Source organism: Aplidium turbinatum, chromosome 3, assembly GCF_918807975.1.
Source record: "Aplidium turbinatum chromosome 3, kaAplTurb1.1, whole genome shotgun sequence".
NCBI classification, from domain to species: Eukaryota; Metazoa; Chordata; class Ascidiacea; order Aplousobranchia; family Polyclinidae; genus Aplidium; species Aplidium turbinatum.
Genome location: NC_137474.1, coordinates 27,893,149 through 27,965,237, shown reverse-complemented (window position 1 = coordinate 27,965,237; position 72,089 = coordinate 27,893,149). Strand labels below are relative to the sequence as shown.

The window sequence follows — 72,089 nt, the reverse complement described above, 5'->3', positions numbered from 1 at the left end:
GATTGGAGTTCCCGCAAACATTTTAAAACTTCTGGTAATGATCCTAAAAGTTTTTGTTTGTTTGTTTGCGGAAAATTTTAAAATGTTTGCAGAAACTGCGATCAGTGACTTCGCCTTTTTTTAATTTTATCTCTCGATCTTTTCAAGATACGAACTGACGGTACGAATTAGGTTGCATCCCTGGTATACAAGTCCCCCCCCCCCCCCCCCCCCCTGGCAACTCATGACAAAGTGGAATTGACCAAAACATGTGGATTGAAGTTTGTGAACAGTAAAGCAAAGGTAAAGTAGTTTTACCCTGTATGTTTTGTTGAGTCCTGTCTGTCATGAGTTACCAAGGGGGGAGGGGGGACTTGTATACCAGCTACGAAAAAAGCTTTTAGAAATATCAATTCTTTTTAATCTTCGAATAGTGCCATTTGAAATGTAGTGTACAATGTAAATTTTAGCTTGCACAGTTTTTGCCCATTCGTGTGTAAGAGCTACTTTTAATAAGTTAATAGCTGTTTATCTGCTAATAAATTTCATACAAATATTACCCTAAAAGTGTTTCCAGAAAGCACTATAATCCATTATTTGAGTGTAATTTTTTAAAATTTTCCTGGGGGTGCATGCCCTTGGACACCCAAGAACATGCGTGCCTTCGGCACGCTCTAAACCCCCACGAGTTTTATTGCTTCTCTTGCTCAACCCACCAGGATACGGCACTGTCACTGTTGCCACTCTCTTGTCATGGAAAAGTACTAGATTTGACTGAAAAAAACACTAGATTCACAAAAAACCACTAGTATCATAAATACACCATTATTTACATGCACAATGTACAAAAATGACAGCCAATGGAGTTAGTGAGTGTTAAAATTCCTTAAAATTTCAAAATAGGACTGAATTTTCTTGAAAGTTAGAGCCTTGAAGTAATAGCCGTAGGAGAGTAAAACATTTTGGGGGGCTAACAAAATTTTCCCAAATTTTTTCCAAATTTGGCCTTTGCAAACATATTGTCAAAAACGCAATATTACTCACAACCATTTCTGAGGTAGTGTAGTCTAAGAATTCCACACTCATCAAATGTAAACCGACGAAATGTCAGCCTAACCTACCATATGGTACCGGTAAGCTACGCTACCTACTTTAGTCTACTTTGAACACTTTTCACAGTTCTTTTTGTGTGTATTTTTTTAAAGCATTTATACTAAATATCTCAAATTTGGTCATCATTGGGTGTAACCCGACAAAAAACTTGTGTCCAATTTGAAAAGCACTACAAACATATTGATGCAGCCAAACAAAAAATAGGTGGGGCTACTTTGAACGGGTCCCACGAATTACCCATAAGCCCCATAAGTACCCATAAGCACCATAAGTCGCGTCGAATTACCCATAAGTCGCGTCGAATTAACCATAAGCCCCATAAGTTGCGTCGAATTACCCATAAGCCCCATAAGTAGCGTCGAATTACCCATAAGCCCCATAAGTTGCGTCGAATTACCCATAAGCCCCATAAGTCGCGTCGAATTACCCATAAGCCCCATAAGTCGCGTCGAATTACCCATAAGCCCCGTAAGTCGCGTCGAATTACCCATAAGCCCCATAAGTCGCGTCGAATTACCCATAGGCACCATAAGTAGCATTGAATTACATAGAAGTAACGTCGAATTACCCATAAGCCTGTATAGTGTAGAGTGTAGTCTATAGCCGTCTAGAAGCCTAGTAGTCAGCTGCATAGCCGAGTGGTGAGGAGCACGGGCTGGGCGTTCCAAAATATAGTTCGACACCGCTCAAGAGCAGGACACTTGAAGGCATGCCTAAAGGTGGACACGAAGATTGGCTTCGTTGCCTTCCCGTCCGCTTATGTGTAATCTGCAGTTTGCTGCAACAGATGGAGTGTTTTGTCCGATAAAACACCTTAACATTGGGCAATTTTCCCTATGAACCAGGTGACTGCAGCATAGCAATCGTTCTCGCACTCAGCTAGAGACTTAATTCTTGCTTTGAACTTGATAATTAAAGAAAAAAAAGAATAATGGCAAGGGTGGGAATCAAACCCGTGTCACCAAATTCAATAGCCTTTGCCTTAACCACTCAGCCACGCAAGCGCTCGTGAAATCTTCGCTTAATTTGTTTATATGGGTAATGTTTCGAGAACGCTCACAATATTATCAGTTTAGTTTGTTTTTATTTCTGACCATCACAACAAAAAAACAATACACGACAAACTTAGCACAGATCTATAAAAGGTAGAAGCGACAAAACGCGGACGTTATAACGTGCACAATACCAAAGCCTGCAGATTACATATACGCTGACATGAGGCGTAAGTAATTCCACGTTGCTTATGGGTAATTCGACGCGACTTATGGGGCATTTGGGTAATTCGACGCGACTTATGGAGCTTATGGGTAATTCGACGCGACTTATGGGGCTTATGGGTAATTCGACTCCCGTCGAATTACCCATAAATCGCGTCGAATTACCCATAAGCAACGTGGAATTACTTACGCCTTCACGTCAGCGTATATGTAATCTGCAAGTCGCTGTTGCGACTTGCGATCGTGTCACTTAAACTGATTGTCCTGCTTTGGTATCATGCACGTTATAACGTCCGCGTTTTGTCGCTTCTACCTTTTATAGACCTATGAACCAGGTGACTGCAGCATAGCAATCGTTCTCGCACTCAGCTAGAGACTTAATTCTTGCTTTGAACTTGATAATTAAAGAAAAAAAGAATAATGGCAAAGGGTGGGAATCAAACCCGTGTCACCAAATACAATAGCCTTTGCCTTAACCACTCAGCCACGCAAGAACTCGAGAAATCTTCGCTTAATTTGGTTTATATCGGTAATGTTTCGAGAACGTTCACAATATTATCAGTTTAGTTTGTTTTTACTTCTGACCATCACAACAAAAAACAATATACGACAAACTTAGCAGAGGTCTATAAAAGATAGAAGCGACAAAACGCGGACGTTATAACGTGCATGATACCAAAGCAGGACAATCAGTTTAAGTGACACGATCGCAAGTCGCAACAGCGACTTGCAGATTACATATACGCTGACATGAAGGCGTAAGTAACTCCACGTTGCTTATGGGTAATTCGACGCCCCATAGGTCGCGTCAAATTACCCATAAGCTCCATAAGTCGCGTCGAATTACCCAAATGTCCCATAAGTCGCGTCGAATTACCCATAAGCAACGTGGAATTACTTACGCCTCATGTCAGCGTATATGTAATCTGCAGGCTTTGGTATCGTGCACGTTATAACGTCCGCGTTTTGTCGCTTCTACCTTTTATAGATCTGTGCTAAGTTTGTCGTGTATTGTTTTTTCGTTGTGATGATCAGAAATAAAAACAAACTAAACTGATAATATTGTGAGCGTTCTCGAAACATTACCCATATAAACAAATTAAGCTAAGATTTCGAGAGCGCTTGCGTGGCTGAGTGGTTAAGGCAAAGGCTATTGAATTTGGTGACACGGGTTTGATTCCCACCCTTGCCATTATTCTTTTTTTTCTTTAATTATCAAGTTCAAAGCAAGAATTAAGTCTCTAGCTGAGTGCGAGAACGATTGCTATGCTGCAGTCACCTGGTTCATAGGGAAAATTGCCCAATGTTAAGGTGTTTTATCGGACAAAACACTCCATCTGTTGCAGCAAACTGCAGATTACACATAAGCGGACGGGAAGGCAACGAAGCCAATCTTCGTGTCCACCTTTAGGCATGCCTTCAAGTGTCCTGTTCTTGAGCGGTGTCGAACTATATTTTGGAACGCCCAGCCAGTGCTCCTCACCACTCGGCTATGCAGCCGACTACTAGGCTTCCAGACGGCTATAGACTACACTCTACACTATACAGGCTTATGGGTAATTCGACGTTACTTCTATGTAATTCAATGCTACTTATGGTGCCTATGGGTAATTCGACGCGACTTATGGGGCTTATGGGTAATTCGACGCGACTTACGGGGCTTATGGGTAATTCGACGCGACTTATGGGGCTTATGGGTAATTCGACGCGACTTATGGGGCTTATGGGTAATTCGACGCGACTTATGGGTAATTCGACGCGACTTATGGGGCTTATGGGTACTTATGGTGCTTATAGGTACTTATGGGTAATTCGTGGGACCGCTTTGAACACTGTCCAAACTTATGCACACCACCATAGTGGTAAATCGCTAAAAAAACACTAGATAGCAAAAAAAACACTAGAACACTAGATGCAATCCAAAAACACTAGATCTAGTGGAAAAACACTAGGAGTGGCACCACTGGCCACTGTGCTACTGACAGAGTGATGTGCACTGTGGAGGACTGCAATAAATAATAATACGCACCAGTGATTCGGCGACCCTACTTGAAGTAGAAAGAAAGCTGGAAGAAGAAAATCTAGACCAGTGGTTCTCAACGGGGGCGGTACCGCCCCCCGGGGGGCGTTTTGATTTTGCAGGGGGGGGCGGTATGATTACCTTGGCTTAAGGGGGGCGTTTTCAATATTAGGGGCATTCTGGTTTAACCCATCTACCGCCCAGAGTAACGATTTCGTCAAAGAGCCTGTATCTTCGTGGTAGCATTTCCTACCACATACCTGGTGGAAAAGGGATTCAGCTGTGTTGTTCTGCTACATACCAAACAGCGAAACCCACGACATATCCATAAGAGGTGATCTTCGAATGTTTCTCACTAGCTTTGCACCGGATGTGAAGAAACTGGCACTTTCTCACCAAGCCCAAGGTTCACACTGCCTACCAGTAGGCCTATACTGTTTTCATGCTCGCACAAATATATTTGCTTTTCATCAAATATTGTTACTAGTCTTTAAAACCCTTACAGCCTGTTTTACCCCCTTTTAGGGTAAAACAGGCTCTAAGGGTTTTAGAGATTTGTAACTATATTTGATGTAATTATATCGCTCTGCTTGGCTTTTTGCTTGGCATTGAGCACTTTTTGTAGTACAGTCAACCCCGCTTAATCGGACCACATCGGGACCAAGCCAAATTGGTCCGATTAAGCGGGTGGTCCCATTAAACGGGAGAACGAATTTCGTTATTTTTTTCATCGTTTTTGAAAATAGTTTAAGCATTTTACAATTGCGGCTATAAACACAACCAAAACACCATCAACAATCAAAACAAAATACAGTCTCAGCTAACTTCCTCTCTGACGTTCCCGAAGGCTGGTTTTTGATTTTGTTAAGAATCTCAATTTTTTCTTTAAGTGTTCGATGTACGCGAGTTATTGCTGCCATTTTTATTCAAGCACTAAAAGCATTCATTCATTCTTCTGTACAGTACAGTATTCGGTGCTGCATCACAATTACTGCAATTCTGATAGATGACAATTAACCTTATGACGTGACAACAAGCGTTTGTTTATCTGTAGCCTACTTCACTTTAAAATGGCTTAGCGAGAACGTAGCACGTTGCCCATCAACAACTCTTGACGCGTCACCTCGCAGAAAAATGTACAAAAAGTAAAAAACGTTAACCATAAAGGCCTATTTTAGGGCGGAGGGTGGTCCGTTTAAGCGGGGTGGTGGTCCGTTTAAGCGGGGAAAATTGTACAGAAAAATGGATTTGGATTCGGGACCAGTGCAAAATGGTCCGAATAAGCGGGTGGTCCTATTAAACGTGGGCCGATTAAGCGGGGTTGACTGTATTAATAGTATTTATTGTTTTATATTCGGTTGTCGTAATTAATCGTTTTTGTTGGGGGCGGTAACATTTTGCCAGTTCATAAAGGGGGCGTTGGACCAAAAAAGGTTGAAAAACACTGATCTAGACTGATATGTGAATCGTGCAAGGCCAAGGCCCAGTGGTGCATGCAGGATTTTCTTAAAGGGGGGGGGGCCATTGAGAGTAGCGTAGCCAAGAATTTTGAAAGGGGGGGTTTTGACGACCGGCGGCTGAAGCCCGACGGCGTTTTCGCTTAAGACGACACCCAGCGGCGGGGGGTCTGGAGGGCCTCCCATCACTCCCTGCAAATTTTAAGACCGTGAGATCGAAGATCACACGCTTTAAAATTAACAAAAAGGTGAAAGTAAAACTAAAAAATAAACACGATAATTGATGCAATAATGTGGTTTTGCAGGTTATAAAAATCGGATTGAAAAATCTTTTCAAAAAGCATGAAGAAGTGGCGTTAAATGATAAGCAAACAAAACAATGGAAATTCATTCGGGTCCCTACACATTGTAGGCATTGTCGGTTTTTTGGGGAGTTGTGGACCATTTCTAGGGGTTGTCGAGCATTTTCAGGGGTTGTCAGGCATTGTAGAGTAGATACTTTCAGGCATTGTTGATAATTTCAAGGCATTGTCTAGGATTTCCAGGCATTGTCGATCATTATCAATGGTTGACAAGCTTGTTAGGCATTGTCGGAAATTTTCAAGCATTGTCGAACATATTCAGGGGTTGTCGAGCATTTTCAGGTGTCAGGGGTTCTCAGGCATTGTAAATTACTTTAGATTCTTTCTGGCAGGCATTGTCGGACATCTTCAGGCATTATCTAGGATTTCCAGGCCTTGTCGAACATATTCAGTGGTTGATAGGTTTGGTAGAATGCCTGGCTACCCCTGAAAATGCTAGACAACCTCTGAAAATGTTCCACAATGCCTGACAAACCCCTCAACCACTAATAATCATCAACAATATCTGGAAATCCTAGACAATGCATGGAAATGCCCAACAATGCCTGAAAGTAGCTACTCTACAATGCCTGACAACCCCTAAAAATGCTCGACAACCCCTGAATATGTTCGACAATGCCTAAAAATGTTTGAAAATGCCTCACAAGCCTGTCAACCACTGATAATGATAGACAATGCCTGGAAGTCCTAGACAATGCCTTGAAATTCCCAACAATGCCTGAAAGTAGTTAGCCTACTCTACAATACCTGAAAACCCCTGAAAATGCTCGACAACCCCTGAAAATGCTCCACAACCCCCTAAAAAGCCGACAATGCCCGACAATACCTGACAATGCCTGACTATGCTCGACAATGCCTGACAATGGGTATTTAGACGTACCCCCTGAGAACCCCTGACACCTGAAAATGTTTAGTGGAAGCACTATTTACCAATCACAGCAAACAGGGGGTGGCTTATACTAAATAAGGATCGATTCGCCTTTACAATGCATTGGAAAAAAGCTTCGCTGGGCAGTTAAGTTTGAACGACGATTGCTCATTTGGTAGATGAGATATAAACCTGAAACTTTTCAGGTGCATAAAGCAAGACATACTCTTTCAATTTGCAAAGGATTAATGGTTATATTGTAAAAATTAAATTGCTCAGAATCGGTATAAGTTGGTGAAGTTTAAGTTATTACAAGATAAAGCTAGTACTTGTTTTGAATTTGTAGCCAATCGTGCTTCCCAACGATGGAAAAATTGTTAAAATCTGAGCAGTATGAGAAAACTACAGCACATAGTGGCAAAGGTTTCATATTTTTAATGTTAAACTTTAATTTGATAATTTTTTAGTTGAATTCTTGCAAATTGAAGAGTTTTAAACAGTGCCGGTCTTTGGGATGTGCAAACCGTGCGATCGCACAGGGCTCGCAACTTAGGGGGCCCGCAATTTATTCAGAAAATGCAGTAATTTTGTCATTTTCAAAGGAAAAATTCAACAAGTGAATTCAGCAAAGGAATTCGCAACAAGAAAACATAGAGACTCAACGAATTCAACCTATTTTGTCGCCTGAATATTTCGTACCCTGAAAAGATCGAGAAAAAAAAAACGACATAGCCGAAATCGCTGATCGGAGTTGCCGCAAACATTTCAAAATTTCTCGATCTTTTCAGGGGACGAAATAAGTCGAAATTTAATTTTGTTACACGACTTCAGGGGACGAAATAGGTTGCATCCAGACTCAACATACTGTAGAGACATAGCTTTATTTCCAAAAAATGCCAAAGAAAGCATGATCTTATCTTTTTGCTATGCCACCGGACAGCACCATTTCACAGTAATATTCATACCTAAGTTTTTGTTGAACATGCTCTCAGAATGTCCCAAATTCAAAGTAATTTTTCAAAATTTTTTGGGGGAGGCCCCCCAGACCCCCCGCCGCTGGTTGTCATCTTTGGCGATCACGCCGCCACCGCCGCCCCTCCCCTTTCAAAGTACCTAGCTACACCACTGAATTGGATTATTGTCATTGGGCCCGCAAAAGCATATTCCGCATAGGGCCCGAAAAACCCTAAGACCGGCACTGGTTTTAAGTCATCCTAGGGCCTTACATCAAACACTCGACGTTGGTGTAATGTTTTTATTGTAAAAATATATTAAAATTGTCAAAAATCCATATCCATTCGCCTTATCACCTCCATTACTGGCAAGGGCAAATGGAGTAAGATGGTATGGACATGTGATAAGGAGGGAGGAAGGAAGTTTTCTTAGAATGGCACTAGATCTAAAGGTGGATGGGAAGAGGAAACGCGGTCGTCCAAGAAGAACGTGGAAACAACAAGTGAAGGATGAATTTAAAAAAGTCGGACTGAAGGAGGAGGATGCAAGGGACAGAGTGAAATGGAGAAAAGGGATTAAAACAATTCAGGGTTGGTTGAATTAAATCAAATGATTTAAATCATTGATTTAAATCAAACAATAAAAATCAAAACAATCAATTAAAAAAATCAAATGATTTTTTATTTGCTAAAATAAAAATAAATACATCAACAAACGTTTCACTGCTTCTCTGTAATACAAAAGTTATATTTAAATACTTAAGGCTATAGGCTATGCATGTTTTGAAAGGCAACTTAGTTTACTTGGCAGTTCACAAACAGTGTTGTTCACTAAACATAGTTTTTGAGCAAGTTTTTTCCACTTTTGGTCTGCTTCAATCAGAAGTTCGAAATCGATTGGGCACTGCAAAAGCTGGCGGAGCTTGTATTTATGTACAAACTTCTCAATGCAAAATCAACTGGCAGCAGCAGGCAACATGGCAGCAGTGGCCGAGTGGTTAGCGCGTTGGGCTCACAGTCGAGAGCCTGCGTGTTCGACTCCAGCCACCCGCACCTGCTGTTGTTTCTCTGGGCAAGAAACTTTACGATAATTGCCTCTACCCAGTGATCGATTTCGAGTAATGGGTAGTTCCAAATTTAAGTCATAAGCAGAGTAGACAACCGGAAACAGACATTGTCGTCGGCTGCAGCGTGGGTCAGGTGTACGTCGGAAGGCGTACACCGATGCATAGCGCTCAAGTCCGCTTTCCCGCAATGCAGGATAAAGATAAACAAACAAACAAACAAACAAACTGCAATTTTGTGTCATCTGAACTTTTATTGTTTTGGTATGGTACGTCGGTAACATAATTATATTACACAGTTAAACTTTCTTTGTAAAAAGTTTGGTTGTAGGCTATGCATCAGTTGAGCAAAAAAGCAAAGTAACGTGTGCTCAAACGTAAGGAAAAATCTTAGTGTAGTGAGATGACAGTCTGAGACGTACCTCAATCTCGATATGCACATTATGATTTAGAAAAAGCAACATACCACACCTACTTAAAAATATGTGCAATAGACACTAGACAGGCTAGCCTACAATATGATAATAAAAATGATTAAACACTTGCAAAGCAAAGCCTTTCAATCAATCAAGGGGTTAAAAATAATTCTGCTATCTTACTAAAATGATCTCTTCCCCCAAGTAGACTCAACGCTTTTTTATATAAAACAAATCAAAAAAATCTGATTTAAATCAAAAAAATCCGATTTAAATCAAAAAAATCCGGTTTTTTTGATTTTTTAAAAAAAATCATGATTTTTTCCAACCCTGAAACAATTGCTGCGAGGAAACAATCGGCCACCCCCACTAGTGGGGAACAAACCGACGATGGATTATGATGATAATTACGCCGCTTTTCACGTTCCTTTTTTTCACCCTTCCAATAATAGTTGCGTCCGTTTGGTGACGACGTCATATTGACCAGGAAGGCGAATTCTATAGGAGCACTCAGCACCCAAGTCTGAAGGAGTAAAAAGCAGTGTTGTGGATGGCAAAGTCTGGCTGTGCAGAGGAAAGATAAAACTTAAATCAGTTTCCAAAAAGTCTGTGATAAATGCACTTTACAGTGTACATTGTACAATGCCCAGTCGGGAGCCACAGATAGTGTTCCTGCTTGTTGCATGTGGCCCGCGGTTTGCACTTTAGGCACCACTGTTTCATGGTTAGGCCTACTTTAATTCCGCTTACTGGTGTTTGTTAAGTGCTAATGTTGCTCATGCCAATGCAGACATTTCACTGAACTCTATTTCTCTCCATAGTAGTCTGAGCGTAAAACGTATTGACCTGGAATAAATTGCGACCTTAACAAATTAGGTATCGTTGGAAAGCTTAACTCCTCTAGATTAAGATTTTTACTTTCCTCCAACCAGAGACCCTTGGCAAAAAAAGTTATGGCCGTTTTTTAAGCAGCACCTTGCGCCGCTAGTGGGGAAAGTGCATTTTTCCTTTTGCGCAAGTTTCTAGTCCCATTTTTAACTTTTTTCCCAACGTGTATCAGAAAGAGACAACTCACATTTGACAAAATATTTTTTATATTTAAATGACGTCACTCTGACGTCATCAAATTAAAATTGCTTACCTATTACCTCCAGCCCATTGATATAATTGCAGATCCAATGCATTTGTTCTAAAAGATTGTTTTTAGACAGAACGGAGCTTCATATAATGAGTCAAGGGGGCATTTTGACCCCAGGTCCGGTTTAATGACGAAAATAAGCGCTACAAGTGGCGAGAGTATATTATGGGCATTATACAAAAAGTGCGAAATTTTTGAAACTTTACTTCAATAATTATGCCTTCGAGGAAATGGTTGTCAGTCGAATGCCCAAGACGTGGCACTATTGTTCTTGTCGACGGTGAAAATTCGACTCACACTGCTAGTGGATATGCCATGTCTGAAGAGTAGCCTACAGCTCAACTATCCATTGGAATCTTTCGGGTAGCCCAAATTTGGGCAATACACAAATATCCACCAAAGAAAAATTGGCAAATCGTGCGTGGGTCTGGGCAACCACCCTATGTATTAACGCAGCAGTCGTCTTCCTGCCACAGGAGAATAAAGATAGCCATGAACTATGTGGTACCGTACCGTACAATTGTTTTCATTTGATATTGTTTTATATTTTATTATCATAAGCAAACTTAAGAAAAAAATTTCAAACGTTTTCTAGGCTCATTTTTCAGGCTCAGTCCAGCCTTTGCAGTAACGTTCCTATGTCACTCTGATGTGAGCTTCTATGCTCGGTCGCTCATAAAATCAAAAGGGCAAAACGTTCCACTTTTTTATGAAATCATTTATTGAAACATGATCAAAATGTCGCAATCCTCAGGGCAGTCTTCTTGTACATAACTGAGATTGCAACAAGTTTCCCCACGACACTCTCCACATGCTGTTACGCACTTTGAGCCATGTTTTCTGCAGCTGCAAGACATTGTACTACATTGATTTTTTGTTCCTTCTTTGCATTTGCATCGTACAACGTTCAATAGCCATTCTGGTGCCGGATCTAAATTGGTCTTTATTGGCATAACTGCCCCTGTGTCAGCTTTCCATCCCCACTGTGCGAGATCCAAGATTTCAGTGTCAAGATGCTTCCACTGACATACCTGAAACAACAGTTTTATATCAACTCAGATAAACGAAGTCTTGCTGCCATAAATTTTTTGATTTGTAGTACACCACTTGTTTATGCTAGTCATGTTATAACGCAAGCTGTTTTGCTATAACTTGCATTTTTTCCTTACAGCAGTTTAATAGCGCAATTTGCTGTAATATTTTGAAGTTACCGACAATAAACAATTCTTGAAAAATATCTTCAAGTGCTATAATAATCTATAGAGCAAAGACGCTTTTATACTAAATGATTACCGGTATTGTGTTACAATACCATTAGGCTACGCATTTACGCACTGTTATTTCACCTGCAAATGTACTCTGAAGGAATAAAAACGAATTGCAGCTTCGGTGGGTGGCAATCTTTCAAGATGAACAGTGGAAGCTGTTGCAACCATCTGCATATAGACTACTTGACGTACCGTAGTTGGCCAAGTGAATCTGCAGGTCTTGCACTAAAGCTTGATAGATCAACAAAATATTGCATTATTATTGGTGAATCTCATTCAGACTGGTACTCAGCAATAGTGGTGGCCTTAAGGTTTTGTGGGCCCTGGGTAAGAAGTAATATGAGGGCCCCTACAACCCGGTATCGAAAAATTAAATGACCATAAATCATAATAACACAAAAAGGAATTAACATGATACAGCAACAAACAGCGATGGTAAGCGAGAAAGGTGTATTTCATGCTGTGACATCTTCACATCACTCTGATGCTATGTTGTACCACCATACCCAGTGCCTTCCGAGTCATACACCACCCGTCTGCAGCACTTACACAAAATGCACCTTTCTAGCTTTTATTGCGGCAAACTCTTTAATAAGAAAAGCATTGTCCAATGTTTTGCCCATGCTGTGCTCAATTGAAACAACAGCTACTCCAACCAAGCGTTCTTGGCTCATTGTAGAGCGAAGGTAATTTTTTATCAACTTTAGTTTAGAAAAATGATCTTTCTCCTGAAGCTACAGTAACTGGCACAGTAAGTAATAGTCTTAGTAACAAACACAAGTTAAGGTACCGTTCACAAATTCAGTTTGTTTTGATACTGTAGAACAGAGAGCACTGTGGTTTCTGCTAGTGCTTGTAAATTTCATTTGTACATATTTTGGATAAGCGCGGGCCCCATAAATTTGCGGGCCCTGGACGGTCGCCCAGTTCGCCCACCCCAAAGGCCACCACTGCTCAGCAACATTTTCATTTTTTCTTATTTAATTAACTGTGCACCAATACAGTCCCAGTAACCAACCTTTTCAATAACAAATCTCTTCCAGCATCAGCTATTTGCTCACGTGTAGAATCTAATCTACCAAATACCGTACATCAGCAGATTGCTGAAATTCTTCCTTCTTCAGGTAGGCTAATTGAACATCTTTAGCTTTCCTAAGCAACAAGACAGATGAAATAATTAATCATTGTCACCAAATAATGTGTGCATACACTCCATACATTGGCATTACAAATAACAGTATTACAATTATACTGTTGTTGCCAATATCTAATACTGTAGTGTACTATTTATTGTTGTGATTGTGTAGCCTACTGTTATTACTGTACCAACACTAGACTGTTAGCACTACACTGTTAGCATTAGGCATTCCAGTAGTCACTGCCTAATTGATGCATACCAATATTGCTTTAGTTTTAGTACAATAACAAAAATGTTGGTATTGTTTTTGTGTGTCTTTTTATCTTATATAGCTGTTTACTTTTGCGTGTGTATCACTGTTGATACCTCTGTTAATCTTAATATTGTTATTATCTTTATTAGTTGTTTACTGTACGTGATTGAAAGATGAATAAGCACTCTGCTTTACAACATCTCATATATTATTATTATTAATATTAGAATAATATTTAGTGGATTTGGTAATGACTATTGATTGCCATCTGAATTCTTGCATATCGTTTAAAAGCTGATCAGAAAATGGTAAAAATGTACTTTCAGACAAGTATGGTAAGCAGTTCTGGAATGAAGAGTGGGGAAAATCCAGAAAATACTGAAAGCAAGACTAAAATGTACTGCTACCACAGCTGATTAATTATATTGGTACCTTGTTGATATATTGAAGAAGTTGTACCACATCCACTCCAAGCATGAGCAAACAGCAAGTAATTTGGCACTTCTAGTGATTGGACAATGTCTGAAATCTTCCAGTACGGTACTTCAGCTCTCTTTGACTAGACTCACTATTCCGATCAGTACATACTGAAGTAAATTGTGTTTTGTTTGTCACTCCAATGATGACATAAAAGAACTAAGATGTCTGTATCATCAGCAGCCACAACCACGGTGTTGATTGTAGATAATTGTAACACCCTATTCACAATCAGAGTATCAGCATCATTTTGAGCTTGATATACAAAACAACCATGAGCTTTCAAATGCTCAAATAACAGTTTAATTAATTGCTCTTTGTTGTTTGTATTGCGAAGAAACATTCCACGACTCATTGTTACCAAAGCATCTTGTGAAATTGTTACATTTGCTGATAAATTGCTTCCACGCCTGCCTTGTTCGTAAGTCTTTGTTGACTTGTGGGATGAGTATCCATCAAACACAATGCTGATGATGGGGTATTTTCCATACCGTCTTTGTACAAATGCACAGTACTCTTTTAAATACAACTTAGAAATCATTATTTCATAAAAATCTTTGTAAAGCTGTGGAGAGAAAACTAACCTCAGACCTGGAGAAAAAAATGGCCACACAGCACAATTGCTCTTTCAAACTTAATCTATATCTGAATATGTTATAGCCTATACAGGTGGTCTCAGAAGTAACAAGAACCATACAGTAGCTCATACTGGTAGGCTGGCCTCCTTATTTAACTGATAGAGTGTGCAATTACCAGAATACGCATTGTTGCATGGATATCACTAGAAGCTACCAGGTCTCAATAAACACCCTTCCTTTGTCAGTTTGTGTACCAATGCACTGGTAGCCTATAACAGTGGCCTACTACTACCATACTGCATTACAAATACTTCACACCTGCATGCAATGCCATCTAAAATCCAAGATGTTGAATGAAAGAGAACTCAACTAAAAGAACAACAGAAAACTCAAAAATTTAATATAAGCTAGACGATTAGACATGCTGCATGTAAAGAACATTTAGACCTGTTTCCTTTAACTTTCATCGGCGGTACCGTACCCAATGTTTTGACTTCTGTTGCAAACCAAATTAAATGAATAACCTGACATAACTTACCGATAATGATGTTCTTGCAAACAGTTCCCAAAACAAATTAAACTAGACTATAGGCTTGCCTGGTACTCAGTTCTGTGATATTTAGGCTAGTGCTGTACTGAAGCCAGTGCAGAGTGGTAGATCAAGAATCTTTGCCGTCCCAAACCTACTCAGTACTGCCTAGTTACTTACAAACCTCATGGCTAATAAGCTGGTCAGTGGTCATCGGAGCAACTTCGACTGCCAGAATTTTACACGGCTTGCTGACCCTTAGCCTAATCATTCTGCTACAATTTCAACCATGTTTCTGCTGAAAGCATAGCTAGAATAGTTGCGCCACTAGCGGCGCAAGGTGCTACTTAAAAAACGGTCATAACTTTTTTTGCCAATGGTCCCTGGTTGGAGGAGAGTGAAAATCCTAATCTAGAGGAATTAAGCTTTCCAACGATACCAAATTTGTTAAGGTCGCAATTTATTCCAGGCGGCCTTATATTTTTGCATTTTACGCTTAGACTATAGGTGCTACTACCATATTCATACTGTTACGAAGCAGAAAAAAAAGCACTATTACCGATAAAGTTTTGAAAAAACGCTTGTGGGCGGTGTCAAACCAACGCCCTTTGGAATCCTAGACCGATGCAGTTGTAGCGGACTCTGCTGATTAGCATGCACGCCCATTAGGGCAGGGTGGCGGATTCTATACTTGCACCCAGCTTTCTACCACAAGCGGTTCTCGAGTTACAGCATTTTCATGAAATTTGACTCACGCATGACCTTGATGGGGGAGTTGGAGGCTGGTTTTTGCTCCCAACTCCCCAAAAAAAATTTTAGGATGTTTTTGGATCATTTGCCAGGCATTAGGACCCCCATTCGTAATTTTCAAAAAAAAAGTTTTTTCAGCCCACCCTAATGCTGTGTTGCCAGATTGGGCTACTTATCGCAAATTGGGCTACTTTCCATATGTGATTTGCGACAAAAAATTGAGCTTGGCGACTTGCGACTTTTTGGGCTACTTTTAAATTTAGATTGGCGACAATATAACAAGATTGCGACTTTTTTACATTGGAAATTTCTTACTAAAGTAAGTTTCGCTTGCAGTCTTCTGACAGTTTATTTGTAGTTTACAAATTTTACAGTGCATTCTCATGTTTCCAAGACGTAGCAAGGGACATGGTTGAGTGAGTTTCTAGTCTATTCTAGCGTTACGTTATCTCCGTTCTATGTCTTTACAGTTTACTTTTACTGTAGAAGTCAGAACGCAGAAGTGCTTGAAAAGTAGTGTGCTGAAAAAGTAGTGAGAATCTAATCTGTACCCGATAGAGCCTGATGTGAACGTGCCTTACTGTACCGGTAACTCTGTTGCTATTTAGCAGAGTAATTTGTGCAATTTCACTGGGTTTGTTAAGCTGATTTTTCGTATGTGTGTTTTTTAGCTGTACATTCAAGAGCATTTGACGGCTTGTATGTTATTAATTAACATTTTTTTTCAGGTTCTTCCACTGACTGGCATGCAGTTTTTACATAGTTTACTAATCAATGTAGTAATAATTGCAATAAGAATGAATGGCTTGATGAAAGTGTATGTTTGTTGAATTTGTGTAATGATGATTGTACACCTTATCCTTCAGTGAAAAAAACCCCCAACACATGCAGGTGTCCCACTCCACAAATCTTAATTTTTGTTATGATTTTATGAGAAAAATTGGCTTTTTTTATACTTTTTTTATGATCTTTTTGCTTACTTTATGCTGTTTTTATGCTTTTGCTCCGGCCACATTATATTGCTCAACTGAAGTTACATTCGCTAAAAAAGTTTGGAAGCAATCCACACTACTGACAAGATACCAGCGACTTAAGGGAGGGATTTCAAGAAATTTTGATTATTAACTAATATACCATAAGCAAACGAAACCAAGCAACAACATGGCGTTTATCATGAAACACAGGAAAAATAACTAAAAGTTGCAAACGTTTTCAATCAAATGTGTTCACTGTTCAACCATCAAATGTGTCAGACGAACAATCAAATGAGCTGCAATTTTTATGATTTTTTATGACTGAGGTAAAATTTTATGACTATTTTATGGTTTTTTCAAAAAATGATAAATTTTATGATTTTATGCCGAGTGGGACCCATGCACATGACAAAACTGAGGCTAAGCAGTTCTGTCATGAAATATGCCAAACAGAGACATCCAAAAGATTGTGTCAGTGTTAGAACGCCTCACGGGGGGTCTGGGGGGCGAAGCCCCCCAGAACTTGGAAAACATAGTTCCCGCGCCCCCTGCTATAAATTGGGCTACTTTGGGAGCAAATTTGCTACTTTTTTGGCTACTTTTTTTTTCAAAATCTGGCAACTCTGTACTTGCACCCAAATGTTGCAACTGCTGTTGCTGCTTCACTGACAAGCTTAATGTGGCTCAACTGCTTGATTGTGACATGGATGTAGCAGCTTGAGAGGGTTGGTACGAATGTCATCCACTTCGGCAGAGGACTTCTTCCTAATTGCTGGTGGTTCAGTAACACCGTCTATTAGGGTGTTGCAGGCGCCCCGACCCTCTCGGATTTTGCTTACCTTTTTTTTGTGGTACTGTGTTTAGATCAGTAGACCACAAATATGAAGTTCTACAGCACCCCGAGAAAATTAGCAACTGGTAAGTGACATCAAAAGCTATGATGCAGTAGACAAAATTATCAGTGTGCTGCTTTAAAAGCTTTAGGTAGGCATACATGGTATGTAACTAGGGAGCTGATCCCCTTAGTTCTATGGGACAAACAAGTCATTATGGATGAAAAGGAAGCTTTGGCTGGAACTCTGCTGCATTTAAATGCAAGTTTCCATGGCCAGGTTACAAACAGGTTCGGTAATGGATACAGTAAGCCAGAGCTGCCAGACATTGTTAATGATAACTCATTGTCATTGTGCTCCTTTGCAAATGCCAGCAGCAAAATGTTTTTTGTACTTTTGCACATTTCAACAACTTTTCTTGCCAAACACCCGAAAGAGTGGAAAATAGATGATGGCTATGCTTCTGCTAATGATATCATAAGTGCACTCAGAGTCTGTAATGATTCAGTAGAGGGGTAAAACTGGTATCCGACTTTCTTCATCTAGCAAAGCAAGAAAAAAATCCGCAAAACTATATTCAAGTGGTGGAGGAGGATCGAAGAAAGATACTAAATCTTAGAAAACGTTGTTTATCAACACAATGAAGATGCACAACTGCCTTTGCGGAAGTTGTGTTAACTAAGACTCACATTGCCTGTTTGGATTTGATATAGTGCCTGTCCTGCATGATGCAGTTTCTTTACAATTGAATAAATTTTGTTGTGCATAAGCCATGAAATTGTATTCTTCACATAGCACAGCTCAAGAAATGCAACAATATCGCCTTTTTACAGAAAAATAGTTCAAAATTAGAATTACCGCCCTCTAGTGGTAATATTTTGTAAAAATATTGCTAAAATCAAATTCCTTATCCATGAAAATGGGGGGATGCATGCAAGTTCCATAACAATATGACGAGTGGTTTTTAAGATATTTCAATTTTTCTTTTCACCACTAGGGGCAGTATTGTGCAAAAAATTAGTGACAAAACTTGAATATTTTTGGATATACTTATTCCATTTCTCCAATTTTTTTTAACATTATTCAGAAGGTACCCGGTCAGTTGGTCGACAAGACAATTGGTCGACAAGACAGTTGGTCGACAGGACGTTAGGTCGACAGAACGATTCATTTTAGGGTTAGGGTTAGTTAACTAACCTTAACTCTAACCTAACTCTAACCCTAACCCTACGCACTTAACCCTAACCTGTCGACCTAACGTCCTGTCGACCAACTGTCTTGTCGACCAATTGTCCTGTCGACCAAATGTCTGTTGACCAATCAACCGTGCACCATTCAGAACATCATAGAGCATCTTTTAAATATACTCCGAATATTGCAAAACTTATACACTGCCCTCTAGTGGCAAAAAACATGAAAAAAATCAAAAAGTAGGCCTCAAAATGGCCTCGGCGGTGGAGGTAAACGTCGATGAAAATTTATGAAACTTCATATTTGTGATCTACTGATCTAAACACACTACCACAAAAAAGGTAAGCATGGTGAAACCAAGATTTAAATTTCATGGGGCGCCTGCAACACCCTACCGTCTATGTTCATGTCCACAAGTTTGTAATAAACTTTGGCCTTTACATTAATTTTTGGGACCACTGCAAAGGTCTACCTAATAGCTCTTCCAGCTGGCGGATGGCGCCATTGCATGCCCCTGTCATGATTGGAGTTCCATCACTGTCGATAATGTTCAGATTTTCTTCAAGTGATGTGTCTTTGAGCTCTTTGTAGATGGACTGGGCAATATCTTTGCCTTTACCACTCTCAGGAGTCGTATGAGACAAGTATAATAATATTCTATAGGTTGCCCAACAATTACATAATGCTCCTCAAGTTCAACGTTTTTATATGATTTTCCATTTGCATTCAGTATTTTTAGGGTTGCATCTTTTTTTCCATCCACATATATGTGGTCACAGCGGTAAACCATAATCTCTTCGTGGGAAAATTGTAACATAAGATTCCCGGATCCGTTCGTCTGTATGTAATGACCGAAAAAGAAACACTCCTTTGAAACGTCTATTCAAAAAGTGTATTTCTGTAAAATTAACCGCGGCTATCGAAAATGGAGTGCAACGCAATACACCACTAAAAACTTGTCACTACAAAACAAACTACTTAGATAAAGACGGAATTTTCGTCCAGCTGGCAAGCACTAAGCAAACAGTTAAATTTGCGACCAACTTCCAAGTACGGTAACAATTTTACGAATGGTCAGAATACATTTCAATATCGCAAACTCACGTACGCAGTTACTGTGACGTCATAGTGAAACATTGTGAAGTACTTCTCAACAGGTGTGATACAAGTCTTACGAACGATGGTGCAATCTTGGCTCATTTTTTAGGAAAAATTTCATGACGTAAGATGCCAGCTAGGTTAAGTAGACCATAACGGTTATATATGACGTTTGATTTGGTGAGCAATTGGCTGGAACAATATGCCATTTACAAACTCAAACAGTTTCTCCTCTTCATTTATCCAAAGTTGTCTGTGTTTTTGACGTTCTCTTTTAAGCTTCTTTTTGTCAATGACATATTGTTCATCTGATGAACCAACAATTCCATAATCCATAAAAACACTTGTTGCAAAAGCAGCTCCAGCTCTGTCAGAAATATTGAAGCGGTCACAACAAACTACTAAATTTGTGTAAGATTGTCTGTTTTGATTAGCATTGTTTAGTTTTACAATTTTTAAAGGCGGTTTGACATCAACAGTGCCTGTTGACTCACTGCTGCTTTCTTCAGATTCCCTTGAAAATGACAGCATCATTTCAGACACACATGTTCTTGTTCCTGATATTAATGACCTGTCATCTGATGAGTTTCCTGCAGTGCCAGATGTACTTGCATCAGCAGATGATATTCTTCTCTGAAAACTAATTTCTGATTCTGTAGGTTTTTCTTTTTCAGCAAGGCATTTTCCGATGCGGGGACCCTTCTGATCTTCATAAAATTTGTACTTTTCTTCACTCATTTTAAGTCTATGTTTTTTTTCTAGTTCTCTTCATCTTGCAAGATCAGTGCAAAAAATATCAAATAGTTGTTTGGATCCTTCAACGAAGTTGATCACCTTTTCTAAATAAATAGTTAATGTCTTCTTTGGGTATTTTTCAAGATAATCAAACTCCTTATTTAAACTCATGATTTTTTCAGCAACACTCCTTTTGCTTATAGGATAGACAGTGCAGAACATCCACACGTTGACCACCTCATCCGCAACATCTTGAGCCACTCCACAGGTGTGCCAGTTTTTATGATGAAGGACTCTTTCAATGACATCCTTTTTTGTAGGCAATGTTCAGGCTGGAAATGATTGCTTTTCAAGGAAAACGTCATCATTATTTCCATCATTCAAAATCTTGTTGAAAAATACTTTTTTTCGTGTTGACATTATGATTGAAAGGGATAATCTTCAAGGTGTTGATTCTACAAATACTTGCATGATAAACATATTATGCGAATATATACCACAACATGAAATACTAGTTTTTTCTCAATATCTCAATAAATATAATAATCATTCGCTATCTCCGCTTGCAGCAGATTGCGCATCAACATGGGTTACTTGACAGGGTTCCATGTGATTTTATGAGCCGTACTGCTTCCATGCTGGCTCAAGGCAGATTGGAAGAGGGCGATATGTCACCAGATTGGGTCTGCTACTATTCGGTGAGTCCGATTCGGTGAGTCCGATTCGGTGAGTCCGATTCGGTGAGTCCGATTCGGTGAGTCTGATTCGGTGAGTCCGATTCGGTGAGTTCCTAACCTCTAACCCCAAAACCCTAAAACGGCAATGATAATTAGGCTACGGTACCTAATAATTAAAAAAAAAATTGAAAAATCCCCCGTTAAGGGATATGACTCACCAAATCGGACTCACCGAAACGGGCCATTTCGCACCAGATTATTACCCGACTTATCCTCACTGCGCGTTATGCAAGAAAGAACACAATCGGTACCCTTTTTAAAGTCTTTGGTGTGATCCGACCTGGAATCGAACCCAGGGCTACCAGCACCAGAGCCGAAGGCAATAACCACTGAGCCACGGGTGCTGGTGCACTTAAACTCTTAGGATCATTACCAGAAATTTTAAAATGTTGGCGGAAACTCCGATCAGTGACTTCGGCTTTTTTAATTTTTTCTCTCGATCGTTTCTTAACCCTAACCACTTTTAAAATGTTTGCGGAAACTGCGATCAGTGACTTCGGCAAACTCTAAGGATCATTACCAGAAATTTTAAAATGTTTGCGGAACCTGCGGAAAAAACGGAAACTGCGATCAGCGATTTCGGCTTTGTTCTATTTTTTCTCTTGATCTTTTCAGTTTGTTTGCAGAAACTCCAATCAGCGACTTCGGCTATGTTTAAATTTTTTTCTCAATCTTTTCCTAACCCTAACCCTTTAAAAATGTTTGCGGAAACTGCGATCAGCGACTTTTGCAAACTCTCAATTTCATTACCGGAAATTTTAAAATGTTTGCGGAAAAACGGAAACTCCGATCAGCGACTTTGGCTTTTTGCTATTTCTCTCAATCTTTTCAGGGAGAAAATTTTAAAATATTTGCGGAAACTGCAATCAGCGACTTCGGCTTTTTTTAATTTTTTCTCTCGATCTTTTCAGGGTACGAACTGTTCAGGGTAAGAACTAGGTTACACCCCGAGGTCTTCACTATCATATTGATTCGTTTATTGACTTATTTTAACTGAGTAGCGTTGAACGACAAAATCCAACAAGAACACGAAATGAAAACGCCAAAACAGCTAACCACATATCCACCACCAGAGGTGGGCACCCGCTACTTTTGAAGTAGCGCGCTACCGCTACTTGGACCAAAATAGCGCGCGCTACCGCTACCTGCTACCAAGTTACAAAAGTAGCGCGCTACCGCTACTCGGAACAAAATAGCGCGCGCTACCGCTACTTCCTCCGCTACTTTTGTCTAAAATGACACTAGAAAACACCCTTCAAGTCACTAGAGACGCAAAAATGACCTTGAAAACGAATGTTATTATTCGTTTACAGTTTACGCTGTCATTTTAACGTCGTTATAGAAAACACATTCCAAGGAAAATTTATTGTTACCGGTACCGGTACGCATCTTTCAAAAACACGAGCATTTCAAAATGAGAGTCACTAAGTCCTGCCCGCTTTGGCTTAAGCACATCTTTTCCAACAGAGAAAAGTCTCTCCTCCGCAGCACTGGAAGGAATGGGGGTGTTGTATTTAATGAACACATGTTTTAACTCGGTGTTCGAAAAGCTCAAAGACTTGCTCCTGTCCGAAAAAAAGGCGTCCACAATTGATGTTTTGTTCTGCACCGACGTTTTACGGGATGGCGCCAACACACAAAAATATTCATCCTCGGAGTCGTGACTGGTGTTGGTGTCACTCTTCTCGGTATCAACCTGGTTTGATGTCTCAAAATGTTCCCAAAACACCGAAAATTTGCAACCAAACCGATTATATAGCTGCTTGACCACGCCAGCGTTGCCAAAAAAACGTGTATTTTTTTCACTTTAAATTAAAAAGTAGCGGGTAGCGGAGTGCGACTAAAAAGAAGTAGCGCATCTCCCGCTACCGCTACTTTAGAACAAAAATAGCGCCGCTACTCCAACTAAAAAGTAGCGCCACTACCGCTACTTTTACCAAAAATGTAGCGGCGCTACTGCCCACCTCTATCCACCACCAGAACTCAGTACAATACGCTGTCGTCCTACATGGTTAGCTTGACTTCAGAAATTAACAATTCTTCTGAATAATACTGAGTAAAAATGAATACCGCTAAGTTAGATTAAGTAACAAAAGTGAGTCAGGAATTATGGTTAAGAAGAATTTTAGTCTTGATTGGGAATGTGCTACTGTGAGCATTGCAAACGCTGTGCACAGCCATGCAATGTAACATCCCCGCAAATCTACGTGTCCATGAAACACTAGTCAGAATACGATTTGGCATTCTTCCAAAAATTCATTGCTTACAATTTCCTAAATTCCATTCCCTAGATTTTTAAGCGAGACACAGGATTGCGCTAAAAGCCTGCAGTATTTTTACAAATCAAGTGGATTCCAGCGCATGTGACCTCAGAGTGCTTGGGCCCTACACAGTCGTTACGAGCCGCGGACATTAACTCTAAAATTTGTCAAGCTTAAGAAAAAACGTAGCTTTTTTTTGTTTAAATCAGTGATATTCTATGTGATGCTGCTATGTGTTGAATGGAAACAGTGAACAAACTACCAAGGTGATCAGTGTTTTGAGTATACAATGGATGATGAAGAAAACTGTGAATCCAGTAACCGTCCTGATGACAATAATCTAACAAACCCTTATAATGACAACTATTCTCATGGAACAGGTAGGTAAATTTTTGTAACATTGGGCTATATTGTATATTTATTACACTGGTCAACAAGATTTTCTATGCTGAAGATGTTTCATTGGTTTTGAGGTGTATTTGGGTTACGGAATCCAATAATGATGTTGTTTTTATCGAGTTTCAGGCCTTAAAACTCGTATTTTTTTCCGGCAGCCATTGTGGCCTACCGGGAGCTCCTACTCAGCGGCCAAATCTGCGCGCTTGGGGGCCAAAATACAAATAATGATAGCACAAGTAAATAGAATTAAACTTGCAACAATGCTAAAATGATCACTTAGGGTTATTGAAGTCTGGGCGACGTCCTGCAATAGAATCGTTATACCACGCAATAACTACTTTATCAGGACCATCTAACGACACTAAATTGTTTCAACTGCTCAGGAAATTGTTTCAACTGCATTACCGAATACCACCTTTCATGAAATCTGACCATTTATACTGTTATGATGTCACCATTGAGGGTGTGAAGTCACTAACCCACAGCGGGAACATTTCTCAACTATGACACATGTTTTCCCCTCGGATGTCAACTAACCTAGTTTTACTTTTTAACAACGAATCAATGTCCGACAACATTGCATCGACATAAAAACGACAATATTGCCAGCCACTGTAAATTAGTACAATTTTGGATTAACAGTTAACACTTAAAATGAACGTCGGGAATTACAAACAAGACTTAGTCAAACAGGCAGATGAGCGAAAGTTTTTTTAAAAACTTTATTCTAGATCATTTAATAGCAGAAATTTCGTCTTGTTTTTGTTCAGTTATGTTCGTTTAGTACTGCTCTATAATCATGCAAAAATCGCAAACCTGGGACTTGCTGTTTCGCGTCACGGTAATTAACGCTATTACTCGCGCACAATGGATGAATGCGCGGGTAGACTATAGCTGGTGATCGCAGCTGGATATATTCCATAGCCTATATATATACAATAGCAAATGTTTCCGCACAATACAACAGTGGTGAACTGGTGATTATAACACGCTGACCTAATTCTGTGTCACTCTTTGATACTACATATTTTCGACAGTTAATCCACGCTCATTCTATTGCAAAATTAAATAATTAGCTGGAAGAAACCGGCGGCCAAACTTGGCCAACTGAGAAGGTAGCACCGGCTGGTCTGCTACTATTCGGCGAGTCCGATTCAGAGAGTTTCCTATTCGGAGACAGCCTTTTTTGGAGAGTTCCCTATTCGGAGATTTTTTGAATTTTTTTTAAAAATTATCAGGTACCGTAGCCTAATTATCATTGCCGTTTTTACATCGTTTTAACGTTGCTAAACGTTGAAATTTACCAAAGAAAACCGGAGCAACAGAATGCTCACTCCACAGAACAATTAGCCTCAACTCCAAATTCCTATGCTATGTTGACAACTTGACGTGTATTACACTGTATTGTTTTTGATATGATGGTCACAAATAAAAACAATTCAACTGAACTGACATGACAAATTTTCATTTAATTGTTCGAACATTTTATTTTTATTTTTTTCTGCACGATTTCAATGTTTAGCGACGTTAAAACGATGTAAAAACGGCAATGATAATTAGCCTACAGTACCCAATAATTTTCAAAAAAAGTTTCAAAAAATCTCTGAATAGGGAACTCTCCGATAAAGGCTGTCTCCGAATAGGGAACTCTTCGAATCGGACTCGCCGAAATGGGCCATTCCGAGCACCGGCGGTCATTCAAGCACTACTTAGCGGCCATGGCCGCCGGCTACTTTAAGGCTTGAGTTGGCTTATAGTTTGTGAGATATTTTTAAATTTTAGGTTCAAAAATGATAAAAATACGGTTACCATTTTATATATACACAGGCCTCGAAATTTGTACTTTTTTCCGGCGGTCAAGCATGTCCTACCGGACTGGCCCTTTCAGCGGACATATAATATCTCAACCGGACATATTTTTTGCACAAAATCACACTACAGTATTGTGTAGTCGTGTTTGTGGAAGAAGATTTTCTACAACAGAATAACTCTGCAATGATTGATGGCTTAATTAACCGACCCTATTTCTATCAGTATCAGCGTAAATAAGATCGCCACATTCGCCTAAGCCAGCGTTTCTTAACCTTTTCTGACTTTAGCACCCCTGTAAATAGGCCTGAACAGTCTAGCACCCCCTAACTATCATTAACATACGACTATACTGCAATGCCGGATAAACGTTTAGTAGAAGCCGAAATTTTGACATGCCTGCAGATCGCTGGCGATATATTTTGTAATGAAGTCTCTTGTTGTCTAACAAACTGTGCTGTTGTTTGAACGAAGTTGATGCAGAATTTGGCATTTGACTTTCATTCACCATTATGTAAGTGAATCAACTCTCTTAAAACAACAGAACAGTTTGTTAGACAAGAAACCTCACTACAAAATATATCGCCAGCGATCAAAAAGCATGTCAAAATACGGGCGCCGCCATTAACCTTTGGTGAAGGAAAAAAGCGATGTACAAATGCATCATTTGTTTATTCTTCAAAAGTACTCTTCAGGGATACACGGGTCCTAAAAAAACAAAATTTCTGTGTTTCAATGCGCGCAATTCACGCATGGTGAGATTCTGCAGGTGAATACAAAACTGCAGGTATGCACCCACCAGGGAAGTTCGCACAAACTAGCCTACTCAGGATCAAGTTGCGCAGGGAGATGACTACAATAACAGCAAACCAGGTATCAGGCTACTTCGAAACAGCAATTATTGATATGACAACTGCTGATACTGGCAGAAAGACGAAAAAATGCAAAAAAGTAAAATGACATTTTTTGATATTATGCTGCATGCATTTAGCACCCCCTCCAGTCTATTCCAGCACCCCCAGGGGGTGCTAGCACCCCCGGTTAAGAAACGCTGGCCTAAGCACGTGCTGAACCCAGCTGAGACTTGCTTCTCTGTGCCGTTTCTTTTTAACAAACGATCAATGTAACGCAATAATCCTCATTGTTTAAATTAGAATACATATCCTGCCGAAACGTACAGACAAATTTATTTCAAGGTAATATTGCAAGGCGTTGAAATGATGTAAAAATGGTTACTTTTGTCATCAACTCGTTAACCATGCCACTCTAATGTGATCTTTAAAGCAATTGTCTGTACTATTATTGTTTCAGCTCCGTATTTGTTCGCGTTAAACAAACAATTGTAACAATTCAAATTTAAAATATATTTTTGCTGCATTAGCCCTATTTCTGTCAAGAATTTTGTGGCGGTCATTGATGACCGACCAATGAGTCGGCTTCGGCAGACATTCGAGGTCATTCCGGAGGTCATGTCCGCCATGACCGCCGGATATTTCGAGGCCTGTATACAGCTACTGCAAAGTGACTTCGGACCTTTATACCAAAATTTACACCAGGTTGGTAGTTGTGCGTTTTACATCAGATCATACCACTAACAATAAGGATTGTGACTAACAATGCGAAGATTGTGAAAAATGTGAAGAAGGTTATAATAATGCAATATGACAAATTATTAAGAAAGGTCGATAGTTTTTATTAAAAAATTTCATTGTATACAAAATGCTTGTTTTTCTTGAAAATTTAGAAAGGTCCGAAGTCATTTTGCGGTAGCTGTACACTGTATTTGGCTGTGCAAATTGTTCATCGTTCTACCAAGCATTTTTTGGTTCATCAGAAACTTATTTTTAGAATTTGAATTTTCTCAATAATTAAAATAACCAACTAATTGAAATATCAAAAATAAACAGAGAAATTGAATATTTTTTGTTCCAAATCCAGCATTTAGGTTATTGTTGATCAAAACAAAATATAGCTGAACATCATTACTAAACATGGAGGGTAATATTTTTAATTCAATTGAAAAACAACTTGATTCATACACTAAAGGGGTTTTGACCAGTAATAGGTGGTCAAAACTGTCCGGTTTAAACCAGGTTTTAACCGGTTTTAACCGATCAACTCTGAATTAGGGATGGGCAATTCAGAATACCGAATCCAGAAGGATTCGGATCCTAAACTATCCGAATCCAAAACGGCAATAAAACCGGGTAATAAGATTCGGTTTTAAAGATATGCATAAGTCTTGTGCAAGCTGTCAGCTGGAGACAGTGAACTGAAAAAAATGTGGTTTACCCACGCAAACGTTCGAAAACATTGTGCACGCGTTGTGCGCGCACGGCGCATGAAACTCTACGTCACTCGCTCGCATGAGCAATCAAAGAAACTAAGCGTGCAATTTTCTTCACGCTTTGTACACATGCACAATCGTGCAATGCTTTTTTTCAATCCACGTGCGTATGCGACTCTGCGATAGTTTGACCGGTGGGCGTAACAACATTGAGCAGATGCCCCCTGCTAAAGGAGTTGGCTCTGAAACACCTCAGCATACCTGCCACATCAGCATCTTCCGAGCGATTCTTTTCGACCGCGGCTTGACGGAAACTAAGCTGCGCTCCCGTTCAGCGTTGCCAGATGGGGAAATAGAATATCAAATTAAAAAATTCTGGTGAAATTTACAGGTCTTTATTGCCAAGCTTTTTGACATTGGAACCAGATAACTTTTTGGTGAAATCTGGTGAAATTTTCCCTACTCAATTTTTTTCAAGAAAGTTTTTTAAACTTTTTAGCAATAGGCTATAATTCCTGCTCGTATAGAAAACGTTTTGCAAGAGATTTGCATATGGATGATGGCAGTGTCTTATGTCTTAAAAACTATTTGTATTTAAGCGAAATTGCTTTATTTAGGGTCAGGGCCGTAGCCAGACCGTAGAGCAAGGGGGGGGGCAATTTTTTTTAGGGGGGGCCGAAAAATTTTTTTGGGCAAAATCATTATAATTGTAGCTGTTGCTCAAGAATGTTGGGATTTTGCCAGGGGGGGGCGAATTTTTTTCAGGGGCGGGGGGCGATGTCCCCCTGGCCCCCGGCTGGTTACGGGCCTGTTTAGGGTGTTTTAAATATCTGGTGAAATTTTAGTTACTTTTTGTTGCCAAGCGGCTTCCGTCATCTGGCAACACTGCTCCCATTTGGCTGGAAGTCATTTAGAATGCCTTAATGTGTTGCATTGCAACAAACATTTACTTTGATTGTGTAGCTTTTGTGTCTGAAATTTTTTACTTTTTGTGTTGCTGGAGCCTGGAAGTTAATAGGATTCAGTATTCTGGATTCGGTTTAGTATTCCGGAATAATTCTGGAATAGTGAATTATTCTGAATTGCCCATCCCTAACTCTGATGTACAGTAGGCTATATCTTTAACTTGATGTACCAACATATGGAAACATATGTGGAGACCATCTGTCAACAGTAGCATTACCGGTTGATGATGATGATGACCAACTTAAAAGGCCATCTGCTATGATTTTATTTCATTCTTGTACTATTACTTCTAAACCATGCAAAGTTATGTTGAGATGTCGCCACTTGTTCCAATTCACATATATTATAGCAGAGATCAAGAAAAATTGCCAAAATTGAAATCGAATGACAAGTGGTAATGTTATTTAAAAATACTTATTGTTGCGCTGACACCAAGGTGATGCCATTGTTAATAGAAACTGAATCAAGTATATATAAGTAGTGTAGTACAAGTAGTCAAAACAAGAAACTATCTCTGTTAAAAATATTGTGCTGTAAGATATTAGTTGGTTGCCGTAGCAATGCCGTATATACATCATCATCATCATCAACCGGTAATGCTACTGTTGACAGATGGTCTCCACATATGTTTCCATATGTTGGTACATCAAGTTAAAGATATAGCCTACTGTATATCAGAGTTGATCGGTTAAAATGTATATGCCTTGAAATGGGGTCTGCTACTATTCGGTGAGTTCCTAACCTCTAACCCTTAACCCAAACCCTAAAACGATAATGATAATTAGGCTACGGTACCCAATAATTAAAAAAAAAAATTAAAAAAATCCCTCTTTAAGGGATCGGACTCACCGAATCGAACTCACCGAAACGGGCCATTCCGCTTGAAATGTACTCTAACATCAGGATCACAAACAGTGATTGTGGTGCAGTGGTAGTTGCACATTCCAATTTTAAATCAAAAGATACAGTGTATACAAACTAAAAGCAGTGAGTGTTAGTTGCCATACAACCTATGTTGTAACCCTTCTTGCAATGTTAAGGATGCATGTTTTCTAAAACAGTGGTTCTTTACCGCAGAGGGTGCCACAATTGATGATCAACCACTTCTCATGTGAGGCATAAGCTCTATAACAATATTTAGTCTTTTTGTTGTGTACATTGGTTTCAATGTTCTGTACTAGTTTTTGCAGTTCACATTTTTTTTTAGAAACTAGGAGTCACTGGTAGGGTTAATGGTTATAGGCTACAGATGGAGCTTTTGTCACGTTTGCTTTGTAATTTCGCTTCGTTGTATTTAAAAAAGAATAAAATCAATTTAGTGCTAGTATTGCATTATTTTTTTTGCGAAACCCTTGGCATCCAAACCTTTGCCTTTATTAAACCTATTAAGTGTGTCTTAAACTTAGTTATCAATGTGCTCAACTTTACCAAAGCTGGGGGGTTATAAAGCTGTAGCTTTTTGCAGTCGTCTTTATAATTATCTGTGTAAATGTAAAGACATAGACTCTGATCATAATAGTTTGATGGTTGTCCAAAGAAACATGCTAATTAAAACTTTGATATTCAAACCTTTCTTCTGCCAACTTGAACTTGGAGTTGTGGTGCCATTAACAGAGATCTTATAGGAGTCTGAAAACCCTATTAGGCAGCAATGGCCCTTTGTTACCCCTATGTTTAGAATGGCATCACAACTCCCAAATTCAAGTTGGCAAAAGAAAAGTTTCCAAACATTACAAATAATTAAGTTTTAGAGAAATACTTTGATTGGTTTGGGTGGTAGATGCATTTGAAAATTGAAAAAAAAACACTTATACGGGGAAAAAAACAGAATTTTGATGAGATGTTGTTTTTACTATTGAATTGTGTAGTATAGTTTATAATGAACTAGCACAGCAATTTTTAGTCTTCTACCACAATTACAATAAAAGTTATGTGGCTCTGAAAATAGCTGAAATTGCTATTCGCTACCCCCCAAGTCAAAATGAGGGTAGTGCCCGAAATTCAAATGGCCGCCATAGGGAAACCGTTTGAGATATTGATCTAAACCTTAGGATTCTTTCGTTTGGTAGCCAAAGGCGTAATATGACAACTTTTCAGCAAATTCTGAGAGGTACCATAGGCTAGGCCAGTGCTCCGCAACCTTTATTTACTCACGGCACACTTAAAAACTCTTTAAAGTTCTGCGGCACAATTCGGCCGACACATACTCAAAATGTAAAAAAACTATAGCTTAATTTATTAATGAGATATTTGCGCTTGTTTCAATGCACAGCACAGTCGCTGTATGTTCGGCTCAATATTTGAAAGAGCAACTCGAAGTTCACCATCAATTTCTTTTAAGCAGGATCTTTTATCGTTTTTGATCAATACCAAAGTAGAAAAACTTTGTTCACACAAATAAGTGGTGCAAAACTGGAGCAGAATTTTAATAGCAGCCTGCAAAATTTGCTTACATTCTTCTTCAATTGAAATCCAAAACTCATCAAGTGGAACATCGCTGAATTTTAATCTCAAAGTTCTATCATTTCGTAGTTCAAGAAAGTTTTCTCTAACAGGCAAAGTTAAGTTTTGCGTTGATATTTCAGCATTAGCCGCAAAAGGATTTCAGATCCAATCGTATTGTTCCGTGTTAATTGTGAAAAAGTAATGGTCATATTTCTCATGCAACAAAGTTAAGTGCTCTTTGGCCAAATCAAACACCAATTCTTTATCAATACTATTTAGGTTGCTTCTGGGAAACATTTTCAGTGATCCCCTTTTTACCTCGTTTTTCCAGAGTACTATTTTCTCTTTAAATCCTCTTATCTTGTCAGAACATGTCAGTATGTTTTCACCTTTGCCTTGCATTTTGATATTGAGTTCATTCAAGTGTTCAAATATGTCGTCCATGTATGCAAGTTTGGCAATCCAATGATCATCTTCAAGATGTTTATACAAATCATGGTTGTACTGATTTAATAAGAATTGACTTATTTCATGCCGTAGCTCGAAAAGTCTTGCGAGAACTTTTCCCCGGGAAAGCCAACGCACAGAAGTGTAAAATAGCAGTGATTGATGTTCTGATCCCATTTCTTCGCATAGCAATGAAAAAATTCTTGAATTCAAAGCTCTTGTTTAAAAGTTAACAATTTGGATACAGTCGTTCATTGCTTCTGTCAGCTCCGTTGGCAAATGTTTGATCATCAAGGCTTCCCTGTGTAAGCAGCAATGCGTAAGTTGAATGGCTGGATTTTGACGTTTTACCCATGCAGCAAAACCTCTTCCTTCACCCACCATTGCTGATGCACCATCTGTGCAAACGTTGATGCAGTTATTCCAATGGATACCATGGGCTATGAAAAACTCGTTGGTCACTCTAAAAATTTCCTGGCCAGTCGTTCGTTCTGGAAGTTCTTTGCAAAATAAATACTCGTTTGTTATGGAGTCGCCATTGACAAAACGTACTACACTTAACAGCTGTGCTTTTTTGTTAATATCTGTTGTTTCATAAATCTGAAGAGAAAACTTCCCAGACGTTTTTAGTTTATTAATTAGAGTTTCAAGTATATCACTAGACATATCATCAATTCGTCTTTTAATAGTTTCTGCAGACAATGACACTTTCCGTACCTCTTCAACTTCCTTTGGTCCAAGCATCAATCGAACAATTTCTAGGCAGGCTGGTTTTAAGAGTTTTTCCCCAATACTAATGCGGTTTTTTCTGTTGTGCAATCAGTTTTGCTACGTGATAACTAGCTTCTAATGCTTTTTCCGAAATTGTGAAAGACGATTTCATAAAGTGTTTTTGCTTTCTATTTTGACTTAAAATCCGCTGAAAGAATTTCTTATCCTTGTTGGCATAATTGACATGTTTTGTTTGTAAGTGGCGGATAAGTTTACTTGGAACCATTGCTTGATTTGCAAGTTGCTCTCCACAAATTACACGTTGTGGTTTTGGAGCTTCTTTGTTACCACACCAAGTAAATCCAAACCGAAGGTAATCTGCTTTGTATTTCCTCTTTAAAACCTTCGGTCTTTTTGCAACATGGCTTGTACTAGGTATGCTATCTGGTTCTATTGATCTTTTCAAGAACTTATCCATTAGAGTTTTAGTTAATTTTAGTTTTCAAGGATTTTCTTAAGGACTGCAAATGAATTAGCTTATTTGCTCACAATAAAGCGAAGCTAGAAAAATACAAGGAAACAAATACGAAAATTTTTATTAAACACTGTTGACTGACAATTCGAAATGACCTATCCTGACTTCTAAAAACAGACTAACCACGTTAACCAGCCTTTTTTTAAAACTAGGGCTGCCTTCCCATTGCGAAAACTTTAATTGTAAATACAAGGAAACAAATACGAAAAGTTTTATTGAACACTGCTGACTGACAATTCGAAATGACCTAGCCTGACTTCTAAAAACACACTAACCACGTTAACCAGCTTTTTTCAGAACTAAGGCAGCCTTCCCATTGCGAAAACTTTAATTGTGAGTCATAAAAACATCATAAATACACAGTGGAAAGTCTAGCTGGAGTTTGAGTTGTCTTGCAGTGGTAAAGCGCGAATTTTTAAAACACAAAAACTCCTTTCTTTTCAAAAAGTATGTTCTGATGATAGTTATCCCGCGGCATACCTAGCATCGCCTCGCGGCACACCGGTTGCGGAGCACTGGGCTAGGCTATACAAGATATCTTCGTATTGGCTGATTTGATATGGAATGACCCAATTATGAGAACATAAAAACATTGTGAGAGGTCACTAAATGTTATTGGATTCACCCAAAATTTGGCCAGGAAGTTTTTTTCCAGGCAATTGCAAAGATTAAAGGGATGTGCACAAAAAAAAAATTTTTCCCGAAAAATTAAACAGACTAATATATTTTTGGATTCAGCACCCTAAAATCGTTGACATATCTCCAGCGTCAGAAGAACATTTTTTTTTTAGCTTTGTTATTGATACAGCTTTTGTCACTTTGAAGACGACTTTTTCAGTATACATTTCCAAAAGCACAGGTATTTAGATCCAAAGCTTATAAATATCGAAATAAACTGGTAAAGTCAACTGAAATTGTGAAAACACTGTTTGTCTTACAACCTAAAATGAAGACACCAAATTAATGTTTTTAACAAAATCATCTGCATAAAATTTGGACCATTTCAGCTTGGTTTTAATGCAATTTGTAATTGTAAATAAGGATATTCAGATAATATGAAACCAAGGAACTTTCAGAAATAATTAATTAAACTACCATTCAACGTTTTATAAGCAGAGAAAACTTTTTCTCAAACCGTAGAAAATTTTCATTATCAGATCACCGCTTCAATGCGTGATGGAAATCTACAGATAAATATGCATCAAGTTTTGCAGAGTGCAAAAAACAGTGTTGCAGAACGCGTTTTCGAATATTAAATTCTCATCAGTGCAACTACGTTTATGAACGCAATAACAACGGTTAAATTTAAACTCAATACAATACATTACAAACATTATAAGGACATATTCTCAGTGTTCAATTGAATATTAATAAATCCAGAGACATCAGAAAATCACTTCCCGCATGCAATTCCAGACCGACATTACTCGCTTAAGGTTTTTTTTGTTAAAACAAACTTAATGTCCAAAGCAAAAAAGCCATCACAATGAACATCTACCGAAGAATACTAATTTACAGTACTTAGATAAGCACTGAAAATTAATAGATGGTATTGTTAGTTAAAATTCATAGACGGTATTGTCTATTAATTTTCAGTGCTTATCTAAGTACTGTAAATTAGTATACTTCGGTAGATGTTCATTGTGATGGCTTTTTTGCTTTGAACATTAAGTTTGTTTTAACAAAAAAAAACCTTAAGCGAGTAATGTATCTGGATTTCTGGAATTGCATGCGGGAAGTGATTTTCTGATGTCTCTGGATTTATTAATATTCAATTGAACACTGAGAATATGTCCTTATAATGTTTGTAATGTATTGTATTGAGTTTAAATTTAACCGTTATTGCATTCATAAACGTAGTTGCACTGATGAGAATTTAATATTCGAAAACGCGTTCTGCAACACTGTTTTTTGCACTCTGCAATGCTTGATGCATATTTATCTGTAGATTTCCATCACGCATTGAAGCGGTGATCTGATAATGAAAATTTTCTACGGTTTGAGAAAAAGTTTTCTCTGCTTATAAAACGTTGAATGGTAGTTTAATTAATTAAATAAGGATATGTTTCATTATCGTTGTACTACTCAGCAACCTAATTAATGTGATTCGCTGTAGCTGCTCAAAAAATGTTCACCCCCACATGGTGTAGATTACCTCATTATAAAGCTTTATCATAAATACAATGTGCTAATACTTTAGTGATTTCCATATTAATTGGTAAAATCCAGTAGTGTTTTTTTCGCTCTTATTCGTTGTAATATCAGATCCTGTTGGTAGAAGATGTTTTACTTGAATTTTTTTATTACAGGTCTTGGTGATGCTACTTTTGTCCAAAGCCAATATTTTTTTTCCAACTGTACCGTTCAAAATTTGGATGCGGGGAACAAGACTGTACAACGTAATTTCAGCATACTGATAAACTAGAAACATTTCTGCAGAGGTGGGCAATTGGGCATCCCCTGCTTTAAAAGTGGTGCCTTTTGCTGTCACTACAATATGCCAAACTTGCTACCACTGGTGGTAGCAAGTTTGATGTTTTTTGGTAGTCGATGAAAAGTAACACGCTCCTACTTCTCTGACTAAAAGCAGCTGGCGATTCCCCTACTTTACTTTTAGTTTTATGCGCTACTTTTGTTTTGAGCCATGGCCAGGGGCTCAGAGAGGAAGGAAGTCGGTCAGCTTTGCCCCTCGAGCATAACGTTGCAAGGGAAAAAAAGACTAGTATTTTGCTTTTGAGGGGTCTCGTTTTTACTAGGTTACTAAGGTATAAATGTACCATCTAATAATAAACATAGTTCAAATGAACCAATGCTCCTTCTTTTTCCTATATAATCATTCCCCTAACCGCGAATTTTTGGTAAAATAACCCGAAACACGAATTTCAAAATAAACAGGCTAATATTTGTTCAAACTCAAAAACTGAAATGGCACAGGCAAGAAGATTGCTATCCCTATTTCTGCACTAAAAGTTAGACCAAAACCGCTTTTCAGATTTCAGCAATCAGCAAATGTTTGACCTAGTCCCAAAACCCTGTCCCTAATAGAATTGAAAACTTTTGAAAAAAACAAAAAATGTGTCAAGATGATGTCACAATGCAAATTAACATCAAACAGCAAGCGCTAATACTAGACTACAAAAAATAATGAAAATGTTGCTTCAAATGCTTTGTGAAACTCAGCCTGAGAACTTTCATTGCCTCCCTTCCACAAAGCAATTATTGTATTTTAAAGTAAAAATTAAAAGTCATATTTTATGATCAAAAACAGAACATATGACTTTATAACGACTGACAAGCTTCGATGACTTCAACCACTCTTTGGCCATTCGTTTGTCTCTTTTCTGAGAGGTTTCTCTTAAGCTTCAAGATAAACCGTGACGCTGCAAATTGCAAAATAATGTGTCAAGATGATGTCACAATTCAAATTAACATCAAACAGCAAGCGCTATTACTAGACTACAAAATTAATGAAAATGTTGCTTCCAATGCTTCGTGAAACTCAGCGTGAGAACTCTCATTGCCTCCATTCCATAAATCAATCATTGTATTTTAAAGTAAAAATTAAAAGTCATATTTTATGATCTAAAACAGAAAATGTGACTTTATAACGACTGACAAGCTTCGATGACTTCAACCACTCCTTGGCCATTCGTTTGTCTCTTTTCTGAGGGGTTTCTCTTAAGCTTCACGATAAACCGTGACGCCGCAAAGCAACCAGATAATATATTATATATGTCACCACCATTTCGAACAGCTAAACTTTCGCTACCGTCGCCCACTTTGGCCGTCGCCCACTTGGCTCGTCGCCCACTTGGTCCGTCGCCTACTTGGCTCGTTGCCCACTTGACTCGTCGCCCACTTGGTCCATTGCCCACTTGGTCCGTTGCCCACTTGGTCCGTTGCTAGGGGTGTTCAATTTCGATTTTCGATTCAATTTCGATTAAGGTGATATTCGAAATTCGTTTTCGTATCGGAAATATTCGAATTATAGCCGCCCTTTCGGCTGAACGCGGTTGAAAGTAACGCGAGTGACGCAAAATCTGTCTTGTCGCATTTTGCAAGCGAAAAAAGACTTCGACGCATGCGCACGTGCATTGAGGAAAGTCGTGTGCAACGTCGTTGTCTTCCACGCGCGTGCAGCCAACGGGAGGTGTCAGTTCTTCCGATTTCGATAGCCCCGACATTGAGCCAACACAAGCGACGCCATCAGGCGATGAGCGAAGACGCCAGACCACTCTGACGGAACTCTTCTCCATGGGCAGGGTCCAAACGGAAGACTCCAACAACAGTGATGATGATGAAATCAGCTCAATCTCAAACGAGATTTCCTATTTTATGAAGCAGAAGCTTGCTTCTGGGCAAACGCAAACGAAGGCGAACTACCGCTGCTGAAAAAGCTAGTCGAGAAGGTGTTTGTGATCCCAGCGACCTCGGCTCCAGCGGAGCGACTGTTTTCAAAAGCTGGCCTGACCGTCACGAAGCTGAGATCCTGACTGAGGGGTGACCATGTCGATCAGCTTGTGTTATTAAACACCAACATGGGCCTGGAGCTGTAGACGTTATTTTGTGTTTTTTTTTCGCAAATTTTAATGGCGTTTTTTCGTGTTTTCTAGCGAATTTTCATGGCGTTTCTTTCAATAAAATCACATTTTGCAGTGTGGTGAATAGTTGTGATATTCGAAATCGAAATTCGAAAATCGAAAATAAATTGACTTTCGAATATTCAAATTAACGAAATTAAACACCCCTATCTGTTGCCCACTTGCCTCGTCGCCCAAGTGGGTATCGCCCAGTTTGTCTCGCCCAGTTGTCGTGTATCGTATTTTTTATATTGTTTCCCTACCAGTCCTGGTTCTCCTGGAGGCCATGGCCAAGACTTTTTGAATCCTTCACCATCATTTATTTTATGGCTAAAAACATTATTTACTTTCAACTAACTCACACCTTGACGACCATTTTTATTGAGTGTTTTCACAACTCAGAAGCAACCTTTTTGCTACCTGGCACTGGGTCGCAACCCGGTGGTTGGATTGCCCTGATATAGGCCCACCCTTTGTCAGGTTATGGTTATGCAGCAACAGGGCTGCAATTTTTGCCTTTTTCGGTGACGAGGTCACTCGACACGCGCCATCACTATTTGACAAACGCCGTGCCTTACGGAAAAAAAAGGAAAAAAACTGAGAGAGGACTAAACGTCGTCAGGTCGAGGAACAATCGGGGGGGGGGGGCATCACGTGATGCAATCATAAAAAAGCTGACTTACGTAAACTTTCTTGCGCCAGGTACCTCAAAATAAGGTCTAAAAGTGACGCTTCACACAAGAAACTCCCAAGGCGTCCACTGCGGGAGAATGCTTTGATCGAAGTTCCAACGCCTGGCATCAAACATTTCGCAACACACGTTTCGTGCTATTTGACACAACGGGTTTCTTTTATAGATGAAGTAACCTAGGCTACGTTGAGTTGTCAACGTCTATGCCAGTTTGTATTTCACCGTTTCAGCCAATTAACAATATTGCTCTGGTAGAATGACTGTTGGATACTTGCTATGAAAGATTTTCACATACATAGAAAACAGCCTAGTTTCCAACCAGATGTTCAGAAATACAGATGAAAAAAGCCGCTATTTTTATGGAAAGGAGTTCTCTTCCAGAACATTTTGAACACTGCGGGAAAATGCTTTGATCGAAGTTCTAACGCCTGCCATCAAACATTCCGCCACACACGTGCTATTCGACACAACGGGTTTCTTATATAGATAAAATAACCGAAGTAGGCTACTTTTAGTTGTCAACGTGTTTGCAAGTTTGTATTTATGTCTGACTTATGCACTTGTTGTTCCAAGATTGCAGAAATGTTTTGCAATGTGAATAAAGAATAGTAGACAGATAAACACGGTTGCAACTCGACTTTCTTCCACTAAAAGAGTTCTGTGATTACGTAAGGGTCCATGTCTTTTAGGCGCAGACAGTTAGGTGCCGGTCAAATAGGCACGCACACTGTGGCGTCTGGATATTTAGGTGCAGAGCACTGTGGCGCTCGTTCATTTAGGTGCTATTTCTAGTAAAGTCTGCAGACTGTATCAGCTTGGCAGGTAGAGCAATGCTTTTCACACAAAATGTTATATTGAACAGAAAAACATGTTTTGTTAATGCGCGTGTGGAGATGAGGTGCGAGACAACGCTCTACTACTCTTGATATTAGCACATCTCCACAGGACATTTGCTATGCATCCTGAACACAGGTTGCAGCCAGATGGAACCTTACTTAATCTGTTATTTTTCGCAATTCTACTGGGGATGGATAGGTCGTGTGGTGAGTACGTATGAGACAACGCTCTACTATATGAATACACTTCTATAGGGCGTATGAACCCTGGCTACAAGTTCCAAGCATAATGGTGCCACTTTGCTCGCTATTAAACTTAGTCGGGGTTTTGACGGAAAACTAAGTTACTCTTCACTCAAGCCTACCACCGCTTGAATATAGGCTACGTTATATTTTTTACTGATGTTTAGTGTAGTTAGTATTTGACTCACTAAAAGTGAACTCAGTCATGTTCTTAAACTTGAATAGTTTATTGATAAAGTTTTCGCCGACGCAAACCTGGACTAACAACAAATAAATACCGAACACGCGCATTAAAATACAATATATTTTTCTGTTCAATATAACATTTTGTGTGGAAAGCATTGCTCTACCTGCCAAGCTGATACAATCTGCAGACTTTACTAGAAATAGCACCTAAATGCACGGGCGCCACAGTGCTCCGCACCTAAATATCCAGACGCCACAGTGTGAGCGCCTATTTGACCGGCGCCTAACTGTCTGCGCCTAAAAGACTTGCTCCCTTACGTAATGGGCGATTTTTCACATTCACAAAAGCACCCAACCTATCTAGCAAAACCCGTCGTTTTTACATTGATTCAACGTCTGCAGACGCTGAATCTGGTTCTGTGCAGCAATTGCTAACTGAATCTGGGTGTGTACACGGATATGTAGCAATTCATACTTTGCTACTACTTTTGACAACTTATTTGTGTGAAACAGCCTTTTTTGCACTTGTAAGTGTGAAGACAAAAGCTTGGATAAACTTGTGAATCTGACATGCGGTGTGTATTGTCTTCAACTAAGCCATGACTTAAACTGCAGGTTTAGAAAAAGCAGCTACATTCTTCACGTTTATCCGTGGAAAAGCAAATTGTGTTTTACCTAATTTTTTTGACTTATGGTATGTCTGATGGGAACTGAAAATAAACTTTGTTTTATAATACAAAACAAGTGAAATTTATGTAAGTGATGTCAAGAGGGAGGCGTATCCCAAAAACTTAAAAAAAACCTGGTTTAGAGGGTTGTGTCTTCGTTAATATAACATATATAATATTTTAATTAAAGAAAAAAAGCAGAACTGCAGAACAAATTCGAAGAAATAGCCCAAAAACCCACAATCATCAATGTTTTTCTGCAGTTAAGTTTCAGAGTTCGCCCAATGAAAAAATCGTTTGTTAACTTATGCCAGTATTTCCTACCAAGAATCTCTGAAAGCAATGTTACCGGTAATTTTTTTCTGTTTTAATCATGAAACTAGCTTGTAGCAAAATTTCAATTCAAGCCAATCAAGTTCCTATCCTTCTATCGCTACATCGGTATAAAAGCATCATCCGGAATGCCATCCCTACTATTAAATAATTGTAGCACCACTCCCACTATTGCGTGGCAACCTTTAGCCTATACACAGGCCTTGCCAACATGCAAACCTGTCATAATCGCACCCGTAGTAGCCGATGAAGCTTTGATTTTGAACTTCAGGCTAAATGTGCTTTATATATTTCTTTGAAGTAATAGCTGAAATACAATTGCCCAGGTTTGATCACTGAATCTCACATCACTATAAACTCCTAGTCTAGTTCCATGTAAAAAACTTGTAATTTTTTTATCTGTTGCCAGTATTGCCAAATGTTTTTCGGATTTCCAGCTCAAAGTGCCAAAATCTAGCAAATATTTGTATATTTAAATAGCTCAAAATCACCCAAATTGTACACAAAGACTGGGCTATACAGTATTTATCAACTACTACTCAGACTATCAATCAATACCGGCGATTCTGGCTGCTATCAATCCAAGCAAATCGACTTCCAGTCAAATTTGAAGGTTGCATGTTGGCATGACCTGTGTATGTAGGTCACCATGCAGTATTGCTACTAAAAAGTTGTAGCAGCACGCTATTGCCCACCTCTGTATTGTGTCTGCTGGTTCTGTGTTGTCTTATAAGTTATAACTCTTGCACATTTTGTAAGTTTTAATTGATTTTTTATTCTTTAAATTATATACACCAGTTAGCACTAATTAAAACTGTTTTGTGTACGTAGGCTATACCGTAATGTAAATATATGTAATGGACATCGAATAGTCCAGAAGAGCATCCGCTTATGACTAGCTGTAATTATTACAGCAACATCCCGAGCACATTGGTTGTGGGGATCCGAGAATGATATCTTAATTTCTATTAAGTTTATTGTTTATTTTATATATAAGTTTATTGCAAAAAAAAAGCTCTTCAAATCATCAGGGCACATTAACTCATAAAAGTTACAACCAAAAGATGCCTAGCTAACCGGACGTGATGATCTTAATCACATTAAACTACCATTGATAAAATTAAACTACCACTGCAACGCAACTGGTACCATGACTTTTAAGAAAAAGGATTCCGTGCTGAACTGACTGAAAAAAATGCACCACCCTATGACTGAGAAAAACAGTTCTGATTCTGGTTTAACGCTAGACGCGTTGGTTTAAGAGAAACCCAGTGTGATTGGAATGCTCCAAGCGATGCACCTAAGCGCAATGCACCTAGATTTAGAGATAAAACATTATGTGGGCGATATCAGCTAAATGTGGCTGATACAATGACTGGTGCAAATAGAAAAATGCTCTTTTTTAAAACATTTAGTCGTAATAAGCATGGCATATTTTCATTAGGCCTGTATTATAGTACATGTCTGCAAAAGTTTATTGACTTGATTACACCTGTCATTTCAAAAATCATGTTGTAATTATCATTTGTATTTTGTGTATCCTTGGTTACAGGCATAAACCATATGAATCAGTGGCATCAAACTCAAAATTAATACATAAATCAATTTACCAAAGATATATATAACTTGCAAATTACAATTCATATAACAAAGCAACCCTTTGATGAAAAAATACTATTTAAACACTCGTAACACTGTCAGGGTTGCCAGGTAATCTTGGAGAATATTATTCTGAGATTCTGATTTTTTAACACAAATAACAAAAAGTGTTTTATTTATGGTCTTTCTGAAGAAGCACTTGTCACTGGGATTGTGACAGCTTTTTGCACAAACAGTAGAGTTCGTGAAAAGCTTCCTTGTATCCTAAGGTTCAATTGTCATCCTAAGGTTGCAAAGAACTCTAAGACTGATTCAGGTTTATGTGAACCTTCTTTAGTCTTGCGTTCAATCAGTCTTCTGGCTTGGTAGAGTTCAAGCAAGAGATCATCAGAATTGCCGCCACTGGGCTTTGAACAATGCACACCTGGTTTGACACTTTTCTTAAACTGATTCTTAAAAAACATTTCACCTTTTGTCCTTTACCCAGGATGTAGTAAATTGGGTGGATGTAGTTGCTAAGGGAAAGGCGGCCGAGAGAAAGGATCTGTTCATCCTACTTGCATCAATGCCGAAGACTTAGTACAATAAAAATCTTATCTTCTCATTTTCTCAGACTCAATAACTGAGTATGGATGGGACTTTTATCTTTTCTGGAGAGCAACTAGTTGAATCTCCCCATCCATGACAAATATACCTTCCCTTGTTTTTTGAGTGAAATATGGTTGATGTATTTTTTCAGCATCGCCTTTATAGGAAAAGGCAGTTGTTGCTCTCACATTTCTGTTTTATTTTTTGAGGGAAGTCAATTTTTGGTGACTCAGTGCTCACTTTGGAAGAGTATAACGTTTGGACTTAAACTTCTAAGCTATGTCGCAATGAGTAATTTCGAGCAGAACACACAGGGAATTTATGTTACTTTGAGACACCGTTTGATGCAATGGCAATTTTTGTGAAGCATGGAATTAAAGTGCATTGATCAGGATCTGTTACAAGTTCAGTAAAAGACACCAGTATTGCTTTTTGGTGTGTTGGTTGCCGTATATGCCTTGTAATGTACTCAGAGGTGGGCAGTAGCGCGCTACTTTTTTGGTAAATGTAGCGGTAGCGGCGCTACTTTTTAGTTGGAGTAGCGGCTGCAGTAGCGGCGCTATTTTTATTCCTAAGTAGCGGGAGAGGCGCTACTTTTTTTCAGTTGCACTCCCGCTACCCGCTACTTTTTAATTTAAATTGAAAAAAATGCTTGTTTTTTTTGCAATACTGGCGTGGTCAAGCAGCTATATAATCGGCTTGGTTGCAAAGTTTCGGTCTTTTCTAGCTGATGTCAACTTCTTCGGCGAATGTCTCCGTGTGATGAAGCCTATCTGCCAGGCTTTAGACATTCTCCAGGGCGAGTCCAAGGCATATTACGGAGTCTTGCTTCCAACCATCACAATTTGTGGGAAGAAGTTGACCGAGATCAGTGATCTTGTGACCTGTGAGGAGTTGAAAGTGAAAGTCTTTGAAGGGGTGAAGAAACGATTCAACAAGTGCTTTAACAACATGAAATGCGTAATGGCATCATGTCTTCATCCCTCCTTCAAGACGTCGTGGCTACAATTTCTGCACTACGTTTCCACGGATGATGTTGACGCACTGCGAGAAAAAGTCAAGACAGATGTACATCGACTGTTGCGGGAGACATCAAGCCTGGTAGATACCGAGAAGAGTGACGCCCGAGTAGCGGTAGCGCGCTCTACTTTGGCCGGAGTAGCGGTAGCGCGCGCTACTTTGGCCGGAGTAGCGGTAGCGCGCGCTACTTTAGCCCAAATAGCAGTAGCGGGTAGCGCGCTACTTTGGTGCCCACCTCTGAATGTACTCTAACACCAGGATCACAAACAGTGATTGTGGTGCAGTGGTGGACGCCTGGACGGTGGTTGTACGTTCCAATTTATATCAATAAGTACAAACTAGAAGCAATGAGTGTTAGTTGCCGTACAACCTATGTTGTAACCCGTCTTGCAAAGTTAAGGATGCATGTCTTTCTAAAACAGTGGTTCTTAACCGCGGCAGGTGGCACCCCCCCTAGGGGGTGTCAACCATTTTTCATGTGGGGCATAAGCTCTATAAAAATATTTAGTCTTTTTGTTGTGTACGTACATTGGTTTCAATGTTCTGTACTAATTTTTTGCGAAACCATTGGCATCCAAACCTTTGCCTTCAGTAAACCTATTAAGGATGTCTTAAACTTAGTTATCAAAGTGCTCAACTTTACCAAAGCTGGGGGGTTATAAAGCTATAGCTTTTTGCAGTCGTCTTTATAATTATCTGTGTAAGACTGTAAGTGTAAAGACATAGACTCTGATCATAATAGTTTGATGGTTGTCCAAAAAAAACATGCTAATTAAAACTTTGATATTCAAGCTCTACCTCTGAAAGGGTCGTTGAACAACGAAATCCAGTGAGCTTTAGTAACTTGGATGTTGCACTTGCACACGATAAGTTTGAGAATACAAATCATGCAACAACTCATTCTAAGTGTTTTGAAAGCAAAAATCATGAAATAGTCTCCAGATATAGAGGAGAACCTGGAAATCCAATTTGTCTTGGAGTTCAACCCCATTGTCTCATAGGATATTGCTTCGAAGAACTGAAACTCAAGATTATCATTCTATTTACTCACTTGTTTCATTCTCAACTCGGGATGTTTAAATACTAACAGTGCTCTGATCCTCATGTCTTGTCAAGGTTAATTTTCTACTGCAGTTGCTGTTAAGAATAAGGACAGGCTGAAAGTTGAAAACTTAAGCTAAGTTGTGCAGTTTCCGGAGTTCAATCTCACGTTATAAACCAAGTTGCTGAGAAGCAAATCATGTACAGTACGAGATCAATAAATATACAAAAATAAAATTGCTTTTAGTGTTTCACTTGTTCAAAATTGGAGAGAGGGGTGTGCAAAGCATGTAATCATTGCTAAAGAGAGGCGTGTCTAAGAAAAGGTTAAGAAGCACTGTTCTAAAACATTTTCATTTCTGGTTACCTAGGAATATACTTTAAAGAGTTTCTGTGTGATAAATAGCATACCGTCAACCGGGGCTACTTTGATACCCGGGGTAACTTTGATCACTTGGGGCTACTTTGATCATTGCTCAAAATCGCCTGAATTTTTTTTTGTACATGGATAGACTCTTCATGTATACATAAATCATATTTTTGTGGTGGTAGATCCCATGAGGGTTCTGCAAGAGAGGTCGGAACAGGTACAAAATATTAAACTATAGTATACAATAAGAAAATAAATCAATAGCTTTTTTTCCTTGGTCTGAACCTTAAAACATTTGACCAGGCTAACACTCACAATAGTATTTCAATAAGATTTAATTTATGTTATGGAACCGGTTTTCTTCCATTAGAAATCGTCAGCATAACTGAGTCGAAATAAAAATTAGCCTACATCAATAGATGATGTCAGCACAACTGAGTCGAAATAAGAATTAGCCTACAATATCAATAGATGTCAGCACAACTGGACCAAAAACAAACGAAAAATTACAAATTAATTAAATAAATAAAAATGTTCATGACCTCCAATCCTTTTTGTTTGTTTTTGGTCCAGTTGTGCTGACATCTATTGATATTGTAGGCTAATTCTTATTTCGACTCAGTTATGCTGACGATTCCTAATGGAAGAAAACCGGTTCCATAACATAAATTAAATCTTATTGAAATACTATTGTGAGTGTTAGCCTGGTCAAATGTTTTAAGGATCAGACCAAGGAAAAAAAGCTATTGATTTATTTTCTTAGTGATATTGCTTTCTGTATTAGGTAGATCGCCCATTTGAGGAAGTGTCATAGTACCAGATCACCTTTTTCAGTTGGTTTTTCCCATTTTTGATCATAGTATACAATACATGTATATTGTATGTACTATTATTACTAAAGTATAATAGACTTAATGGTGATCCTGACGGATTACGGGCTTTGATTATTATGTAGTAATTAATTATTGTTTAAAAATTCCAATTTTTTGTGTTTCTGAGGGGCTACATGGTTATTTAACCCCACGGGCTACATGGTTATTTTACTAGATTTGGGCCTATGATCAAAGTATTTTGATTTAAAAAAAAAACACAGGTAACATAGTGATTTCGAAAATCACTATGCATACATCTATAGCCAGGATACATAATGTTATGATAAAACAATAACCCATCAAATTCTCTTTGGTTATGGCCCTGATATGATCCGAAAACGCTGAAAATTGATCAAAGTAGCTCCGGTTGACGGTAGTTTGTCCTTTGAAATAGGATTGTAGTTTTAGGCTGAAAGTTTGGCTCAGTATGTTTATATAATTTTGCAGCTCAAGTTGTAATTTTTGATCTGTTCATGGGTCATAATATATTCACGTTTATAACAAGATGCAAAACGTTTTCACCAATTTTACAGCAGGTTGTTTTACATTTTAGTTTCACAACCTAAATCTACTTCTCACATTGAAAATGAAAGCCCAACAACAATACCGAAAAGTAAGTATATATATATTATGTAGGAATCTGTAATGTCTTTATATATATATTTTGTCACACTGTTAGACAATCCAAGTAAACAACAGAATTTTCAGACAGTTGCATAATAAACTGTGTGTGGGCAAGGTGAACTCTGTGTTGCGCACAGTAGGCAATCTATTCATTTCCATCAGTCATCGCCCAGGTTATCAACAAAAAATTTTACAGTTGGTGTGGTTCTCTTGTCGTTGCAATCTTGGGAGCAACGGTCTGGTCAATGCAAATATTAAGCTGCGCTCACAGGCAAATATCCATATGGAAGTCAGCCAACCAACAGTGTATCATCTGAGGGCAATTCAAACATCCCTTGCAATACCGTCCGTATCTACTACTGTACCTACTGGCGAACACAACACTAGAGAGGAGGCATCATAAATCAGAGCTAGACTAAAAGACCTGCTCCAACTTTGGAGCGGCCATCACTCTAGTGTCCAACTGTCCATCGCTGTCTCCACCTCACAAGAAAAACACACACCTACCGACTCTATGAGGAGAAGGAAGAATTTATTGAACACCGGTATCTTGTCCTGGTGGTAGGCCACCAACTCCGGATGTCTCTCGACGAACTCCAGTTACCCACCCAAGCAGCTACAGAGCATATGAGATCCATCTTCAAACGTGCGTTGTGACACAACAACAGCAGTTGTCGAGCTACTCTACACTCTTCTTTGACAAAAATGTGACCTGGCATTCACTTGGTGCCCAAGTCATCATGGAACAATCAGAAATGAGACGGCCAAGGAGGAAACCAAGAGGAAACGACGTGGCACTATGCAGCAAAAATAGCACTAATAAAAAGATTGATACCACGCACTTTCACATAGCACAAGCATTTGCATGAGACGTATGGTGAGAAAGACTTATAGCATCAACCAATGGTTGCCGACTCGCAAGAAGCAAGTCACGATGAGCAGACTTTGCAGCGACCATCATCCGACTTCATATACTGGCAACACAAAATTGGAAGAGCTGAAGATCGCATAGCCTACTCTGCGTCTGCAAGCTCGGAGAAGAAATGGCAGAGCATGTTTTGCTGGAATGCCTGCTCAGTTATGTATCCATGTCCACTGTCCAGCTGACCGTTTCTGAGACCACCGTGAAGGAACCGAATGGAATAAATAGCAATGAAAAAAGCATTGGCAGACGAGGAGCACTATTTGAAGCCAAATCCGGCCAGAAGTTGCTCAGCAGCAGCACACTGTTTTGCATAAGGCTGGCCTTGTCGAAATGTTATGATTCATCGTAGATCGCTTTGAGATGTTTCCAATACAGACCACCTTTGTGAATTTGACACAAACCTCGATTTTCATGACTTTACTTTTTGGTTCAGGTCATTCAACAGAACGCAGTGCAATCCATCATTGTGGCAAACCTGCGGAAATCTGTGATAGCTGTGGAAGCACTGACCACTCCACCCGAGACTGTTTATCTAACTCCAGTGAGTATTATACATTTTCTTGAAAGTGATGTGCATTGATTGTTTACCAAGCTCAACATATTTTCTGAAACTACTTGGTTATTTTAATTTTGACAAAATTTGACTGCCTCAGAGGAAATTTGCTTGGTATGTCAAAACATATTTGTGACACGAAAGTACTGTAGTTCTTCAATCTTCAGTGTGTAATGTTCATAAATGTGTCATTTTGCAGTTTGTGATTGGTGTAATATGCAATTGATATCACTTCTAAAGTTTTAGCTATATGGATATGGTTTCCAGTGTTGTAATAGGAAATTCATCTTGCGTTCTTGTTATCATTAGTTGACATGATGAAGTCATCGTTGAAGAGTCGTGCTGAAGGTGAATGCAAAAAGATGACAATCCCGATCAAATCGAATCTCAAAATCAATCCGGTCACACTTCAGCTCACGACAAACGTGGGACGCAAGGTAGAAAACCTAGATGGAAAAGGACATTACAATAAACGAAGTGACTTTGCAAATGTGATGAAGCCAGTTGAAGGTGGCATTGAGCTGAGTAACATATTTGAGCTTTCAACTGCAGAAGCCCGAAGTAGATTTTCCGAAGAAGATGGAATGGCAGAACTATATGGAAACACAGTTGCTTTGATTGGCCAAGCAGGCATTGGCAAGACAACACTCGCTAGAAAGATGCTTCAACTTATTTTAAATAAAGACGTCCTTGGTGAGACCGAATTTGTATTCTACATTCCCTTTCGACAAGTTAACTTTAGTGAAGAAACAACTTTACTTAAATTTGCTTTGACTGGATGCACCGGATGGTTACACAGTGATGCTTCTGATATAAAACTCTTAAAAAAGCTTCAAACGAACCACAATGTTGTGTTCATTTTTGACGGTCTCGATGAAGCTAACACTAGTGCTCTGTCTAGTCCTACTCCTCACTGCAATATGTTCAGCTCACAAAAGCCCGACTTGTTCCTAGCCAGGATTTTGACTGGTGACTTCTTTCCAAAAGCTAAAAAGCTGATCACATCACGACCTAGGCAGCTATTTGAGTTGCATCCAGACCATCGCCCTACGTTTGTAATTGACATCTTAGGCTTGAATAAAAGCGCACAACACAACATTTGTGAGCAGATCTGTGGAAATTTTTCCGAGAAAGTGATAAAATATTTGGAAGTCCACCAGGATATTTCTGCCTGCTGTTACGTTCCCGTGAATTGCATCATAACAATGAGCATTCTTCATGATCGGTTAAAAGATTGCGGCACAGTGGACGTACAATCGCTCACTGATATCTTTGTGCAGTCCCTCGATGATTTTGTAAGAACGGAACACGTGAGGGAAAAACAAGAAGATATTTGGAAACTTGGTCAATTAGCCTGGAATGGCTTTTCAAAAAACAGAATTGTTTTTGACGAAACTGATATTAAAATAGCCAATATTGATGAAAAGGCATTTCAGGCTTTTCTTTGCACTTACGTGAAAGGCAAGGTACGAGGGTCAATTCTGCAAGGAGATAAGAAAAGTAGCTTTTCTCATTTGACGTGGCAAGAGCTATTTGTGGCTGTTCACATCATGGTATCAGAGCCATTGAAGACACTAAACAACTATATTCGTGACAAGGAAATGAGAAAACCTCTATGGGAGGTGATAAGCAAGTTTATGTTCGGACTTTGCAATTCTCGTGTCATGGAAAGACTCGAGACAATCTTGCAGCCCAAAGTACCGATTAGCTGGGATTCAAAGAAAGATGCCTTGTATAAATTGATTCACCAGTCTTTGAAATCAACTTTTTCATCTGCAGAACTCTTCAGATTATTCGCTTGGATTCGTGAAGCTAATGACGACAAATTAAATGAAAGAATCTTGGATGTTTTTCCAATTCTGATCGATTTTGACGACCAGGTCTTCCCTACGGACATTACCAGTGTAACTTACTTTATGAAATATGCTGCCAAGCCATGGAGCATCCAACTCGGTCTCCATGCCATCATAGATCAAGACAGCTTCCATCTTTTATGCAAACAGATATCATCGTTTCCACATAAGGTGAGCTTGTTCTCTGATCGCATTGCTTGACTACTCTCGACGTTCGTGACAAGTCACCAAGCTCGCAGAAAATTTCATGCACATAGTCCATGGCTGGACCTTTGTGCCTTTGAGCGGATATTCACTTAGTTGGCAATATAGTATGTTTGTACCTGTCGCATGGCTTTTAATAGGAATCATGCATAACACTCTTACAGACGATTAAATGTGACTATGTTGCTCCAGTCTTTTACCATTAAAATACCTTAATCTCAGAAGCAAAATAGTTTAAACGATTGATCAATGTGATCAAACAGTAAATTGAGTCAAAAATGCAGAAGCTAAACTAATAGTAAGTTTCTAGTTTTATCTTTTAGTAGTACCAGACTTTTTAATTCATAGTTTTACTGGATAATAACGAATCATTTTTGTAATGAAAGCGTCTAAGTTTAAAGCAACTCTTGCTCACAGCTGTACATGGACGCCATATTGTGTTTAGGTGCAAAAGGTTTCGTTATTGTTCAAAAATATTCCCGGGGTGGCCACATCGTTAGCCGAGTGTGTAGATAAGATCGAGGAATTGAATTTGTGTTATTGTGGCCTGAAAAGTCCCGATGTCGAGATGCTTGCGAATAAAATCGTCAACTTCACACAGCCGGTGAGTTAAGCATGTACTACTGTACGTACAAGGTCAGTTTTTTCGCTGTATTATTATGTGATTTATCATGAAAAGTGAAAGAGCACTGCTGTGCTTGCCAAACCATTGAACTTATTATTATCATAATATGAGCCAACAGTTTATATCAGGATGAAAAGAAAGCGTAAACTGTTGTTACTTCGCGGTAGTCTCAAAAATCAATGCGTAGTAATTTTCCGCTTGATTGAAAAGTAGACCCTTTAAGTGTGCTGAAATTATAATCAAGCTGAGCGAAAGTTATCTCAATTCACTTCATGTACTTATAAACTGAAAGGGAATCGACGAGTCTTTCGTTTGGCTATGTTGGTTTCATTTGTCCATGCAATGAATATTGTCAGCATGCAAACATTTTTTTCTTTGGGTCCCTTGGTGGCCAATCAATCCATTTGGGAATCACTGCAATAAGCAGTATCTAAGCGAAAAATAGCGCAAACACAATGCTAAACTGAGCAGTGAGCAAGGTCGTTGATCGCGGAGTAACATTTACGAAATAAGAAAGAACCAGCTGCATGATTCATGTCTGAAATATGACCTGAAAAAAGATGGTCGGGATGGATTTATCTTGAGGCAGTCGGCAAGGGGTGATCGAAAGTAAAAAGGATAAGAAGTTTGTTCTGGATTAAACCAAAAAGTGAAGAATCCTTACAAAATTTTGTTTAACTCTAATGATGCAGTAATTCAGATTTTAACGCTTAAACCTGGAACACTGATAAAAGCAAGCAATAGTACCGGTATAAATTATCATGACTCTGAACGTGAACAGTGTTGAGCGTTCTTTCATTTTCTTGCGAGCAAATTCAACGACCATTTGCTATTCACTTCTTTCTACTTGAACCCTGATGAGGTTCCTACTCACCTACAGCTAATTGAGCTTCTCTGCGAAGTCGACAGCAGCATCTTTCTTTCTTGCCCATTGACCAGCAGCTGCATAAAAACAAACTTTCAGAAATGTAAAAGTTTGCAAAAAAAATACTGAGCTTCGGTTCAACATATTTGTGGGAGCAGACGTTTTCGGTTATGAAATTGAACAAGAACCGCCTGAGATCAGAGCTGAGCGACTCTCATCTACGTGATATTTTACGCTTGTCTTCCACTAATCTCGAACCAGACTTCATATGGGCACAGAAATCAGGACGTCAGTTTCATCCTTTACTTTAAGATAGCAACTTGCTTATTCAAAGTTTCTGGACGTGTTATTTCTTGTGGGAAAACAGATAACTTATACAGCCTAACTTATCATATCCCGTGATATGCATCTGCAACAAAATATTTATAAACCTGCATATTGCTTTGTTGTATGAAAAGGACGTTAAATAATAAAATAGTGCTAAAGCTATATGCATCTTTCTTTACGCAAAACAAGATTGTCAGAGGCTGTTGGCCCACGGGTACTTCCGCATCATCAAATCTGGCCGCCTGAAAATAAATTTGGACACCCCTGGTCTAGAGAATACATTGGGGTGGTGGTCACGCAACATCTGTTATGACGTCATAAAGGTAAAGAATGCACAGCTCTGACAATGGCCAGACGCTTGAGCAAAACTAACGCAATTTATTTTGCTGAGGGTGCCTGCCAATAAAGCTCTTATTCATTTGATGGTTGCACTCAACCTGAGGAATTGCCGCTTTTCATGGCAAGGACTACAATCGTCATTTGGTGTGAGCGAGCCTATCTATCAATACATTAGACCAGAGGTGGGCAAGCTACGGCTTGCGGGCCGCATGCGACCTGAGACAATTTTCTGTGCGGCCCGCGAAAGTCTAAAGCAATTATGTCAAAAAAATAACATTGCTTGAAAGTTTTTATTGTTACAATAACTTTATTAAACCTTTTATTCATTTATTTCATCTTGATAAAGATAAATTATAGTCTTTTTATCGCATTGCAGTGGTTTGTTCCCCCAGCCACATTGTGTTCTTTAGTGATGTGCAGTTTTAGCAAAATATATAGAGACAAACGTGTTATATATCTTTTATATAATTTATTAAATCTCCATTTCTTTGGTCACAAAAATTAAATAAAAGCTGGTGTTTTGACTATTTTAGATTTTATGTTTTGGCTTATAATCTTAATTATACTATAGTGCGGCCCAAATTCAGATTCTGAACGAGGCCCTCGAGATAAAAAGTTTGCCCATCCCCTGTATTAGACGAAAATATTTTAGATTTAATACTTTTGTTCGATTCCAAACTGCACTGACAGCTCAGACGTGCTCGTGGTTGCCTGTGCGGCAGCCACCAACACTAGAAGTGATTTAGATTTTATTCATAAAGATTATTTCGCCCTGACTGTCGTATTGTCACACATTGTATATTTCCCCACCTGTTTTTCTTCCATCTGGTGAACAATCTTATACAATTCTTGTATTTCTTACAGATGAAGAAACTCGATTTAAGTTACAACAACATCGGTAATGACGGCCTGCTTGCTATTACAAAGTGTCTCGGCAAGATTAGCGAGTTACATCTCCGTGGCTGTGGCTTCACGCATACGGGTGCGGAGGCTTTCAAAGATATCATCACTCATGACTCAGTAAGTGTGAAAATTCTTCCTGACATACTTTAGTGTGAAAACTTCACAATGTGTGAAGTAATGTAACTTCACAATGTGTGAAGTAAGTGTGAAAACTTGCCTTTTTTGTGACATTGGCTACCTACCAGTCTTGATGTTTACACATTTACAGCTCCGGTACAACTGGGGTTGCGAGCTCTAGCTTCATTTAACTTTTACTTTAAAAAGTATTTGAGTCCCGAGCCAAAGTAGCGTTCTCTGAATTTTAATCTTTATAACTTCAACACAATTTCCAACAAATTCCTTAAAATGTGAGGTTTTCTACATCAACCTTGGAAAGTTTTGGTTGCCTATTTAACGTTAAAGTTTTTTCTTACTCTTCATGACTGCAGAAGATGCAGCTTCAGAAAATCAAGAAATTTATCTTCTCTTCGCAATTACAAAGTTAGTGAAGTCTACCGGTCGTTTTGTAGTTCACGAACTTTATTTTCCAAGTTTGGATTTGGCAAAATTTCCGAGTTTTATGCTCACATAGCTCCTGATGCGAATGAATAAATTTGTTTTGGTTTGTTTGTATTTACAATGTTTATTGCTCGAGCGATTTTATCAGTGGGGTGCAGTGCAGGTTGTCTGAGTAACTTTATTGTTTATCACCTTCCACACATCTGTTGCGTTTGCAAGCAGATGGCATCGGTTCGGTTGAACGTGCTTGACCTCAGTGGGAACGACCTATGCAGTGGTGGACGATGTTTTATCGAGGATCACTTGCAACATTTCGAAAGGTTGGAGTTGAGGGACATCGGAATTATTGACGCTGGAGCGAAGACACTTGCGAAGAAAGTTATGTTGCTAAGACAATCGGTAAGCTATCTTTTACCGTCGGCACTGTTCCACTCTATGTGGCCAACAATATAATACGACGTAGCCAACAACTCAAACGATGAACTCCTGGCTTTGTTAACCATGGAAAGATCTAGCGACGATCGTTCGAGTTATTGGTATGAGTTTCAGGGTTGGAAAAAATCATGATTTTTTTTATTTAAATCGGATTTTTTTGGTTTAAATCAGATTTTTTTGATTTTTTTTATATAAAAAAGCGTCGAGTCTACTTTGGGGAAGAGATCATTTTAGTAAGATGGCAGAATTATTTTTAACCCCTTAATTGATTGAAAGGCTTTGCTTTGCAAGTGTTTAATCATTTTTATTATCATATTGTAGGCTAGCCTGTCTATTGTCTATTGCACATATTTTTAGGTAGGTGTGATATGTTGCTTTATACTAAATCATAATGTGCATATTGAGATTGAGGTACGTCTCAGACTGTCATCTCACTACACTAAGATCTTTCCTTACGTTTGAGCACACATTACTTTGCTTTTTTGCTCAACTGATGCATAGCCTACAACCAGACTTTTTTGCAAAGAAACTTTAACTGTGGTGTGTAATATAATTATGTTACCGACGTACCATATTAAAACAATAAAAGTTCAGATGACACAAAATTGCAGTTTATTTTGCATTGAGAAGTTTGTACATAAATACAAGCTCGCCAGCTTTTGCAGTGCCCAATCGATTTCGAACTTCTGATTGAACCAGACCAAAAGTGGAAAAAACTCGCTCACAAACTATGTTTAGTGAACAACACTGTTTGTGAACTGCCAAGTAAACTAAGTTGCCTTTCAAAACATGCATAGCCTATAGCCTTAAGTATTTAAATATAACTTTTGTATTACAGAGAAGCAGTGAAACGTTTGTTGATGTATTTATTTTTATTTTAGCAAATAAAAAATCATTTGATTTTTTTAATTGATTTTTTTGATTTTTATTGTTTGATTTAAATCATGATTTAAATCAATGATTTAAATCATTTGATTTAAATCAACCAACCCTGATGAGTTTTTCCATGCTCATGCTATATTACAGCAATTATTATTTCAGTTTTGAATGTACGAAATACTAAGCTGGTTAAGCTGCAATGCAAGCTTGAGGGTAGCTATACACATTACTTTACCATATTACTTTACTTTACCATATTGAACTTTTAGCTGTAGGTTGGCTGGACGTTACACAATAGTAGGATTAAGGTTAGCCCACCGTGTAACAGGCCTGTGGTAGTTACTATCATGAAATTTGTTATTAGTTCTATCCTTTTTCAGTCGCTGACAACTCCGACTTCAATCTAAATTAAGAGCTTGAAGTAAACAAATCACAATGGCCAGCCTGCTAGTTTGCAAAGAGATTGCCACAAACGTCACAATTTTACCGGCACATCGAAAAGGCTTGGATAATGTTTTTTCAATTTTACTCCTTGTTTCAATTTTTACTCCTTGTTTTTATTATTCTCCTTGTTAACAGCTTTGAGGTAAAACAAAAACTAGAGTGATTACATTAGAAATTATCAAGTTTTTGAAATTTTAAATAAATTTGGAAATTTTTGGTGGAAATCACTTTAACATTTAGCCTACAAATTGACAAATCCAAGTTATCATAACTTTGTCAATTTTTTCTCAATTTCTACACTGCATGTAGCTTTTCAATTCAGGTTGGTAAGCTCAATAAATCTACCATATTGCAATTTGACGTTTCATGATGTGATGAAAAATTTCTGATTTACGTGAGCATTGATGTGATTCATTAGGCTCGATTCATTCTTGTTGGTTTCAGATAAAGCTGCTTGATCTGAGTGAAAACAACCTTGGCGATGCAGCCGCTGTCTCCATGTCTGGTTGTATGAAGAAGATTGAGGAGTTGGATCTGAGTTACTGCTTCATTAGCAAGCGAGGTGCCAACTCCATCAACGACAGCCTGTCTGCACTACCTGCTCCAGTGAGTCGCGCTTTATCCACGATGTTCATGTTGAAAGTGATTTTGTTTGTGACGCCACTGTCTTGTCATGATGCTTAAATTGAACCGATTGATTTTCAATTCAATGCCCATCGTGGTGCATTAAACAAGAGACGCTGGTCAATGAAAATCTCTTTTACGTGCTTTGCTTCTATATGAACAACTTTAAAACCGCCTGACTGATGTATTTGTTAAAACAGTAACTGGACAAAAAAATCTTGCAATGCCTTTCCTACAAGAGCGTGGTCTCGTCTTAACCCCACTCGGTGCGCGGCAGAATGGCTGCGCTACGCATAATCTTTCATTCTCTGGAGTGAGCATCATTTCCTTGATTTGTCGTTGACAGAGACCGAGAGCAACCGGTTTGTTGAATCAGCGTAACATTAAGTTCCGACCGAAGAAGTGATGAACGGAAGCGAACGAACTCGGCTGCTGTTCCAAGGCGATTGAAGTCTTTGTTGAATATTATCGACGGTTACTGAGTTTTGTTGCGGTGATTAGTTGCTATTTGTACGCAAATTAGTGTTTATGTTTAATATATATATCTCTAGCAGCTGTAGTAAATTATTAGGCCTACTATTCGTGTTTTACGTTTTGAGCATCGTTTGTGACATCGTGACTTTTATGCATGATTGATGAATTACTTTATTTGACTTATTTACCCCGAAAAGTGATTCTTATTTGCAGAATGTGAACTATTATTATTATCAATGTATTAAGTCTATCTCTAAATTGTGCCTGAATAAAGTGCAGGCCATTCATGTGTAGCAGTCTGGACTGGCAATACTAGTTAGATAATTCGATGTCAGAGCAAAATGATGGCTATTCTAATCGAATTAGTATTGCCAAAATTGCCACCGTATCTGTACCGAGTATTTTTCATCAAACTGACTAGAATGAGCTCTCTCACAAGTGAGAAAATAATCAATTTGCCTCCATACATACTGAGGTTGTTTTGCGTATTGCAACACGCTGGTGCCAAAAACATTAATGAAACTTGAACATCTGCATGTGATTAGCGCCTAATATTTAAGATGAAGCACTCTTGCATTGATCATGTGACGCTTGTATGTTTTGCAATTAGTTCTTTATCCCACATAGTTGGTTAGAATGAATTGTAATAAGCTTATAATTTAGAAAATGTTCAGTAGCCGGTCTTGATGTGCATAATGGGCCAACTAGTAGCGTTTGTGTTTTACATTCATTGCTTATATCCCAGAGTGTAATTTTTTACTGCTATGTGTTCTGATGAGCTAAGATTCTTATCAACAAGCCAATGCTATGAATCGTTGTTACTGGTTCTATCCATTGCCTTCCAATTAAGTTGGAATACCATTCTCCACTTGCCTGGTTGCAAGTAGTTCCAGTTAGCTCTATGTTGTTGACATATGCAAAGGAAATCGTCCTACATTTGCTGTACTAGATTGAACAGTTCGGTATTTCGTACGTAGTTGTTTTAAGAATGTAGACTCGTGCGCAGTTCAGCTAAACTTTGTCTGATAATGAAGTGTGTTGATAGAGCGTTGTATCCATGGCAGATATGCGTTCTCTCAACGCTTTATAAAACAGGAACAGCCGTATGGGGGCGCCACCACGTCACCAAGTAGGGTAAAGCGGGCAAAAAGCTAAATTTTATTTGTTTTTCATCTCCTGGTCAAACTGGTTGGTTGGTTTTGAATCTTTATCCTCGGACTGACAAAGCCTTGATTGGTTATTCCTGGTAGTTTCGCATACTTGTAGAGGCTCTTGACGCAGGGCCGGTTACCGAGATTGACAGAGTGAAGTTTCCGATTGTTGAAGTGTTGTTACCGGGGTATTATTCCATTCACTAGGTGCCGCTGAATGGAGAGCAGTCCTGAAATGCGTTGCTCAAGCGCACACCCCGAGAGTCGAACCAGCGCCGCGTGATTTTGAGCCGGGCGCGTAAGCACTGAGCTAACGGGGCGGACTATAACTTCGATTTGAATAAAATTTCGCCAGTTGGGCCTCAGAACTTTGGTTTATCGTTTGTTGATCGTCTTTTTCAGAACATTGAACACTTTATTTGTTATGTGTTGCTATCGTGCCTTATTTTCAACTGATTGTCCTGCTTTGGTATCATGCACTTTATCACATCCGCATTTTGTCGCTTCTACCTTTTTCTAGACCTCTGCTTTGTTTGGCATGGCTATATTGTGTTTTGTTGTGATGGTCAGAAATAAAAGGAAACTGAACTGACATCAAGAAGGAAGCTGTTAAACTTCAGGGCAAAGTTGTTACAGAGCTATTTCATATAGAAACAAATCATTTTTTTCTGTAGCCGGTGCATCGTAAATTGTCATTGATTTCCCCGGTTTTTGTGTGACCAGACATGAAATCTTGTCGAAATAAGTTTTAAAGGGTCCAAAAATTATTCAATCTGTGGCTCCAATTTGTAGAATGAATGGAGAGGGATGGATAATATTATTTCCTGTGTACCTCACTTTATTACCCTAAATGTATTATTTTGCTGAGTGCACTCGGAAAGCTCAAAGACTTGCTTCTATCTGAAAAAAAAAGACCTTCACAATTGACGTTTCCGTTTCGTACCGAGTTTCATGCGATGACACCACCACAGCTAAAATTTATCATCGGAGTCGTGTTTGTCATTCTTGTTGGTACCAACGTGACTTGATGTTTCCCGCAATAGTTGAATGATTTCTGCTTTGATTATTTCACGCATTGTTTTCATGAAAAATCTCCAAAAACGAGTCATTTTTTCACTTTATATTGGAAAGTAGGCTAGCCGGTAGCAGGAATGCGACTGAAAGAAATGTAGCGCTTCTCCGTTACCACTACATCGAAAAAAGTAGTGCCGCTAATGCAGCCGCTACTCCAACAAAAAAGTAACGGCGTTACCACTACTTTTACCAAAAACGTAGCACCGCTACAAAAGTAGCACGATACTGCCTGCTTCTGTGTGTAGTTAGTGACCTGTTCCAATTGTTCTTTTTCCTGCTTGATTTTTATTTTTTTGTTTTAATTGCTTTTTTCAATCAACATTGTCTTCTAAGTTAGTTTCATTTTGTACTTATTGCTGATATCATTGATTTAGTTCTTTCTTGCAGTTTTTTCTCTGTATTAGCCAGAATGACAGTGTCATCCAGTGGTGGCCTTAAGGTTTTGTGGGCCCTGGGCAAGAAATAGTATGAGGGCCCCCTACAGCCCGGTATCGACAGATTAAAGTATAGCCTACGCAAACTCAAATAACCATAAGTCACAATAACACAAAAAGGAATTAACACGATACAACAACACACAGCGATGGTAATCGAGAAAGGTGTATTTTATGCTGTGACATCTTCACATCACTCTGATGCTGTGTTGTACCACCACACCCAGTGCCCTCCGAGTCTAACACCACCCGTCTGCAGCACTTACACAAAATGCACCTTTCTAGCTTTTATTGCGGCAAACTCTTTAAGAGAAGCATTGTCCAATGTTTTGCCGACGTTGTCCTCAATTGAAACAACAGCTAGTCCAACCAAACGTTATTGGCCCATTGTAGAGCGAAGGTAATTTTTTTATCAACTTTAGTTTAGAAAATGATTTTTCCCCTGAAGCTGCAGTAGGCCTAACTGGCACAGTAAGAAATAGCCTTTGTAACAAACACAGGTTAGGGTACACAACTTTCAGTTTGTTTTGATAACAGATACTGTAGAACAGAGAGAACTGTGGTTTCTTTTGTTTTCAATGGTGAATATATTCTTGCGAAGCTCTGCACTTCAGTGGAAAGTTCTTCACTGTCTTGGGTTGCTTCAGAGCATTTTTTAACATATTTTCTGCTGTGATGAAGGTCGGCAAACAAATATCACACACAAAACCATACTTTTTTGGAACTCCATGATTTTTTCAAACCTATCATCCATCTTGGAAATAGCTTCATCTAAGAGAGCATTAAAAAAGTCTATTCTAAATGCTTCCTTGCTGCTTCCATTGCATCCAGCATCCTCGTCTGTATCTTCAAACAAGAATCTCTTGCGTTTCCGTCGACGGGTTTCTGGAAAGGAAGCTTGCACAGGGTCATCAAAAGACATTGCTTTCATTTCAGCAATCTTTATAGCATCTTCGAAGCCACTTTCTCTATATTCCAACAGAAAGTTTCTTTTTCCTTGTATTAATGTAATTGCAGAGTCAAGTGACATGCTGGTACTCTGTATTAGCTTGCTGACCATATTAATTTGATTGAGTATGGTATGCCATATGACCGTGCTCACAATAAACTTGAACGAATGAAGCTCATTTTGCTAGTGCTTAATGTAAATTTTGTTTGTGCATACTTTGGATAAGCGCGGGCCCCAGCAATTTGTGGGCCCTGGGCGGTCGCCCAGTTTGAAATACCCAAATAGTATTTCAAAAAAAAAATTTTTTTTTTTAATACTATTGTGAGTGCTAACCTTAGGGCTACCATATGTTCTCTTTTTTGAGGAAAAATAAATTGTCCTCCGAGGACACCCAAAAATGCTCAAATGTCCTCTTTTTTTACATTTTCAGTTTTCTTTCTCATATTTTTTCACAGGATTTCATTGCCATGTGAATTTTTCGCAATTTCCAACCATTTCTGTATCAATGCAACATGTTGATTTATAGATTTTCAAAAAAACATTGGCGTACTATTTGATCTGTTGTTCTAAACAATCTTAGACGTTCATTTTTTTGTCGTATCCAGGCTTACACCCGGTGGTTGAAGATTTAGATTAAAGGCATACTAAATGAAACTTTCAAACGGGAATTAAGCATTAAAATGAGTAAACTGAACATTCAAGAATACATTTCAAAAAAAATTACCGAAAAAAATTTGTTTTCAATAGCGCTGGTAAGGCCCAAAGTCCAATGTTTCATTTTTTTCAAAATGACCAAAAAGTGCAAACACTGCTCGAGAATACGTCACTAAAGACAGCAATAACAAAAGCCATGTTACCACATCTGATGTTTTGAGCAAACTGTCTGATGTTTTGATGTTGAAATGTGTTGTTTTGATGTACATACATACATACATAGCCTACAGTCAAATCCCCCGCAGTAACAATTGTTGCGCGATTAGCTGATTGCTATAGTCTTTAGTGACGTAACTGTACGGTCGCACGCTTCGCTGCTCAGGTCAAATCTCGTTTTGAAAGCTCTGGAAAAATCACGCGCGCAATGGTGGTCAGACCGCAATGGGGCAAAATTTTATTGAAAATCGTTTTATGGTAGCATGTTAAACACAAAGAACGTGAAAAATCGCCAAGTCAGGTTTTTCCTTTAGTATCCCTTTAAGTGGACGGGAAGGTAAGGAAGCCAGTTTTTGTGTCCACATTCAGAGACGTTCATTGAAACACAATGGCAGTCAGCGATGAGTGTGAGCAGAGCTACAAATCCACTTGTGAGGGAATTTCCTCATTGGAGGAGATCTGATCAACAATTTATAAAAAAGAAAAATTGGGACAAACTAAAAAAATTAAGAAAATCAAAAAAATGAGTAAATCACAAAGAAATAAAACATTAAAAAACGCAAAAACTTGCAAAAGAGTTTGACATATTTACATTTTAAGGTTCTCACACTTTTACAATAAATTATTGTTTTACCCAGCAGATCTATTTTATATTGATTCAGCGCTTGTAGACGTTGCTGATTACCAACTTAATAGCTTGGCTAATTTGTCAAGTGAAACAATATCCAACTATGCATATAGCCCAGTGGTTCCCAACCTTGCGGCACCCTATCAAAGAGATAAATAATTTGCGGCACCCTGGCCAAACTGGATCATTTTTTATGAGGTTACTGTATTAAAAATAACACAGAATGAGTTGTACAGTAGGGGAGACTCAGGTAAGTTGGCCCAATAGGCAAGTTGGCCCACTCTAAATAATTTTTTAATTACAATAGTTATTGTTATGTATCGTACACATACTGAGAAAGTGCTGTTGAAACTACCTTATCACCAGGTTGGGAGGCTCTAGTAAGCAGAATAAACATGTGAGCACGATTTTTGTATGAAAAATTATGATTTTTGAAATTTTTGGATTTTAGAATTTTTTAGATGTCGAGTGAGTTTTTTCTTACTGTATTAGAAAGATTATTATTTAGTGAGTGCAGCGCTAGTGTGGTTATCAAGACTCACTTTGACGGTGAAACCGTTGCCAGAAGCTCGATAGTTTGACATAAATTTAAGTTTTTACAATATGGTTGCCATTCAGGGAAGTTGGCCCATTTCGTGGGTGGGTACGTTGGCCACCATGGCCAACTTGCCTTCATGAGGTATTATATAGAATGATAATAATTGACTAATTAATACGATGACTTATTTTTTTTGCAAGATTGAAGTAGCCTATCATCAAGTATCCAAAGTAAGTAAATCGCGGCTTTAGCCTACATCGGCATTAAACGATCAATAACAATAATACACTTCCTAACATCGTTTTTATGCCACAAATTGCGACAACGTATTCCTAACCCATATGGTAATAATAGAAAATAGTAAGTGATCAAGAAAACCAATCGCGGAAATGTGTATCAACCACTTCTCAAGCGACGGTCTAAAACGTACCTCGTTTAGGAGATACATTAAAAAATGTTCCGATATTGGTACCCATGCAAAAAGGGGGTTTGTAGCCTATTGCAAACAAGGTCCTACCTATCAGTATCGTTAAGGTCACCAGATCGTTAGGAATAAAGGCATGCCGTTCCAACTACAGTACATGCTGTTTGATACAACCTTTGTTATTTTCGAAAGCTTATTTGGTGTAAGATACTGATGTAAAAAAAGTTTACTGAGGTAAAATACAGCATTATAGCCTAATAGTAGTTTATATTATAAACCATACATGAATGCATACATAGAATAAATTATGTACGGTATGTATGCCTCTATAAAACCAAGAAATAATTAGAAAGAAAATAAAATTGGAGAGAAAGAGAACTTTTCCACTGTTTAATATACCGTAAATGGACATGTTGCCCACGTGGCCAACTTACCTTTCATGGTGGGCCAAATTACCCGCACAGGAAGGCAAGATGGTCCATTTTATTTTTTTCGGAAAACTTGAAAAATTATATACCTAAGAATGTCTGTTTGATGCAAGAATATGTCCACTTCTAGAGTGATGAATTCTCTACTCTTCAATAGCATTCGCTTTAACATATGTTTTGTTATTAGCTCACAAATTCAATTTTTCATTTTGCTGGGCCAACTTACCCGAGTCTCCCCTATAGCTCGCGTAAATAAATGTATTTATTCAATAGTCAGTGTGAAATTTGGGCTTAACTTCTTGCACAAAGTCCCTTAATATCTGGGGGCACATTCGATAAAACCACCCGCATTTCTTCCTCGGCTATAAGCAGTCTTTCCCGTTTTTTAGTTTTTATGTTTGTTAATACGGAAAATTCACTCTCACATAGGTAGGCTATGACGTGGAAAACTGCAGCGAAAGCACAATAGCTTTCTTTCCAACGCAAGGATATTCATTTTGATTTTTTATCCAGAACTCGTCGAGAAGCATCTGCTTATGCATAAGATTAAAATTTCCATCGTTACGAATGTCAATTAATTCAAAACAATATGAGAGTCCAGTAAAAATGGATTTCTTACCCATGCGTTAATCCCCCCAGTGCTGGCGTGTGAATAGATTGGTTTACAACGGTTCGCAAACAATCGTGCAATTTTATAATCGTGCTGGGTCACGCAATCTGATAATCCATCACTAAAATTTGACTTTGTGCGCCGTAAAACGCAAAATAAAATCATGAAACCTGGCAATAATGATGCGTTTCAAATGTTTTTATGGAAAGAACAGCAAGAGTCAAAATCTCTTTCACGCTGTTTTTCCTGGGCGAGAAAACAAAGGCTTACCGTTAGCGACTTCCCCACTACGCGATTCTCCAGAAAGGAGCAGGGAATAACTGCGAGACGCGAAACTTAATACGCTCTGCAACTCGGTTTGAAATAAATGAATTCCGCACTTAGCGGGTTAAAGTTAGAAGAACGGGCCGCAGTATTGCAATATCTCGCGGCACCCTTGAGCATTGCAATTGGCACCCCGGTTGGGAACCACTGGCAGTGGTTCCCAACCTTTTTGACCTTGCGGCACCCTATCAAAGAGATAAATAGTTTGCGGCACCCTGGCAAAACTGGATCAATCTTATGAGGTTTCTGTATTAAAAATAACTATGAAATAACACATAGAATGAGTTGTACAGTATAGCTCGCGTAAATAAATGTATTTATTCAAAAGTCAGTGTGAAATTTAGGCTTGACTTCTTGCACAAAGTCACATAGTATCTGGGGGCACATTCGATAAAGCCACCCGCCTTTCTTCTTCGACTAAAGCAGTCGTTCTCGTTGTTTAGTTTTTATGTTCGATGATGGAAAATTCACTCTCACATAGGTTGCCTTGACGTGGAAAACTGCAGCAAAAGCACAATAGCTTTATACCTATGTAACGACCTATTTCTTCAGGTAGGCTAAGTATTTTTGTGCAGCTTTGGCGATGATGCAATGGATTTAATGACTTGGCTGGTATGACGTTATAGTTGTTATCCAACTCCTTAATTATGCTTTTTCTGAAATCTTTTCTTTGTGAAAGTTTAAGATATAAATCCTTACCAAATTTTATTAGTCCATAATTTTCATGTTCGTCAGATACGTTGTAACAGACGAAATTAGATTTTCCGAAATCCATCTTAGTTAATTAGCATTTTGTAAAATTTTACAACCACTACACTGTGGGATGGCACAACGGGTAAGGCGTTGGCTTTCCAATTATGCAAACCTAGTTCGACTTCCGGCTTGGTTGTTGATAAACACCGCTCACCTCTACCTCGGGTGTAACAAATTGGGTGGGCATAACTGCTGCAGGAAAGACGGCCGAGAGAAAGGAACTGGCCACCCTACTATCTTTAGTGCCGAAGGCTTAGTACAATGAGGACCTTACCTTCTCATACCCAACACTTGAATCAAGTATGGGACCACCTTTTACACTATCATTGGAGCCTAATTTCTGTTACATGAGGCACTCAGCAAACAAAATATGTTATTTTGCGTCGATTCAACGTCTGGCAACGTTGAATCAACGTAAAATAGCAAATTTTGCTGAAGGGTAATTCTAGACACTATGTTAATCATCCTGTTTCACTTGAAATTCGGGAATTAGCACGACAGAAAATACATAAATGCTTCTTCCGCTAGATGGCGCGCCGATCAATAATTGCCCCAGTGAAAAAGGCCTTTCCCCACGTCCGAATTTTGCCGAATTTTAGATTTGGGATGTCAAACAGGTAACCCATCTTTTTATGAAGAAAAATGGTTGTTATCAAAAATGTCCGGGTCCGGCTATTTTTATGTCAATTCTTACTCGCCTATGGGGCTTAATTGACCTCATTTTGGGGGTATAACCCCTAAAATTCACAATATTAACATCATAAGGTATAAAACCAAGTGTCTTTCGTATATATTTCAAAACGTCTGCAAATATTTTGGAAAATCAACGAAGTATGTAAGATATAATATCTACACAGCATAACATTTGCTTATTAGGTTAAAATGTATCACTATGAAATATTGTACGCAGGGTGGATTGGCGGCTAATCATTAGCCTACTGGGAATTCGAAAACGTTCCCGGTTGGCCGGTCAGAGGGTCACTGTCCTGTTTTATGTACAAAAGAAAATTTTATTTGAAATATAATAGTCGTAGCGCTATATCCTTATTCTTTGTTTGAATAACACTGATAATGATTCAAGTTACAAATCGAAGCTTGCTATACAAATACGTACAATGTCTAATTTTATAGCCTACATCATATTACCGGAGAAAGACTTTTTCTGAAATGAAATAAATTGTTTGCGAAACGAGCATTTTTATGTTAAATCTATTTTGATAGAAGTGGACCGTTATTATTTTTAAATTCCCGGGCTAATTCACTTTGCTAATCCGCCCCTGATTGTACGTAGGCCTACCTACATTTAAGTTTCTCTCAGACTAAACACTGAACAGAAACAAATCACACTATGTGGTCTCATTTAAACAACTGAGAGGACTTCTCGAATAACATGTGATTTGTGCTGAAAGGAATGGAAAAATTGCTCGCTACAAAATAACAAAACCTGGAACGGCGTGCGAAAGAAACGTTAACCCAGCTAGAAATTTCACTTGTATTACACGTAGATTCTACGTACCTTGGGTCGTGTATTATATGTTAATTTTCACGTATAATACACGCATATGTGTCGACACTATTTCACGTGTATTACACGTATATTTGGTGGTGGATTTTACGTGTTTTACGCCCGCATTACACCTAATTTCCTCGTATCTGACAACACTAATACACGTGTTTTCCACGTATATTTGGTGGTGGATTTTACGTGTTTTACACCCGCATTACACCTAATTTCCTCGTATCTGACACGTAGATTCTACGTACCTTGGGTCGTGTATTATACGTTAATTTTCACGTATAATACACGCATATGTGTCGAATTTATTTCACGTGTATTACACGTATATTTGGTGGTGGATTTTACGTGTTTTACGCCCGCATTACACCTAATTTCCTCGTATCTGACAACACTAATACACGTGTTTTCCACGTATATTTGGTGGTGGATTTTACGTGTTTTACACCCGCATTACACCTAATTTCCTCGTATCTGACACGTAGATTCTACGTTCCTTGGGTCGTGGATTATACGTTAATTTTCACGTATAATACACGTATAAGTGTCGACACTATTTCATGTGCATTACACGTATATTTGGTGGTGGATTTTACGTGTTTTTACACCCACATTCTACCTAATTTCCGCGTACCGTATCTGAAATCAACAATTTAACACATTTGTATTTATTTAACACATTTTGTTATAAGAGGCTACTGTCCAATTGTGACCCTTCTAGCACTCATTCGGAGAGTTAATGCTTGTTTTGAACTTTATTTGGAATTAGAGAAGAAAAAGAGCAATAGCAGTGGTGGGAATCGAACCCGCGTCAATGAAATGACTACTTTCTAGCCCTAACCTTAACCCCTAAGCCAACCAGCTGACAAAAAATCCATCACTTAATTTGCTTTCTATCATCTTCTTTTCGCCATTTTTACGTCACTTAAACCGGAGCTTATGATTGGTTGGCGGTTTCATTCTAGTCATTTTTAGTGGCAGAATTTCGACTTGTTAAAGTGGCTACCGTACCAAACCTTAGTAAGTAATTGTTTAATATCAGTAAGCGAGACCACTTAAATTTACACTAAGAACTATCGTTAAAAGATCACATTAATTTGCGACTAAAAAATGTCATGAAGTTTCCTTTTTACATAACGTAATAAAAACGTGTAAAGACACCTACAAAAACACATAATCTAACTTATTTCCTAAAAAATGCGGAGGAGCGTGGTTGACACCAATCCACTTGAGTGGAGAATTCTTTCTGTTTATACCGTCCTTGGGAGGTAGTTTTACCTAACACTTTTGGGCAATTAAAAATTGCCCAAATGAACGAAAGAACTTCAACACGTTTAATATACGTGGAAAACACGTGTTACTTTTCAACAGATGGAAACGTGCAATACACGTGGAAACAACATATAATCAACATACAAAAAATTCCGGTAAAACATCCTTCTGCTCGGGTAAACATTTTTTCTCTTTTGTATGCCCTTTTCTGGGTGTGATTTTACCTTATATTCCTTAAAAATTAGTCAAATAACCATAAGATTTTGAACACGTGTAATATACGTGGAAAACACGTGTTATTTTTGCAAGAGTTATATTCACAAAATAATCCCTTATAAAACTTCTAGAATCATATTCACACACTAATCATACTAAATGATAGCTAAAATATGTCTCTAAAAAAATGTTTTTTAAACAAGTGAATTTTTGTTGGTGTACACAAACTCCTTAATAACACCTGAATTCTACCTAAGATACCATACTACCTAAAATCAACCAAAAATCAACGTGTAATATATAGAGGTTTCTAGCTGGGAAACTATACACTGGAACGAAAAGATGTACATTGAACTATTTGAATACGTATGCCCTATTCATCAAGTCAAAAGGCTTCTTAAAAAAGCATGCCTCCTGCATAATCTCTCTCGAGTAGGCTATGCACCATTGGCCCCGGTTTGCAGCCATGTGAAAAGATCAATCCTAACACTTTGTTCCATGTGGTTTCGTGAGTTCTGGTGGAAACCGTAAAATTAATACAAGTTCAAATCATACTCTACCCCCATTTTTGCAAGAATAAAGGTAAAAAGTTGCTTATGTAGGCTATAGCCTACACTTTATTTATGCTTGAGGTGGAGAAAGGCAAAAACATCTATTCATTAAAGGTCTGCAGATTCGTCGTCAGAAAAGTCACATTCATCATCTGATTCTGTTCAGTCTTGGTCCAAACCCTTCTCACTTTGCAGAACGTTGTCCAGCGTGGACGGAACTGGATCTCCATGAAACCAAACTGGAGTGAATTTACCATCTTCCAAACGCCAGCCGCTTTCAACTGGTGTCTGGAAAAAGCTTCCTTTTTCGGCAGCATGATTCCAAATGCCACAAATGTAATTCGCTCTGAGTATTTTCTGATGGAGCACAGTTTTGCACGGGGAAAAGTTGCTTCCATCTGAACCTATCATCTGAACCATTAGTCGTCGCAATGGATTGGAACCTTTCCGTTTGTATGTCTCAATGAATGTTTTAAATCTTAATTCATTAACGCAATGACCACTTTTACATCCATACATCTGGCACACACATTTTTCAATGCCTTTTTCAATGTTTTCATCAAGATTTTTCGAATATCCCAAAGCAGCAAAGGCATGTTGAGCATGCACATTTTTCTCTAATGGCAATATATTAAGGGGTCAAGCCTTCCCTTTACCCGAAAAAGCAGCTGTATAATCACAGCCTGTAAAGCAATGAAAACCGGGAAGCGACCGAAGCATGTCTAGAGATAAAGTACTGCCAAGCTTTGATACATCAATATATCTCAGAGTGTTGTTTGCTTGTACACCAACTTCCATCCATATATTTACGTCTTTTTGTACGAACGACAAATTTCCCAACAGTATTATCAAAACATCCGTGTCATTAGAGCGGACTACCACATTTTTCACATCTTGGCATGTGGTGACGATGTGGTACATTAGGCGCGTATTTGCTTCTTCGTGGTAGCATAACAAGGACTCCTCTTCACCACACAACATTTTTTCGCCATCTTTTCGATAAACATAACATTTTCATCAAGCGTAGCATAGAGAACCTTTAAGTCGAGGAAGCTGGAATACTCATCTGATTTCCAAGAATTAACAAGAAAATGCACCAATGCTTGCTTGAAGTTGTCATTCCTCATTGCGGCTGCAAAATTAACAGGTCGTTTCATGGCCTCTTCTTCGATGACGTATTGCTGATCGCGGAAGCCATGAATTGCTCGGCGATCTCGCTCGGCATTTTTGATGGACGGCGATACAGTTCTATCGAAAACAACGTGTATTGTTTTCCCACTGTGTCTGCACAATTTCTTCAAAGTCGTCTTTGCAACACCTCTGAACGTCATCGGAAAATCTCCAAGAGTGTGAAGAAGAAACGTACCACCGATCAACGTATAGTCAACAAAAGGCGGATCTGTCAATTTTCTTTTCAAGAGCCTTCAAAAGCATGGACTTTTGGGTTGATTTCATCGTTGCATCCATATGGCGCAAAGACAGTGGTAGGCTACTGGTGTGAGGGAGTAAGACAGCATGAATTCCATGTCTACCTTGTGATCTACTGCTAAACATAGAAACCTCCCCATCAAATTGCGTTCCATTCTCAACTGAGAAAATTTGCCTTCGTGGGTTATGCTTTTCACAACGGCAGCTTCAGAAGCAAAGTTGCATATTTTGGTTCTACGTATTGGCTTGTTGAAGGTGCTAGCGTCCTGGTGGCACTGACATATAAATTTGTTTCTATCCTCAGTTCCTTTTTGAAAAACATTCAAAAGAAAATTTGAAGTGGCAGGAGCGACTGCTTTTCCTGTGCTAATATTGAATGGAAAGAATACATTGAAGCTTGCACTAAATGGATTAACTGTACTGCTTATTTTTTGCATTAGTTTATCCAAATGTCTGCGATCTCTATCGATGCTTGAAGGACGAAGGTCAAATGATGCTTACTCTGCTGATGTCATCCCCAGATCTTCATAGAAGTGGTGAAGGATCGATCGGCGCATAAAGTGGGTAAGTGCCCATCTCTGTCTGGCACCAATTGAATTGGTGAAAGACGTAATCCCAGTGAGTCGATTGGCGGATTCTGCATTGATTGTTTGCTCCAAAGTTTGATCAACAGCACATCCACAGAAGTTTTTTTCAGTTCTTTTTACGGACAAGGTGCCTTGTTCAAACAGATCACTTATTCCAAGGTGAGTTTCTTCCATTTTTAGCATGTTATCCTGCAGTCGCAAAATCCATCTTGCATAATTTGGTTGGTTGAAAATGAAGACCACGCTTGACATCTCTCCTATGCAGTGCACAAACAACTGATGATTTGCAGAATGAATACTCCGAGCAAAGAGGAGGTACGTCTTGACAAGTTTTAAGTATCCATACCAGTACTGGACAGTCTTGCCATTTTCTCCTGTATCGGTTTTACTTGAAAATTCTTGGTAGGAAATCAAAAAGTCTTTAACATCGTCATCCAAAAAGCCAATCGTTGACTGGGATGGACGAATACATAAACGACGTAATTCTTCGTCCAGATCTTCAGGAGCAGGACATTGTAACAAGAATTGATTAAAATGCAAGATTTCTAATGCTGCTCCGAAAAGAACGTGTATTTATTTGCACCTATTGTAATGAGTACCACGCAGAAACCCGTTAAGGGATCCTTCGGCAAGAATACCAGCTTCTGTTAGGATGTATGGACCACCTGAACCATCCAAGCACTTACCCATAGCTTTAAAGAAAGTCATGCAAATGTGGAAACCACCCAGTAATATGAACAAACGGTCATATTTTGGACTTTCTTGCTCTTGAATGGTGAGGGCATGTTTTGCAATGGCCAGATCGTATGTAACACGCATGTAGGGCTACTCTTGCTGGCATTCATCTTCTATCTGCAAAGATCTTCTCGTTGTTTCAGCAACCACTTGCAGAATGGTGGGAGACTGGTTGATCTGCGGAAGGTACGAAATCTTCTGTCTTGGGAAGTTATCTTCGAATACTTTTACATTCCATCCGACCCACATAGGTGTCCTTGGAATACTCAAGGCAAGAAACACCATCCACATTTCACAATGAATCAATCGTAGGAAAGTTTTGCAAAGCCTTGTGTGTTGTAGTTTATTGTAAATATCTTCATCAAATTAACCTTTTCTATTGAGTAGAACTAAAATGGTAGGTTACTGGAACCGGCACTACACACTGGCAAGATTCAAAATCTTTAATCTATAATACTAAATCTTACATTTCTAATGGCCCAGGTTAACTGGCAGTCAGTATGAGAATTTTAGAAACACCACGTGGAGTTCTCTATGCGCTATTATCGTCGTCGACTTTTGTACGATATAAATATAACCACAAGAGTAGCATAATATCATTATGTTGTCATACAGAGTAACAGTTAATAGTCTATGACGAAAGCCTGCCTGTTGCGCCAAATCATTATCACATTGTATGCTATTGTACACTACAGTCTTCAACCGGTGAAATATTAAATTATAGCGCAGTTGCTTATTATGGAATTATGACTTTCGCACCCGGTATCAGTCTTTGTGCTAGGAAAAATCCTCAGCTGAAGCAAAAAAAATTTTGACGTTTTGCAAACACTTGGTTTCATCCAAATAGGCTACAACCTTGAATTTGAGGTTGTAGCCTATATCCTAAAATGAGGTTAAGCCCCATCTGGAGCCATAAGAAAAGCTTTTTCAAACT

General features: G+C 38.7%; 2 protein-coding genes across 4 annotated transcripts in view; one reads left to right on the top strand and one right to left on the bottom strand.

The window, feature by feature from the left end:
- LOC145766673 (acetyl-coenzyme A synthetase 2-like, mitochondrial) overlaps positions 1-12,029 on the bottom strand; it is a 17,428-nt gene extending 5,399 nt beyond the window's left edge. The window contains 4 exon segments of the mRNA XM_082578384.1: positions 5,908-5,965; positions 9,835-9,972; positions 11,490-11,618; positions 11,934-12,029. Coding sequence (XP_082434510.1) covers positions 5,908-5,965; positions 9,835-9,972; positions 11,490-11,618; positions 11,934-12,029 — 421 coding nt within the window.
- Positions 12,030-23,619: 11,590 nt separating this feature from the next.
- LOC145767090 (NACHT, LRR and PYD domains-containing protein 12-like) lies at positions 23,620-58,410 on the top strand. 3 transcript variants are annotated; one of them, XM_082578842.1, is made up of 10 exons: positions 23,620-23,789; positions 35,318-35,407; positions 46,589-46,648; positions 48,018-48,125; positions 48,447-50,161; positions 50,640-50,798; positions 53,215-53,370; positions 54,034-54,210; positions 56,014-56,175; positions 56,540-58,410. In XM_082578842.1, exons 1-10 carry the CDS (start codon positions 23,699-23,701, stop codon positions 56,597-56,599), a joined length of 2,778 nt encoding a protein of 925 aa, XP_082434968.1. In that variant the 5' UTR covers positions 23,620-23,698; the 3' UTR covers positions 56,600-58,410. The 3 variants fall into 3 exon arrangements, with proteins under 3 accessions (XP_082434968.1, XP_082434967.1, XP_082434969.1); XM_082578841.1 differs by having other exon boundaries at positions 54,031-54,210; XM_082578843.1 differs by lacking the exon at positions 56,540-58,410 and adding an exon at positions 56,394-56,512 and having other exon boundaries at positions 54,031-54,210.
- The last annotated feature ends 13,679 nt before the right edge of the window (positions 58,411-72,089 follow it).

Excerpts from the sequence above, each read along its gene's own strand:
- LOC145767090 (XM_082578841.1), top strand. The coding sequence starts at position 23,699 with ATGGATGATGAAGAAAACTGTGAATCCAGTAACCGTCCTGATGACAAT. Across the intron at positions 48,126-48,446 it reads AGACTGTTTATCTAACTCCA|TTGACATGATGAAGTCATCG; the intron begins GTGAGTATTATA and ends TGTTATCATTAG. Across the intron at positions 50,162-50,639 it reads TATCATCGTTTCCACATAAG|GTGCAAAAGGTTTCGTTATT; the intron begins GTGAGCTTGTTC and ends TATTGTGTTTAG.